At 41.6% G+C, this 72,089-nt stretch overlaps 3 non-coding genes across 3 annotated transcripts; 1 reads left to right on the top strand and 2 right to left on the bottom strand.

The window, feature by feature from the left end:
- Positions 1 to 13,049: 13,049 nt before the first annotated feature.
- LOC130716339 (small nucleolar RNA R71) lies at positions 13,050 to 13,156 on the bottom strand. Its single transcript, XR_009011957.1, has one exon. It is a non-coding gene; the product is annotated as a small nucleolar RNA R71 (small nucleolar RNA).
- Positions 13,157 to 22,394: 9,238 nt separating this feature from the next.
- On the bottom strand, positions 22,395 to 22,501 carry LOC130716312 (small nucleolar RNA R71). Its single transcript, XR_009011931.1, has one exon. It is a non-coding gene; the product is annotated as a small nucleolar RNA R71 (small nucleolar RNA).
- An 11,024-nt stretch (positions 22,502 to 33,525) lies between these two features.
- On the top strand, positions 33,526 to 33,632 carry LOC130716469 (small nucleolar RNA R71). Its single transcript, XR_009012080.1, has one exon. It is a non-coding gene; the product is annotated as a small nucleolar RNA R71 (small nucleolar RNA).
- Positions 33,633 to 72,089: the final 38,457 nt, after the last annotated feature.

The raw sequence follows: 72,089 nt of genomic DNA on the forward strand, positions 1-72,089 counted from the left end.
GCCTGTGACGCCGCGGGCCGACGAGGGCGGGGAGAGATCGCTGGTGCAGTGAGGCACGGACAAGGAGCGGCTTCTGGCAGGCTTCTAGGCGGAGGGGCACATGAATGAACCGATCTCAAACCCGAACAAGAGGTATTCCGAGACTGTATAGGGATGGACTATACAGTTGAGGAGGGCATAAATGATTTGATTGGTACTACTCATAACAACAAGATGCATCTTCTTTTCGGGAGCCCAACTCATAAAAACTCCATGGTTAAATAAGTTCGACATCTCTTCCCGTCATCGTCTGAACCTCCACTAGGTTGCACTCTTTGTCTTCTCCGATAAGTGTAATGTCGCCGACATACACACGGCGGACCCCTGACGTGTCGGTCGTCCAGGCCGAGTCCTCCTTCTCATCATAGTGCTTCATCAACCAGGAATGTGGCGTCGCTGATACTCTCACGACCATCTACCCCCCCCCCACCACAAATAAACAAGTAGTGCAAGGGTCAAGTCTCAAATAACAGAATCATAAACCATATCATAAAGTACAATTTTCATTCGTTTGTGTAATTTAAGTTTTATGATAGTTAGTCAGTTAGACTAGCGCATCCTCACATCACACTACCCACCAAAACTCCTTGGCCAATCACATACATCCGCAGATGTACAATCCCGTGGATTCGCAATGATCCACAAACACAAGTCTCACGGTGACCGCAGTCAACCCAATCACGTGGAGCCGCAATGATCCACAAAATCTCCCTCGCGTGCAAGCTACCGTTTGTCTCTAACGGCACCATCGTTCTCATGGTACATAGTCTCACCTAGACCAATGTTCCATTAATTCTCATTTCACTTGCAAGTTATTAATCACATTCTCTTGGTTACCGGCTCTGAAGTCATCCTAGAGTCTTAACAGTTCAACGTCGGATAAAACATAAACAACAAGAAATGTAATCAACAGCAGAAGGGATTACAGCTGGATGAGCGACCTTCTTAAATAAATCTCAGTCAGGCAATTACGTTAAACAGTACCATTGAGCAAAATTTTCAGAATTTCAAAGGACAACTAACTAAATAGCAGATGGATACAAGTTTTTCTAAAATTAAATATCATGGTCGTTTTCTAAAAAAATACAGCAGAAACCACAGTCACTAAAAATGTTTTACAGAACTCATTTCGCAAGCAATGGTTACGTTCTACACATATCTGGGAAGCAAATTTAAAATCCTACAACTTTCTAGTTGACCACTGTTTCGTTTGAATATCGAAACTAGATGATATTGGACCACGAAGTTTGCTGTCCAGCGCACGAAGAACAGCAGGTACATCAATTACTACAAACGTTCTATAGGACTCGTTACTAAACCAAAAATTATGTTCTTTATACGCCTGGAAAGCTGATTAAAATTCCTACACCTTCTTAGATCAATGAATTTTCATTTGAACGCCAGAACTGAGTGATATTGGACCTCGAAGTTTGCTGTCCTGCACAGAAAACTGGCAGCGTCCCTTCGGCCTCAAAGTTTTTTTACGTATGTTCAAGTCTAGGGTTCCTACTTGATTCAACCTGATTCAAACTCTAAGCCAAGAATCCCTAATAAACATGGTTTTCAAGCATAAAGGTCCAGCAACATTTATGATCATAGAACTCATGCAAGACAATCAATAACACATCTATTCTCATGAAAATTCTCATAGCAAAAACTACTCATTCTACCCAACCTAAGACCAGCCCTTACCTTGGCTTGAAATAAGGATGAAGATGAAGAGTAGAATTCTGGTTTTTCCCTTCCTCTCCCACACGTCTCCCTTCTTCTCTCTCTCGCTCGCATTTCCTTCTCTCTCTCGCACGTACGCGGCCGGCGGTGGCTAGAGTGCAAGCGGCAGCGGCAAGGGTGCAAGGAGGAGACTTCTCTCACTTTCTCTCTACTATTTTACGTGCTGCAGAGGTTCACAAGGTTTCTATCTTCATATTTGTGTGAAAAGAAAACCCTTCCCGCCCCCCCAAAACCCTCTTAACCCGCGGCCTCCCCCTCTTTATGGGCTAGGGTTTCTTTTTCTTTTCAAGCCCGATCCAAGTCAACTCTCTTGACCCACTAATTTCCAAGTAATCAGACCTGAAACTCAAATAAAACCCTTCCCCTTTCTCTAAAATCAAAGGTAAATTCGAAATTAAAAAGTTATTATTTCAACAAAAATCGCTGGCATTGTATAGCCAGACCTTCGCTCACAATAATTCAATTATCTTGGGCTACAAATATTGGATTGACACGAAACCAGTTGGAGAATTTAGCTAACTCATAGAGCTACAACGCTCATGAAGGAAGCTTCTCCAGAAAAAGTCGTTAATACCTCTCACAAATTCGTACAAGGTCACAGGCAGATTAGCAATAAAATCAAACTTCACTAGAAACTTCACTTTTATTCAATAAATCGCTTAAATAATACTTAAGTAAGGTTAGGGTCTTACATGAGGCCAGTCGTCAGATCGGGATGTTACAAATGGTATCAGAGCTCCGGTTGAGAAACCAGAGCACTAAGGGTTTTGGGCTTACGAGTTTCCGAACTCGTTGGTGTTTTGTTTTTTTTTTTTTTATAAAGGTGGTTTCAAAGTTTCCGCGGTGAGATTGGGTAGACTTGTTTGCTAAGATGTTTGCTTGGCTGTGAGAATGTCTGTGATTAGTATCATTGTCGTGATACTTGAGATTAAGTGTTTGACTCTATGTCAAGATATTTTGAGGAAGTTGATATGGATGAGGGTCATAAGAGTAGATTGATTATTCATCCGGGAATGACGAAGATGTATTAAGACTTAAAACTTCATTTCTGGTGGCCTGGGATGAAGAAACGAGTAGTCGAGTATGTATCAACGTGTTTGACGTGTCAAAAGGCGAAGGTAAAAGCTAAGGATGAATCTTAGTTGAATGACATATGAATTCCAGAGATGAGATGTCAAGGGTACATAATTTTTGAGGTTGAAGTATTAGAAATTGAATCGATTGGATAGGACCTCAATTTATGTGACTACTGGATGATAAGGACTCATTGACCTTTCCAGTGCATTTTTCTAAATTTCCATCTTCGACATATTAAGCCTAATTGACTTAATATTGAAGGAGGGTGATATTCAGAATTATAGATGGTGATGGACCATGATAGAAAGGTTGATAGGAATTGATAGATGTTGGTCAAATCTGAGAGATGAGTTTTGTTAGGTATTTGATCCCTTTGTGAAGAAGTCGTAGTGCTAAGAAATGAATATTCATCTAAAAAGTGTTGAAGAGTTAGAGGACATTACTGGTGCGAACTCGGTGAAGGTTTATATTTTAAGTCCATAAATTATTGTCCTAATTGTGTAGGACTTAAAGTTTGTTAGAATTGGATTGAGAGAATAAGAAGTTGATTGGTGCGATTGTGATCAAGTTAGAGAGAGAAAGTTTTAGCATAAGTTGAATACATGAGAGTGTTGATATGGATTTCAGAGAAATGTGCTAGGATTACTAAGTGAGATTTACTAAGCTGAATTAAAACCTTAGGGGTTAAGATTGTCCTTGAGAGTTGAGAGACAGGTATGAATAAGAGATTTAATGGTTTTAGTTGTGACGATAGCAGTTGAACCCTTGAAGATTAAAATCTAGGGAGTGAAAGTTGGGCTAAGTCCATTCATGCACAATATATGGTTTGATCTTGAAGGGAATGAATTCTGAGTTATGCAGAGATTTCAGACTTAAAAATAAGCTATAATTTGACTTGTGGATAATTGAAAGATTGATTTAAGGTCTGAATGAGGATAGTTCAGAAACAAGAGATGACGTATGGATTGTTAGGTATTAACATGATGATTAGCTTATAAACGGTTGATCAATTGGACTTGGATTTGGCGCCTAGTGGCCTAGTACGAGCGTGATATCTAGGTCTATCTGAAGATGATTGCTAGATATCTAAGGGTTGTCGCTTACCAAAGATTGAGGTTGGAATGAACCCTCCAAGTGGGACACGCCTGACCACATCGAGACTTTGGGTCAGACTTGGTAAAATAACTAATATTTGGTATTATTTCATTTTGTGAATGGGTTGTGATTTATGTATGTGATGTGATTTGGTGTGTTGAAGGCTCATTGTTGAGTCATAGAGGAGGGGGAGAACACTGACCGAGTCAATGTCTTCCTTACGTTTTTGTGGTGTTTTATGTGATTGTGTTACACTCTCGATTTTTCCTCACTTACCAAAGATGGTGGATGGAACCATTGGCTAAGAAAGGATGACGGATGGAGCCAGTGAACGGAGTGCGTCGATCGAGATGGTGGATGGAACCATCAAGGTCGATGAGATGGTGGATGGAACCATCAGTGAAGCAGGAATGGTGGATGGAACCATTGGTCAGACCGAGATGGTGGATGGAACCATCAGGAAAAACGGGATTGGTGGATGGAACCGGCGATCGTATATGGTGGATGGAACCATAGATCGGACAAACTAGATGGTGGATGGAACCGTCGAATGGACTAGGTGGTGGATGGAACTACCGAACGAGTGAATTGGTGGATGGAACCTTTGAGCTCGGTGTCCGGAAGGTTTGTTTTCTCGTGTCTGAGCTGTTGAGGTTGCATCTGGATCACCTGGACGGGACGCCGACCAGCGTGTACCAGCATGAGCATAACACCTGTTTGACTTAAAACTTTTGTTGTTTTGTCTGACTGCAATGAGGTAGTCCGAGTCGTGTTCTAACGGAAGAGTTCCGTAGGGTTCTACGACGAATGTCTAGGTTATAGACAGTGAAATGAGAGTGACTCGAACATTCTTACCAGTTATTTTTCTAGTTGCCATCTTTTAGATATTGAGCCTGATCAACTTGATATTGGAAAATGGTGATCAGAATGATAGTTGGTGTTGGACTATGACTGGAACGTTAAGGAGAGACGGTTTCCCTTTGTGGAAATGATGTGGAACCAGACCATTAGAGATGTCACGTGAAGACAAGGAAGATGAGACGAAGGACGATAACCTATGCGTCGAGACGACTGAGAAATTTGTGGAAAGTATCAGAGTCTGCAATGGAAGCGTGGTGTGTCCTCCTATAGTAGTTTCGAGGTCGAAACTATTTTAAGGAGGGTGGCATTGTAAGACCCTAAACTTATTATTGTATCACTTATGTGAAGTATTCAATAAAAATGAAGTTTGTAGTGAAGTTTGACTTTATTGCTAATCTGCCTGTGACCTTCTATGAATTTTTGAGAGGTCTTAACAACCTTTTTTGGAGAATCTTCCTTCATGCTCATTGTAGCCCTCTGAGTTAGCTAAATTCTCCAATTGGTTTCATTTCAATCCGATATCTATAGCTCAAGATAATTGAATTTTAGTGAGCGAAGGTCTTGCTGTACAGTTCCAGCGATTTTTGTTGATATGATAACTTTTTAATTTCGAATTTACCTTTGATTTTTAGAGAAAGGGGGAGGGTTTTAATTGGGTTTCAGGTCTGATTACTTGGAACTTGGTGGGCCAAGAGAGCTGACTTGGATCGGGCTTGAAAGAAAAGAAAAACCCTAGCCCACATGCAAGTGTGGTGGCCGCGAGTTTGATAGGGGTAAGGGGGGGGGGAAATCCTAATTTTCTCTTCATTCTGAATTAGAAGGTCCCATACACCACTCTTACGTGAAAAACTTCAGAAGAAAGAGAGAGAGAAAGAGAGAAACCGAGAGAGAAGAAAGAGGAACCACCGCCACTTTCAACCCTAGCGCCGGCCACCACCGTGCGTGCGAGAGAGAGCGTGCGGGCGAGAGGGGGGGAGGAGATCGAGCGAGCAGAGAGGGACAGCAAGGGATAGCTTCTTCCACACTTCATCTTTCATCTCTTTGCACCACCCAACTAGCAAGGTAAGGGCTGGTCTTAGGTTGGGTAGAATGATTAGGGTTTTGCTATGAGAATTTTCATGAGAATAGATGTGTTATTGATTGTCTTGCATGAGTTTTATGATCATAAATGTTGCTGGACCTTTATGCTTGAAAACCATGTTTATTAGGGATTCTTGGCTTAGAGTTTGAATCAAGATGAATCAAGAAGGAACCCTAGACTTGAACGATGGTGCCGTTAGAGACAAACGGTAGCTTGCACGCGAGGGAGATTTTGTGGATCATTGCGGCTCCACGTGATATGGTTTACTGTGGTCACCGTGAGACTTGTGTTTGTGGATCATTGCGAATCCACGTGATTGTACATCTGCGGATGTATGTGATTGGCCAAGGAGTTTTTGTGGGTTATGTGATGTGAGCATGCGCTAGTCTAACTGACTAACTGTCATAAAACTTAAATTACACAAACGAATGAATATTGTACTTTATGATATGGTTTATGATTCTGTTATTTGCAACCTGACCCTTGCACTACTTGTTTATTTGTTGATTTGTGGGGAGGGGGTAGATGGTCGTGTGAGTATCGGCGACGCCACATTCCTAGACGATGAAGCTCTATGATGAGAAGGAGGACTCAGCCTGGAGGACTGACACGTCAGGGGTCCGCCGTGTGTATGTCGGCTACATCAGACCTATCGGAGAAGACCAAGAGGGCAACCCAGTGGAAGTTCAGACGATGACGGGAGATATGTTGAACTTATTTATTTTCATTATATTGAGTTTTCTAGTATATTTTAAATACTTTTATTTCAAAATGTGGGTTTTCACACATGGGTGTGGCCACCGTACTATGCTTTAATTACAATGTTTAATTTTGGTTAAGTTGTTTATTCGTTTTATTCCGCTGTTAATTATTGGTATTTTCACATCCTAAGTTAAGAGGTTTCAATTAAAAAGAATCTTTGTCACTAATGAGGATTAATAATTGAATAGACGAAAATTCTTTACGAAAATACACGTGATTACTTACTTCGTGACACTCGAGAAATCGGGGCGTTACACATCACTCTAGCAGATTCTGTTCTTTCTTTCAACCACACCATTCTGTTGTGGAGTAATAGGAGCAGAGAACTCATGCTTGATTCCTTCATTTCCACAATATTCTAAGAATTTGTCATTCTCAAATTTCTTTCCATGATCACTTCTGATTCTCATTATTCCATAGCCCTTCTCTCTCTGGAGTTGCTGGCTTAGTTCTCTGAATACTTCAAAAGTTTCTGATTTTTCTACAAGAAAGCTCACTTGAAGACCCTATTTTAGTAGTGTTTTTAGGGTCATTTCTTTGAGTGTTTTGAGTCTTTTTCTTTGTCTCATGTAGTGTTTCATGCATTCTCATGCATTTTTATGTTTATTTGAGTTTAAGTTTAGTTTTAGTAATTTTATGGTTTTATGAGGGTCCTTTTTTCATTTTTATAGAGTTTAGGACTTGCATGTGTTTTGCCATGGTTTTGTGAGGACTAAGGTGGTTGAAAACCCCTTGAATTTCTTGATTGTATAACTTTTCTGGGTCCTTTAGTGCTTCAGCAAGTTACTCTTGAAGAAAGAAGGCCAAAAGGGTGAAGAATTGATGAGATCATTCAAGGGGGGGTGTAACACCCCGATTCCAGGTGTCACCTTAGTAACCAAAAATAAACTTTACGCGGAAAACAGGTAATTTTTTTTTTCGTTTGATTCCTTTTAATTAAAGCGATAGAAAATAAAGACATAACCCAGCAACTAAACTAACCGATGTACAAACATATATACATGTACAACCTCAGCTGCACGTCACCGTCACGCGCACTCGCTGTGACCTCAAAGTAGTGTGCCCGTAGGCAAATATGTACAGAACCAGTAGTGTAAGTAAGAAAGATCATAAGTACAGTCATCCAAGAGAAAGTCGGCTCCAAAAATGGCCTCAACAAAAGACCCCTATAATCCGACAGACTCTCTGTGATTCCCCATCAAGAGAACCACACAAAAAGCCATGTATCGGGAACCTACCCTGTCCCAAAAGTAAGACGAATCAGAGCTCTACACAAAATATGACGCTGCCTAACCTACCCTCCCAGTACTGCTCATACCTCCTCCTCCTCTCCCTCGTCGCTCGGCGAGTAACTGTCCCCACTACTATCGGAGTCCGAGTCGGAATCCATCGTGATCATCTCGGTGTCCAAGTCCACGACCTCCCTCCTAACTGTCCTGCGCACCGTCCTAGTCAAGCCCGTCTCAACATCCACCTCTCAAGTAAGAACATCCTCCTCCACCACCCGAACCAGAGGATCCACACGGTAGCCGCGCGGTGGAGTAAAAGGAAAACAACGTGAGGCAGATGGAACAACAGACTCCCTCTTAGGCTGCACGAGCCTTGAGGACGACGCCACGTCGGTAGGATCGATAACAGTAGCAGGAGGTGGCGCAACAGGTGTGGCAACAGCAACCTCGATCTCGGCTGGGTCCTCGTCATCGAAAGAAGATGAAGTCGGAGGTGGTGCAGGTGGTCCTCGACCAGTACCTGGTCCACAGCGAACTGAAGGCGGCAAGTCAAAGCTCAGCTCCATGCGTCGTAGCACTCCCCTCGTCAAACGTCCACGCTCGTCTGTCCGGTCCTTCATGACCCTTCCCCGGTACGTCGCTCGGTGACCTGCAACATCGATCACCCAAGCGGTGGGGGCATGACGGTTCACCAACTCATACCTGATCCCCCCCGAGGGAGAGACCATCGAAACCAGTCCGCCATCGACATCTTGCAGCAGGCCGACCGCCCAAACACAAACATGAAATCAAAGCCAAAGTGCTAGGGTCAACTCACGGAAATAAGTAATTATACACTCAGCATGTGATTGGGGTATAGATATATATGTTTATATATATATAGATTAATAAACCTAGCATGTTATTGTCTCTAACAATGCTTCAATAATTCAAATAGCATACAATTCCAGTCAGAGTGAATGTATGCGTGAAATGCAATTCAATATGATCCGGATAGTTGTTTGGGATGGGCACCACGAGACCGCACGACACAGGCCTAGTGTCGCCAACTCTGCTCGGATGTCGCTTACAAACCCATGCATAGTCGGATCAGCCCCAACCATCAATGGTCGTGCCACTCTGCCCGCTATGTCGAAGATACACCCAGGTGTTCTTCGATGAAGGCAATTCCCCAACCTTCGCGAAGCATTCCCGTTCTTCACCATTCGTGAAGCATTCCCGTTCTTCACTGTGGCTCAATCTTTCGATTGTACAAACCCCGAATGATGCATGATGCAATATGGTTAGCCAAACATCGAATCGTCCTCCCAACGCAAGTGTTTAGATCAAAACCCAATCTCGAAACCCAAGAGTTTAGTGTCGGTCAATACAACACAACTCCAACAACAAGAGTACTAAAGTACTCGGTGACTTTCAGTCATCACCGTGGCTCACCCCCGTGATGTCCACCAATTCTCAAGAACCCATAACAAAAGTCGACTTTTCCCCGTCTTTCGCAGTTATATTCCCCTTTAGTTTCCCTATGTTTTATTCGTTAATAAAAACGTTTCGAATTGAATTAGTCAAGTTATGAGTTTATTTCTCGAAGTCTAAGTTTCCCAAAGTCTCTAGTTTTCAAAATTCTATTTCCTTTCTAAGTTTTCCAAAAACCCACCAAAAGCAATTCCCGGGGAAAGTCTAAGTATACCAACGAATGGCTAAGTCTCAAACCCCCTGTTTGAACTTGCCTAGGGTTGTTTCCCCAACCCGAAATATCAAATATAACCAGTTCAGTGGTTCCCCCTCTCCGAAGTTGCGTCAAAACGCACAATTCAATAACATCTCAATATCATAAGTTATGGAAAACATCATAACATTAATTCATCATCATAATCAATATCAAAGTAAAGCATAAGTCGAATTTATCGACGCCTATCATGCAGTCTTAGCTAATAGGTAAGTTGCCCTAACCTCGAGTTGCTCCAGCCTCGTGGTCTAGGTTTCCTTCACACAAATGCTCCGTAAAACCCAAAGTTTCTTCAACTGAACCTCGGAGAAAACAAAGTAGAAATCCAAACAAAATCGATTAGCTCGATCACAATACAACTCATTGACGATAGATAAAGCATTGAAGCTTCAGAATACAACAATCGAGTACGAAAAGACAAGTTTTCGAAAACGAAAAACTCCCCCCCCCTCACTAACATGCTCTCGGCCAAAAGAGGAAAAGAGCTCCGGCTTTTTTTCTTCGATCTAATCTGATTACAAGGTAGTTTTAGGGTAAAACTAAGGCAAAGAAACTGTCGGAAAAATTTTCGGACGATCGGATCGAAATACGGCTATTCAGGGGCGTTTTGGTCCAAAATAAAAGCTCAAAACCTCAAAGTTAAAACTTCGGAAAACAAATTTGACAGCGATGTTCCTAACGACATTTGTAACAACTAATCCTAAAGGCACGAAGTCGGATTGCGACTTTTCGACATTAAAGTTTCGAAATGTGCGCAAAAAGGGTTTTGAATCAGTTTTTCAGATCCTTGACAACTCGATCAAAATCGGCGAATATCGGCGAGTGTTCTAGGCTCTTGGGCAAGTACAGAAGATATCCCAAGCGAAAAATCAAGAAAAACGGATAGTTTTACGAAAAGCTCGAAACTTTGAGCACAGAAAGAGATGTAGAAACGCAGTAGAAACAATGATCAGAGGTAAGAATCAAGCTAGTTACCTCGATACCTTCAAGTAGGGACAAACTGTGCGAAGATCGGTCAAGTTTCGGAGAAAATCTTTCTCTCCTCTTTTCTCTCCTTGCTCGCGGCCTCTTAGGAAGAAAATGTGAAGATATTTTGATTTTTCAACTATTTATAGGAAGGTGAAATCGCGGGAAAATGAAAATTTCGCGATTCCAATTTTTGCAGCACGTTCATCGGTGAATTCTAAGAGAGATTCTGGCGACAGAATTCCAGAACTCAAAACAAATCTCTATAATTAGGGAAAAACGATCTCTAAAATCCCAAAAGCGGTGTAAGTTAATCTGTCCCGAAAAACTACTTTTTGCTGTGAAGGTAAGACGACAAAACTTCGTTCTGAAGAAAGATTGGAAACATCGAAACAAATCTGGCAACGCGGACAGAAACTTCTTCATTCAGTGATTGAATTTAGGGTTTTGAAGCAAAGAAATAAGCGTCGTCGGACTTCCGAGAATTGAAACCTATCGTGCGTACTGTCCAGGGTTCCGAAATGAAACACTGGTCGAAGGAAAAATAAAGAGAACTTTTTATTTTACCAAGGATTTGAAATCTCACTTAAACGTTGCTTTAAGAGCGAAATTAGCCTATTCTGTACACTCTCGCCATAAAGCAGGTGTGCAGACGACTCGCACTAACTCCTAAAACGACTATGAAACAATCCTCAAGCAATTCCTGAACTTTCTTCTTCATTAATCTTTCTCGAACGGCGAACTCCTGTCACGCTTACACTGATCCTACGCGTGAGTCGGAAAAGTAACTTGTTCTGCAAATCCAGGTCTTACAAAGGGGGGGTTACAAAAGTGGAAAAGTCCCCAAATCCGTGTGTCTGGCGCCCAAGCGCCCTAGCCTGGCGCCTGAGCGCCAGCTTGCCAGAAGGGGAAGTTTAGCTTCTGCTTCATGGGCGCTCAAGCGCCCCAGCTCAGCGCTTGAGCGCCCTGGCTCGACCAGAATGCCTATAAATAAGGCTTTAGGCCATTTTGTTCATAACTTCTGATTTTTTTCTTAGAATTTTACCAAGTATTGACGCTTAGGAAGTGCTTTTGGGTCTTGTGAGAGGCTTCCACTTTGTATTTTCCAGGTTTCTTTTACATTTCTTGTATGGATTTCCTAGCCATGAGTGGCTAGTACTCTTTTTTGCTTTGGGTTCAATGTAATTTCATGAATTTCTAGTTTTAATTCCTATCCCTATGTTCTTGTTCTTGAATCTACCTTGTATTACAATTCTATAATGCATGATTAGCTTGGGTGCACTCTTGCTAAAGGCTGAATTATAATCATATCGGAAGATTGTTACTTTTTAGGGACTATGGTTGAAATTGATCTCTCTATGCTTGCTTCTAGGAATAGAGTGGGGGATTGGTTTTGTTGGCCTGAAATTGCTTGTTAATAACCCTCATATAATTGACTAAGTACACAAGGAATTGGGCTTAACTATTAGTATGGGAGAATTGCTCATGTGAGGAATCAATGAGTGAGTATCTAGGCTATAACAACAAGGGATTGATTCAAGGTTTCAATTGCATAGGGTAGGTTGATTAGGGAGGATCGGATGAACATTAACCCAGTGCATCTTTATCAATTGATATTTTCATCTCTTTACTATTGCTATTTTTGCAAACTCTTTGTTACAAACAATCAAACCAAAATCTGAATTTTACTTGCTTTCAAAACTCACAAGCTTCAAGCTTAAACCATAATTCTCACTCACGGTCCTTGTAATTTCGATATTTAAAACCCGGAGATATTTGTGCACTTGCAGATTGACCAACAAGTTTTTGGCGCCGTTGCCGGGGACTGTTTGTGGTTTTCGGTTTAAGTTACGAGTTTGTAGTTTTTACATTGCATTGAACAGGTGTTACTAACCTTTTCTCTAGTTTTGTATTTCAGTTTATGCAAGGTAGGCTTGGCATGGATCCATCGGTGTTTGATGTGGAGCCTAAACGTACTCTTCACCGTCGTCGAGCTCAACAAAGGCTTGAAGCCATGGCTGCTCAAATGACGGAGGAAGAGATGCAAGCGCACATAGACGCAAGGGTGCAAGAGGCCCTCGCTCAAAGACTTGTAGAGCAAGAGGCAGAAAATGCCAATCGCTCTTTGAGAGACCTCACCATGGTTGCCATGAGCTACGACTATCCCGGCAGCATTGTTTTCCCTGAAGGCATGGAAAACTTTGAGCTGAGACCGGCATTTATCAATTTGGTGAGCCAAAATCAGTATGGTGGAGGTGCTCTCGAGGATCCTCATGCACACATGGAGCGGTTCATCCGCAATTGCAACACCTACAGAGTACAAAATGTCTCAGCGGACACAATCCGCTTGAGCTTGTTTCCATTCTCATTGAGGGACACAGCTGAAGAGTGGTTGAACTCACAGCCCCAAGGTAGCATTACCTCTTGGGAGGATCTTGCCGAGAAGTTCACCACTAGATTTGTTCCAAGAGCCCTTTTGAGAAAGTTGAAGAATGACATAATGACGTTTGCTCAAGCTGCCGATGAAAATCTCTATGAAGCTTGGGAGTGTTTCAAAAAGCTTTTGAGGAAGTGTCCACAACACAACCTCACCCAAGCAGAGAAAGTGGCTAAGTTCTATGATGGTCTCCAATATTCTTCAAGGTTTGGCTTAGATGCAGCTTCCAACGGAGAGTTCGATGCCCTTCTTCCACAAGTTGGGTATGAGTTGATTGAAAAGATGGCTTTGAGAGCCATGAACTCTAGTAATGACCGCCGAGCCCGAAGAGGAGTCCTTGAAGTTGAGGCTTATGATCAACTTATTGCCTCCAACAAGCAACTCTCCAAGCAAATGGCCGAGATTCAAAGTCAAATGAAAATCACCAAGATTGGTGGTAGAATTGCCAAAGTGGAGTGTGTGACTTGCGGAGGACAGCTGTTGGTCAATCCGCAAGTGTACGGAATTCACCCGGTTTTAATTTATCGAACCACAGGGAATTGGTGTGGCAATTCAGTTTAAGCCTCGAGTTCACGGTAGGGGAGCGAGTAAAATTCAGTTTTAAAGGTTGATTGATTGTTGTGATACTTAATTAGAAAGCTAGCAAAGATAATCCTCTATCCACAAATGCCTTGGGTTCTTGCTTGACTAATTCAGTTCTAATCAACCTATTCTATCCACAAAACTCCGAGTCTCTCCTTGATGTTCTAGCCTAATCAATCATTTATCGGTGCCTCGCATAGACAATCCTCTCAAGCCAAAAGATAAGCACAATTCCTTGGTAACCTAAACATTTGCTAAAGGCATTAAGCATGCAATTCAGGCCAACAAACCCCAACCATTCCTCTATTCCTAGTAGCAAGCATAGAAGAGGTAACCCCACAACAAGTCCCTAATCTATAACAAACTTCCGTTCTATTATAGAAAAGTATAAAGCTAGCACATGTTCTAACTTGAAACATAAAGCATGGATATGGGATTCAAGGGTTTACTCAGAGGATTCATGAATAGAAATAGGAATTAAGATTAAAACATCATAAGTCTTACAAAGAACCCAAAGCAAAGGGATTTAGCCAAACATGGCTATGAAATCCATACAAGAAAAGAAAGACAAAACCTGGATCACAGGACTTGGAGGAAGCTCCTCGAGCTCTAGAACCCAAACCCTCTCTTCTAACTTATTGAAATATGAGAAAATGACAAAAGATCCCAAGAGAAATGACTAAAATCCTATTTATAGGTAAAATGGACGAGATTTCTGGTGTGCCGGGCGCTCAAGCGCCAGACTGATTTTTCCAGCATTTTGGCTTCTGCCATCCTGGCGCTCAGGCGCCATTGTGGGGCGCTTGAGCGCCCCAGCTCGCCTAAAAAACCTTAAATCTTCATTTTAAGTCCTCTTTAATGCCTCCTTCAAGTCTTTAAACCCCTTGGCCTTCTTCCGTCAGCTGTTACAACTTGGTTACTTGCAAAGAAAGACTAGGAACAAAAGTAAGAAACTTAAAGGTTAAATTGCACCAAAGTATAAAATGAACTAGGAATTAAACAAGACCCCTAAACTCTACTAAAATACCAATAAAGACCTTATAAAACCATGAAATTACCAAAGCAATGCAAAAGGACTAATAAAGATAAAAATGCATGAGAATGCATGAAACACTACATGAGACTCAACAAAAAGACTCAAAACCCACAACGAAATGACCCTAAAAACACTACTAAACTAGGGTCATCAACAGCATGATAGTGAAAACTGTACCGAGACTAGGCCGAAAGAGGAAGTCAAGGCCATGGGTCAAGCTCGTAATGACCCCTTCTCCAATACTTACAATCCTGGATGGAGGAATCACCCCAATTTCTCTTGGAGGCAAAGCAATAATGTCCAAGGAGGTATGTATCAAAGGCAATTCCCCAATCAAGTAGTTCAAGGTCAATCCTCAAGGCAGCCACAAGAGAGAGGAGAAGGTGAAGGTGGTGTTAGCAAGAAGAGTTTGGAGGAGTTGGTTGATACTTTCATCAACCGAACTGAGAACAATTACAAGAACCAAGAGGCGTCGATTAAAAACTTAGAGAATCAATTTGGCCAGCTGGCCAAGCAAATAGCCGAGAGACCTCAAGGTAAATTTCCTTCCGATACTATTCCTAATCCTAAACAGGAGAATGCCTCTGTAGTGACTACTAGAAGTAGTAGGGTGATGAGCGAACCAAAGAAAAAAACAGAGGGAGAAAAAAATGAGGAGATAGTTGAGGGAGAGGTTGTGGTACCCATCAAGACTAAGGAGGTTATAGACCTTATTCCTAAGGTTAGCAAGGTTCCTTTTCCTAAGGCCTTGTCTAAGTAAAACATAGACAAGAAGTTCTCAAAGTTGTGGAAGTTTTCAAGAAACTCCACATCAATATTTCTTTTGCCGACGCTTTGGAGCAAATGCTCATATGTGCTAGGTTCATGAAGGATATCTTGTCTAATAGGAGGAGTTTGAAGGGGGTTGATGAGACGGTAGTATTGAAAGAAGAATGTAGTGCCATCTTGTAGCGGAAGATGCCAATGAAAAGAAGAGACCCCGAAAGTTTCACTATTCCGGTGGAGGTTGAAGGGATGGCAGAAGTAGAAGCACTTTGTGATTTGGGGGCGAGCATCAACTTGATGCCGCTTACCATGTTTGAAAGATTGAAACTAGGAGACGTTACACCAACAATGCTCTCTTTGCAAATGGCAGATCGATCCCTTAAGACACCATACGGGATTGTGGAGGATGTAATGGTGAGGGTGGACAAGTATGTGTTCCCCATGGATTTTGTTGTGCTTGACATGGAAGAAGATGAGAAGATTCTGCTCATTCTTGGCCGACCTTTCTTAGCTACTGGTAGGGCTAAGATTGATGTCGACAACGGTCATCTCATTCTTCGGGTTAGTAAGGAAAAGGTAAGGTTTTCTGTTTTCAATCCCATGTTAGAGACTAACCATGTTGATGACTTTGTCTGTGATGCAATCAAAAGTGTTCCAAAGGTTCAAGAAGAGACACCAAAGGTGGGAAGGAAAGGAAAGATGATGAGCTTCCTCCGACTCTCCTCAAGCTTGTTAGTATGGGGGGTCAAAGTACGAGAATCTCCATGCTCATATGGTGAAATTTTCCCTTGCAAGTGCTCTTGGCAAAAAGGATGGGGTGAGTGATGATGATTTGAAAATCAAACTTTTCCCTCATTCCTTGAAAAAGGGAGCAAGAGCATGGTGTGATGAGAAGAAAGACATAACTGTAAGATCAAGTTTTGATCATGTAGTACAACTCTATGTTTTAATGATTACAAGTTAACTATTAAGTATGAACAATTATGGTACTCTAACGTGTTTGTTGAGTGTTTACTTGACAGGCACTGACTTTGATCTAATTACACATAAATCAGAAGCACTTTACTCACAGAGTAACCTACGCAACGCTTTCGCACTCTCTATGTTCAATATGAACAGTAGAAAAGCTTTAGAAGATCTGAAGATAGTTAAGCTCTGATGTGGATTTAGATCACTTGAAGTTCTAAAGACCAGAAGTTCTGAAGATCCAGACGCTCTGAAGATCCAGACGCTCTGAAGGTTCAGAAGCTCTGAAGGTCCAGAGGCTCTGAAGGTCTAGAAGCTCTGAAGGTCCAGAAGCTGAGAAGTGAAGACTCTGAAGTCCAAGAGTAAGCTGGCTCTGAAGACCAAGTACTTCTCCTCTGAGTTCAGAATCAGAAGTTACAAAGGTCAGAGGATCCATGCTTCCCTCTGACTCTGATCAACAAGCTTCACAAGTTCCTACACGAAGTATCGCTCTGATCAGAAGTCAACTAGGATAAAGGTCATGTCACTATCCAAAGTACAAAAGCAATTGTACTATCCTGACGACCTTACCGAACATGCTCAGCAACAGCAGAACCTGGAAATCTCAGATCTGCCCTCCAACGGTAGCATCTCCATGCAACGTCCAAACCCTAATCCTTGGAGTATATAAAGAGGCTGAAGATTGAAAGATGCCGCCTAAGAAACTTGTTCATGCGCAAGCAATATTAAAATATTCTCTTAGCAATCTTTCTTCAAACCGAACTTAGTGTGTTTAGCTTTCTAAGAAGCATTTCTTTGTAAACCCAAACCTTCAAACAATTGTTTGATTTTACTTTAGGAGACCAAGGTTGGTCGGATCCTAGAGAAGACTAAGACAGTGAATCTTGAAGGTATGAAAAACGGTAGAAAGGGGGGGGGGTTTGAATAGCGTTTTCAGAATAAAACTTCCACCTTAAAGATTTTAACAAATCTTTCGAGATGCAAGTAAAGTGCTTAAGATAAGAGATAAGAAAAGCACACCAGAATTTTATCCTGGTTCACTTGATGAATCACTCAAGCTAGTCCAGTCCACCCGTGAAGGTGATTTCTTCCTTCTTAGAATGAAGGCAATCCACTAATAAGATAATTGTTACAACTGCACTTGAAACCTACAAGTGACTAACAATACACTGACTTAGCTCACACTAAGATTCACTCTCTTTGTCTTCTCTAGGATCCGATCAACCTTGATCTCCTAAAGGTAAACTAAACAACTGTTTAAGAAATATTGTTTACAAAGAGATTGCTTCTAAAAAGCTTGTAGTAAACACAATGAATTCAATGAAGAAAGAATGCTAAGAAGATTTGGATATAGCTTGCGCGTATGAGTTTCTTCCAACCGCATCTTTCAGTCTTCAACCTCTATTTATACTCCAAGGATTAGGGTTTGAACGTTGCATGGGAATGCTACCGTTGGAGGGCAGTTTTGCTGTGGCTGAGAATGTTAGGTTAGGTCGTCAGGATAGTACAATTGCTTTTTTACTTTGGATAGTGACTTGACCTTTAACCTCGTTTGACTTCTGATCAGAGGAGCGCTTCGTGTTGGAACTTGTGAAGCTTGTTGATCAGAGTCAGAGGGAAGCATGGATCCTCTGACCGTTGTACCTTCTGATTCTGAACTCAGAGGATAAGTACTTGGTCTTCAGAGCCAGTTTGCTTCTGGACTTCAGAGTCTTCACTCTTCAGCTTCTGGATCTTCAGAGTCTTCTACACCATCAGAACTTCTGAGCCTTCAGAGTGTCTGGGTTGTCAGAACGTCTGGATCTTCAGAACTTCAAGTGAGCTGAGTCCTTATGAGAGCTTGATTAACTTCAGATCTTCTGAAGCTTTTCTACTGTTCAGATTGGACATAGAGATTGCGAAAGCGTTGCTAGGGTCACTCTTTAAGCACAATCCTTCTGATTAGTGTGAGATCGTGTCAAGGTCAGAGCCTGTTAAGAGCACACTCAGAATCCACGTTAGAGTACCATAATTGTTCATACTAAGATCTTAACTTGTAATCATCAAATCATAGAGTTGTACTACTAGATCAAAACTTGATCTTACAAATCTTAGTGATAGCTAAGTCATTGTATTGTTAGTCACTTTGCAGGTAGCAAGTGCAGTTGTAACAAACTCTTATTAGTGGATTGCCTTCATTCTAAGAAGGAAGAAATCACCTTAACGGGTGGACTTGATTAGCTTGAGGGATTTATCAAGTGAACCAGGATAAAATCATTTGTGTGCTTTTCTTAACTCTTATCTTAGTACTTTTATCCTTGGTGGTTGAAGAGATTTTCTTTAAATCTGAAGTGGGTCGAGTTTTAGTTTTAAAACGCTATACAAACCCCCCCTTTCTATCGTTTTTCATACCTTCAATTGGCATCAGAGTGCAAGTTCTGATTACCACACCTAACAGTGTTCAGGGATCCGGGCCGGTGTGAAAAACTAAAATGGCTGCCACCATTGAAGCGCAAAAAGATGTCTACAGTGCAAAGCCTCCTATGTTTGATGGGCAAAGATTTGAGTACTGGAAAGACAGGATTCAAAGCTTTTTTCTGGGCTTTGATGCAGATCTCTGGGATATTATAGTGGATGACTATGAGCGTCCAGTTGATGGCGATGGAAAGAAGATCTCCAGATCAGAGATGTCTGCAGAACAAAAGAAGCTTTACTCACTGCATCACAAAGCTAGAACTATTCTTCTAAGTGCCATTTCTGATGAAGAAAACCAAAAGATAACAGATCGTGAGTATGCTAAGGGTATCTTTGATTCCTTGAAGATGACCCAAGAAGGAAACAAGAATGTGAAAGAGTCAAAGGCATTGTCTTTGATTAGGAAGTATGAATCTTTTCAAATGGAATCCAGTGAGTCCATTGAAGACATGTTTTCCAGATTTTAGCTGCTCATTGCTGGAATAAGACCCCTCAACAAAAGTTATACCACTGCTGATCATGTGATGAGGATTCTTAGAGGTCTTCCTGAGAGTTGGATGCCCTTGATAACCTTCTTGGAGCTGACTAGAAATGTTGAGCAGATGAGTTTGGAAGAACTCATAAGCATACTAAAGTGTCATGAACTGAAGCGTGCTGAACATCAAGATCAGAAGAAGAAGTCTATTGCCTTGATATCCAAATCTGAAAAGGCTAAGGCTCTCCAAGCAGAAGCAGAAGAATCTGAAGAAGGCTCTAAAGATTCTGATGAGGATGAGCTGACTCTGATCTCCAGAAGGCTTAACTGCATCTGGAAGCACAGGCAGAGCAAGTACTAAGGCTCTAGAAAGGCTAAAGGAAAGCATGAATCCTCATATGGTCAGAAGAAGTCTTCATCGAAGGAAGTCACATTCTTTGAATGCAAGGAACCAAGGCACTACAAGAGTGATTGTCCAAAGTTGAAGAAGGACAAGAAGCCAAAGAAGCATTTCAAGGCTAAGAATGGTCTCATGGTGACTTTTGATGAATCGGAGTCAGAGGATGTTGACTCTGACGAAGAAGTTGTTGAAGGACTCATGGCTATTGTCAAGGACAAGCAAGCAGAGTCAAAAGAAGCAACTAACTATGAACCTGCATCAGAGGAAGATACAAACTCTGATGATGAAAATAAGGTATTCGCTTCCTTCTCAACCTCTGAACTTAAATGTGCTTTGTCTGATATCATGGATAAATATAACTCTCTCTTGACAAAGCATAAAAGGTTGAAAAAGGATTTCTCTGCTGTTTCTAAAACTTCTACTGAACATGAGAAAATTATTTCTGAGCTGAAAGAAAATAATCATGCTTTAGTTAACTCTAACTCTGTGCTCAAAAACCAGATTATTAAGTTAGAAGAAGCTGTTGCTTGTGATTCCTCTGATATAAAGAATAAATCTAAGTATGAAAAATCCTTTCAAAGATTCCTAGCTAAAAGTGTAGATAGAAGCTTGATGGCTTCAATGATCTATGGCGTAAGCAGAAATGGAATGTGTGGCATTGGATATTCTAGACCCAGTAGAAATGAGCCTCCTATGCCTAAGGCTAAACCTCTTGATGACCCTGTTTTAGTAGTGTTTTTAGGGTCATTTCTTTGTTTGTTTTGAGTCTTTTTGTTGAGTCTCATGTAGTGTTTCATGCATTCTCATGCATTTTTATTCTTTTCCTTAGTCTTTATTTTGTTTTGGTAATTTAGTAGTTTTATAGGTAGTTTTCTTGCATTTTAAGTAAAGTTTAGGACTTGCATGGTTTTGTTGTGTTTTATGAAGGACCTCTTGTGCTAATGAGCTCTTGGAGCTTCTAGAATCTTCCTTGTCTTGTTGGTTAGGTTTGGAGTGCAGAAACTGAAGGAGAAAGAAGGCCAAGAAGCATGGAATTGATGAAGAACTTAAAGAGGATTGAAAAGAGGAGTTTCAGAAGCCAAAAAGTCCTTTTCAGGCGAGCTTAAGCGCCTAGGCGCTGGGAGTGGGCGCCTAGGCGCCAATAGGGTCCAGAGGCATGTTTTTCAACATGCAATTGGCGCTCAGGCGCTCTGAATTGGCGCCTGAGCGCCCAGCTTCGTGTAATTTGCCTATAAATAAGGCTTAGGCCAATTTCTTTGATACATTTTGACATTTTACTCATTTTTGATCAAGTTTGAGAGCTGAGGAGAACTTTGGGGCCAAGGGAGGCTTCCAACTTGTACTTTTTCTCAGGTTTTATTTACATTTTCTTCATGAATTCACTAGCCATAAGTGGCTAGTTCTCTTTTTGCTTTGGGTTAAGAGATTCTATGAAATTTTAATTTGTTAAATCCTATCTCTATGCATGAGTCTTGATTCAATCTTGTATTGCATGTTTAGTTTTGGTGCACCTTTGCTATAGGCTAGATTATAATCAAATGGAAATTTGTTATGATTTAGGGACATGAATTGGAATAGGTCCTTCTATACTTGCTTCTAGGAATAGAGTGAGGGTAGGGTTTTGTTGGCCTGAATATACATGATATTATACCTCTTATGAATGTTTAAGTACACAAGGAATTGGGCTTAACTTTCAATTTGAGAGAATTACTTTTGTGAGGAATCAACTAGTAAGTACATAGGCTTTTACAACAAGAGTTGAATCAGGGTTTCACATGCATAGGATAGGTGGACTAAAATGGATTAGATGATCAAAAACCCAAGGCAATTTTCCATCATTTGTTTTTCACAACTTATTCATCATTGCTCTTTTGCAAAACTTTTGTCATAATCAACCAAAACCAATCTTTGAAATTTACTGCTTTAAGAACTTGCAAACTTTAGGCTTAAATCAACAATTCTCACTCACAATCCCTGTGGTTCGATATTTTAAAACCCGGAGGTATTCGTACACTTGCGAATCGACCAACAAGTTTTTGGTGCCGTTGCCGGGGATTGTTTGTGGTTTTCGATTTAAGTTAAAGAGTTTGTTTGTTTGTGTTACTAAGCATTGCATTGAATAGGTGTTACTAACCCTTTCTCTGTTTTGTGATTTCAGTTTATGCACGGTAGTCTTGGCACGGATCCACTGCTGTTTGATCCGGAGCCAGAACGCACCCTCATTGAGCTGCTGAGTTAGCCGCCATGGCTGCCCATATGACGGAGGAGGAGATGCAAGCCCACATTGAAGAAAGAGTGAATGAGGCTCTTGCTCAAAGACTTCAAGAGCAAGAATTGGAGAATGCTAATCGTTCTCTTAGAGACCTCACCTCGGCTGCTATGAGCTACGATTATCCGGGCAGCATAGTTTCCCCCGATGGCACGGGAAACTTTGAGCTGAGGCCGGCATTCATCAACTTGGTGAGCCAAAATCAGTATGGTGGAGGTGCTCTTGAAGATCCTCATGCACACATGGAGCGGTTTATCCGCAATTGCAACACCTACAGAGTTCAGAATGTTTCAGCGGACACCATCCGCTTGAGTTTATTCCCTTTTTCATTGAGGGATACTGCTGAAGAGTGGTTGAATTCACAGCCCCAAGGTAGCATTACATCTTGGGAAGACTTGGCTGAGAAGTTCACCACAAGGTTTGTTCCGAGAGCCCTCTTGAGGAAGCTCAATAATGACATCATGACTTTTGCTCAATCCACCGATGAGAATCTCTATGAAGCTTGGGAGAGGTTCAAGAAGCTCTTGAGGAGGTGTCCTCAACATAACCTTACTCAAGCTGAACAAGTAGCAAAGTTCTATGATGGTCTCCAATATTCTTCGAGGTTTGGTTTGGATGCGGCTTCAAGTGGAGATTTCGATGCCTTACTTCCACAAGTGGGGTATGAGTTGATTGAAAAAATGGCTATAAGAGCCATGAACTCTAGTAATGATCGCAAAGCCCGAAGAGGAGTCCTTGAGGTTGAAGCTTATGATCAACTTATGGCCTCCAACAAGCAACTTTCCAAGCAAATGAATGAGATTCAAAATCAAATGAAGACTACCAAGATTGGTGGTCGAGTTGCCAAAGTGGAGTGTGTGACTTGTGGAGGGCCACATGACAGCGAAGAATGCACAGAGACTAGACCGGAGGAGGAAGTGAAGGCTATGGGTCAAGCTCGAAATGACCCATTTTCAAATACTTACAATCCAGGATGGAGGAATCACCCTAATTTTTCTTGGAGGCAAGGTGGTAGTGGGCAAGGAAATGGTTTTCAAAGACAATTTCCTAGCCAAGGATTCCAAGGCCAAAGCTCAAGACAACCTCAAGAGCGAGGAGAAGGTGAAGGTAGTGGTTCCAAGAAGAGCTTAGAAGAGTTGGTGGAAACTTTCATCAACCGGACAGAGAATAATTACAAGAATCAAGAGGCGGCTATCAAGAATCTTGAGAATCAATTTGGCCAGCTGGCCAAGCAAATAGCCGAGAGACCTCAAGGTAAATTTCCTTCCGACACTATCCCCAATCCTAAGCAAGAAAATGCCTCTGTTGTAGCCACTAGAAGTGGGAGAGTGATGAATGAATTGAAGAAAAAAACAGAGGGAGAAAAGAGAGAGGATAGAGTGGAAGGAGAAGTAGTTGTGCCTATTAAGGTGAGAGAGGAAGTTGATCTTACTCCTGAAACTAGCAAGGTTCCGTTCCCTAAAGCATTGGCTAAGAAGAGCTTAGATAAAAAGTTTTCAAAATTTGTTGAAGTTTTCAAAAAGCTCCATATTAGTATACCTTTTGCCGATGCTTTGGAACAAATGCCTATATATGCTAAGTTTATGAAGGATATTCTGCATAAGAGAAGAAGATTGAAGGGAGTAGATGAGACGGTGTTGATGACGGAGGAATGTAGTGCCATTTTGCAGCTGAAGATGCCAAAGAAGAGAAGGGACCCCGGAAGTTTCACTATTCCGGTGGAAATTGAAGGCATGGCTGATGTGGAGGCCTTGTGTGATCTTGGAGCGAGCATCAATTTGATGCCGCTCACCATGTAAGGCCCTAAGTTCAATTTGGAACAATTTTATGGAAGTTCGAATAAAATTGAAGTTTTAGTTAATGTTTGATAGCTGGCAGATTAGAACTGTCAACTTGTGCGAATTTGTAGAGGGTCTTAACGACTTCATTTGGGAAAACTTCCTTCATGAGAGTTGTAGCCCTTTAAGTCTAGAAAATTCTCCAAGTGGTTTCGTGTCGATCCGATATCTGTAGCTCCAGATATCCCCGTTTTAGTGAACGTAGTTCCGGCTGTACAGTGCCAGCGGGATTATTACATTGTTTTTCTTCTAAGTCCGAATTTAATTATGAATTTACCTTTGAGGGCTTAGGTTTTAGTAAGTTTCAGGTCTGATTAGGTAATTAGACTGGTGGGTTAAGGTTGGACTTGGGTCGGGCTTGTGGAAAACAAAACCCTAGCCCACTTGTGGGTTGCATGGGATTTTAGCCAAGGGGGGAAACCCTATTCTTCCACAATCAGAAAATAGAGATACACTACAGCACCTCCACGTGAAAAACAAAGAGAGAGCAGAAGAGAGAAAAGAGAGAACGTGTGAGAGAAGAGAAGGGAGCCGCCGCCCAAGCCACCACCATTGTCGCCGGTCACGCACGCGAGCAAGGGAGAGAACGCGAGTAGAGAGGGATTCGCGAGGGAGAGGAAATAGAGAACGAGGACAGCAGCTTTTGAACCTTCTTTCCATCTCCAAACTTCTGTTTTTCCATCACCAAACAAGGTAAGGGCTGGTCTTAGGATCTTTTGGGTAGAATAGGGGTTATATCATGAGTTTTCTTGGAAAAATTATGATTCTTGCCATGCTTTGACATGATTTTATGTATGAACTTGATTGATGTGCTTGAGGTTTTGAATATGCGATGTGTGCTGGACTTTTCCAGGTCATATTGGGTTACACTGTGAACATGTTACTATATTTGATGCTGGTAGATGACTTAGAACCCTTAGAATAGAATGGCTTAAACGAAATTGATGGCAAATGCATTCTCTGTCAGATTTCTGTGCTGGACAGTAAACTTCAGGTCCTATTTTCACTTGTTTCTGGTCGTCAAATAAAGAAATGATTAAAATACAAATTGTAGATCTTCGAAAGAGCTTTCCAGGCATATAAAGATCATAAATTTTGGTCTAGTATTGTGTGTTGTAGGTCGTTTTGGGTAACTGTCATACTTGCTGTTTTTCCCTGTGTCGGACAGAAACTTTAAGGAGTAATATCACCTAATTCTGGGGCTCAAATGAAAATGATTTTAACTAGAGAGTTGTAGATATTTAAAATAGCTTTCTAGAAAGGTATCATACGTGATTTTTGGTTGAAAGATGCATTCTGTGGCTCTATTTTTGTGAAAGTTGTTTCTGCTGTCAATATGTTGAAGTTGCGATGATATATTATGCATGAGTGAATGTTCTTGCGTTCCTTTACGTGGATTATATTTATTTTCTGAGTTAATGGTTCAAGGGTCGCTCACCTAGCCGAAATTCCCTTGTAACCCGTGAATGTTGTGTTGTGAAGGTTGTTGTATAAAGAGTATGATAAGACTCTAGGATTGATTTTAGAGACTTAACAAAGAGAAAAGTGTAATAAACTCGCTTGCAAGTAAATGTGAATAATTGGACATAGGTCTGGTGAGGACTATGGACCATGAGAACGATGGTACCTTGCACGCGAGGGTGTTTTGTGGGTTGTACGGTGAGTCCCCACGTGATTGGCTGACTGCGGTCGCCTTGTGATTCTGTGGACGGACGGTGAGTCTGGCGGACGGTGAGTCCCCCCACATGATTGAGGGTTGTACGGTGAGTCCCCTCCGAGATTTGTTCATCTGCGGATGATCGTGATTATGGCCATGGAAGTTTTGGTGGGTTGTGTGAAGTGAGATTCCGTTAGTAACTGACTCTTTCCCATAAAAGACATATAATGTACTTATATTATATATGTTGTTGTTGATTTTGTCATTATCATTCTTTTGTTGGACCTGACCCTGCTTGTTTGCTATGTGTTTGTTTGGGGGGGGTAGATGGTCGTGAAGATAATGGCGATGACTCATTCTTGGGAGTTGATGCTACGTGACGTGCCAATACTGGAGGACGACTACACTTTAGAGGAAGAGGAAGAGGCTAAGGAATAGGGTTTGGGTTGAGAGTCTTTTGTTTTCTGTTGGGGTTGAGAGTTTCCGAAGTGTTGGTATCGAACAATTTTATTGCTTAAATTCGAATGAACAAGTTTTGATGTAATCTTTATTTTCATTCAGGCCTTTGTTTCGTACTCTTTACAGTTGGTTATTTAAAAAGTTTTACGAAGTTGGTTACTTCCGCGTGTTTTTGGAAAGGTTATGTTTCAAGAGTTTTTGTAAAATGAAAGGTTTGTCATTAATTGAAGATTAATAAGTGAATCGACGAAAACTCTTTACGAAAATTGGTTAATTAGTTACTGTGTAACACTCGAGAAATCGGGGCGTTACACACCATGTTTGAGAGGCTTAACCTAGGAGAGGTTACCCCAACCATGCTCTCCTTGCAAATGGCGGATCGATCCCTTAAGACTCCATATGGGATTGTGGAGGATGTAATGGTGCGGGTGGACAAGTATGTGTTCCCCGTAGACTTTGTTGTGCTGGATATGGAGGAGGATGAGAAGATTCTTCTCATTCTTGGTCGACCTTTCTTAGCTACTGGGAGAGCTAAGATTGATGTTGACAAGGGTCACCTCATTCTCCGTGTTGGTAAGGAAAAGGTACGGTTTTCTGTTTTTAATCCTATGATTGAGACTAACCATGACGATGACTTTGTCTGTGATGTGATTAGAAGCAGGTCGAAGGTTTCGGAAGAGATCCCCAAAGTTAATGCCCAAATTGATGAGTTCCATCCGGCTCTCATCAAGCTTGTTAATGGTAACAAGTATGGGGGGTCCAAGTACGAGAACTTGCATGCTCATATGGTGAAGTTTACCCAAGCTAGCACTCTTGCTAAGATTGAGGGTGTTACAAGTGATGAAGTGAAGATTAAACTCTTCCCTCATTCTTTGACGAGGGAGGCTAGAGCTTGGTTTGATGAGCAAGAGGACATAGCCTCATGGGAGGATTTGCTCCAGAGGTTTTGTGCAAGGTTTCTTCCTTGCACTTGTGGTAAGTTAATCAATGGAAAGGAATTTCCTTCCTAACACCATCGGAAGGAGAGTCCACCTAGGACTATAACCTAGGGCTAAATGGGAGACAACCCATTCTTTTTATTTTATTATTTTCTATCTTTTAATTTTGTAGCATTTTAGTATTTAATTTCAAAAAAAAAAAAAAAAAAGAGAAAAATTTTTGTGGAAAAAACTGGGTTGAGCGCCTAGGCGCCAATTAGTGGCAGAGGCACTACCTCTGTATCTGGCATGAGCGCCTGAGCGTTCCCTATGAGCGCTCGAGCGCTCTTATACGTTTTTTCTGCCAGATTTTGGGTTTTAAAACCCCAACCTTTCATTTTCCCACTCTTAACTCTCATTTCTCTCATAAAAACGCACCCCACTCTCTTCATACCCCATTGCTACTTCTCATTTCTCACTTGCACACACATTAGCTCTTCCTTTTGCTTCAAAGTTCTGCATTGCATCAAGTCTATTCCACTTGCACCCACTCACTCTCAAGTCAAGGTAAGTTCCATTTTCCACTTTCCTTCATTTTGGTTCATTAGTTTTGCAATGCATGCTTCTTTTGGGTAAGGGTGAGTGAATTTGTGTTAGTGCAAGTTGGGTTTGGGTTATATTTGTTCCTTATGGGTTGGTTTTGTGCTTAATTAGAAGGGGGTGTGAATTTGTGAGGAATGGGTAGTTAGGATTTTGTGGATTAGTTTAGTTTAGATTTTGCTTATAAGGTGTTTGATAGAATGCCTCAATGGGTTCTCTTAGTCGATTTCTGGCAAGTGCTTGTGGTAGTTTTTCTCTCTTTGCCAAAATCACTAAGAAACTTGTTGGGTGCTCTTAGGTTGTTCTATTTTTGTTTTTGTACAAAGTTTCTTCTTTCTTTTCTTTTTATTTTCGAACTAACATTTCTAACATTTGTGGCTTGTGTATGGGCTAACAATTTTGCAGATGCCTGTAAAAAGAGCAAGAACCAACACAAGAGTTGCAGCTTCTTCCTCCACCTCCCGGAGTTTTGACCGCTTCCGCTTCCTATCAGCGATTAAGGAGGAGTTTTACCGAGCTCACCTAGCACACAAGGAGTGTGTGAAGGAGCGGGGAGTTTTGTATCGGGAGGGAAGGAGAGACCTCTTGGGCATGCAGGAAGCCATGGAAATTAGGAGGTGGAAGAATTGGGTTAACCCCATTCCGTTTGCTTGTGAGGTCATGGTTAGGGAGTTCTACGCGAACACCTACTGTGACAATCAAGAGGACAGGTCCAGGCCACCGGTGAACTCATCTTGGTTCAGGGGAGATGTGATTGATTACAATCCAGCAGTCATTCGCAGGCATCTTGGTCTCCTCACGGAGGACCAAGAGAAGGAGCTTTTCCCTGAGAAGGCCACTTATCATGAGCTCTTAGAGGAGAAGTCACCGGAGATCTTGGAAGACATGAAGGCAGTGATTGTTAGGCCTGGGCGGGACTGGGAAGCAGTTGAAGATGAGATCATTTTTGTGAGAAGGAAGGATATGACACCGCTGGCTAGAGTTTGGGCTGAATTTTTGCAGGATTCCCTCATTCCTAGCTCTAACAAATCTGAAGTTAGAGAGGTTACATTGGTTGCCATCTACTGCATCGTGAGAGGTCATCCTATGGACGTGGCCACCATCATTGCTGGTCGGATTTATTCCCTCTACAACAGGAGTAAAGACAAGCATCGACCCATCTTTCCTCACTTGATTTGCTCTTTGATTCATGCGGTGAGGGACAGAGCTAGGAGGCCAGTCCATGTTATTGAGAAGAGGTTGCCAGTGGCACCTCTGCTCAGTAAGGAGAGGATCGCTCAGCTTTATAAAGAATGGACGGTGAGGATGCCTCAAGAGGATGAAGAGGAAGAGGATCCTGAGGAGCCAGCGGAAGAAGATGAAGAAGAAGAAGAAGAAGAGGAGGAAGAAGAAAATGTTGAGGTGGTGAATGAGGTGGTTACTCCACCACGTGCTGACCCTTCTCCTGCTTGGATGGAGGCCGCTTTCGGGCGGATGTTTTTGAGGCAAGATCGCCTGCACAGGGATCTTGAACTCCATTGGAGGGGAGGTAGCACATCAGACCTGTTGGTCAATCTGCAAGTGTACAGAATCTACCCGGTTTTAATTTATCGAACCACAGGGAATTGGTATGAGAATTCAGTTTAAGCCTCGAGTTCACGGTAGTAAAGCGAGTAAAATTCAGTTTTAAAGATTGATTGTTTTGGTGATTAATTAACAAGCAATTGGAATATAAGTGTGTGAAGAACAATGGTGAAAATGCCTTGGGTTCTTGCTTGACTAATTCAGTTCTAATCAACCTATTCTATCCACAAAACTCTGAGTCTCTCCTTGATGTTCTAGCCTAATCAATCATCTATCGATGCCTCGCATAGACAATCCTCTCAAGCCAAAAGATAGGCACAATTCCTTGATAACCTAAACATTTGCTAAAGGCAATAAGCATGCAATTCAGGCCAACAAACCCCAACCCTTCCTCTATTCCTAGTAGCAAGTATAGAAGAGGTAATCCCACAACAAGTCCCTAATCTATAACAAACTTCCGTTCTATTATAGAAAAGCATAAAGCTAGCACATGTTCTAACTTGAAACATAAAGCATGGATATGGGATTCAAGGGTTTACTCAGAGGAATCATGAATAGAAATAGGAATTAAGTTTAAAACATCATAAGTCTTACAAAGAACCTAAAGAAAAATGGATTTAGCCAAGCATGGCTATGAAACTCATACAAGAAGATAAAGATGAAACCTTAAACATAGGGCTTAGAGAAAGCTCCTCATGCTCCAGAACTCAAACCCTATCTTCTAACTTATGAAAATATGATAAAATGACAAAAGTTACAAAAGAAATGACAAAAATCCTATTTATAGGCAAACAGGTCGAGTCTGGGCGCTCAGGCGCCAATTCAGAGCGCCTGAGCGCCAATTCCAAGTGGAAAAAGCAGCTTCTGGAGGTAATTGGCGCTCAGGCGCTCAACCAGGAGCGCTTAGGCGCCCATTCCTTTCTAGCATCATGTAAACAACGAATCAATTGGCGCTCAAGCGCACAACACGAGCGCCTGAGCGCTCTCTACATGCTAGAAAGCCTCTTGACCTTCTTCTTAACTCCCCTTTAAGCCTCCCTTCAATTTTCCAAGCCTTTTGACCTTCTTTCTTCATCAGTTTTCAGACCTAGCTGCTTGGGAACAAAGCAAGGAAAATATCTAGGATTTCCAAGAGTTTATTAGCACAAAAGACCCTCAATTCAAGTAGAAAAGATATGCAAGTCTTAAACTTACGTAAAATGCATGAAAGGTCCCTATAAAACTATGAAATTACCAAAACAAAGTAGAAACACAAATAAAGATAAAAATGCATGAGAATGCATAAAACACTACATGAGACTCAACAAAAAGACTCAAAACAAACTAAGAAATGACCCTAAAAACACTACTAAACTAGGGTCATCACACCACTATACTCAACGACAGCTCGCCCTCGAGCGTAAAAAACACTCGCTTGCCCTCGAGCGCAAGAAATGCATCCAAACAAGTGCTCAACAAGGAATACTTGACACCAAACCGGGGGATTTAGCAACTACAGCTGGTTCCAAAAGAAAGACACAACAATCCACTTCATGCAACTTTTAGACAAAGGAGAGTGTAGAGTCCATCATGAGAAGCATATAGATCTAAAGTTCCTAGGATGAGATATATATTTAGTGCACTGAGCACACAAGTAGTTCATAGGTTCTGGATATCATTCACTCAAGAGCAACCAAGATTAAACATGCACAAATTCATTGAGACTTCAAAGGGTTGAAATGTTGGCTTGGTGAAGTACAAGGTGGTTGGTCCCTAAGGAAGTCTAAAGCTTCAAGCATCTTGAGTGTGGTCCTATTAGTAACCCCGGAGCTTTAACAACAAACTTTTTAAGCACAAGTCTCTTGACCCCTTTTTCAACTTTCTTTTCTTCTATTTTTTCTTTTTTTCAACTCCAACTTGATTAGGAGTCTTTTTTTCTCTTTTTCTTTTTCTTCTTTTTTTTACATTTGGGGCAAGAGACATTCCCAACTTTAATTACTAGCTCCAACAAAATGCAGGGACCAACACTCCCCAAAATCCAACCTATCATCCATCCCAATCATTTAGCTAACAAAGAAATCTTCAATTGGCTCAAAAGGGACAACTAGGGACAAATGTTCAAGCCAACAAACTCTGAGGCTAAAAAACCTACAAGTCTCAAGAATTGTACAAGTATCACAAAGCATGCAAAGAGTGAAATCAATACAGAACCAAGAAGTACAAGTGAGTCAGGATCCTCCAGAGAAAATTTATGGTGAAGGGCCTAAGATGGGCCCTTATGGACTCACACCAACTCTATCCTTAAGAAACACTCGGAAGACCGAAGTCTCCTCCTCTCTTCCCCAAAGCATGCAATCACTCATCCCCAAAAGAAACACAAGTATTCATAAAAACATTTTCAAAACCAGCACAAGTAGGAGAGCATAACTACGTGCAAAAACATGTGAGTATAGGGAAGTAAAGACCCAAAAACGACTCTAACAAAACAATGCATGAATAAAAGAAAAATAAAAGCTACAAAAGAAAAATATGCAAAAATGCATGAGCTAAACTAAGGGAAATAGTTTACCTCCTTTACCAATTACCATGGAGGTCTTAGATACACCTCCTTCTCCAGAATTCAGGCTCTCATTCCCTGCAAAATGCACAAACAAACAAGAAAAATAAAACAAGACTTGGGTTGTCTCCCAAGCAGCCCTAAGTTATAGTCCTAGGTGGACTGTCCTTCCTTTGGTGTTAGGAAGGAAATTCCTTACCGTCAATCTTGTTACCACATGGGCAAGGTAGGAACCTTGCACAAAACCTTTGAAACAATTCCTCCCAAGAGAGGGTATCATCTAAACCATCATACCAAATCCTTGCTCCCCCCTTCAAGGAGTGAGGGAAGAGCTTAATCTTGAGCTCATCACTAGTCACACCTTCCATCTTTACAAGGTGACTAGCTTGAGTGAATCGGGCCGTGTGGGCTTGGAAATTCTCATCTTTAGACCCCCCATACTTGTTTTCACTAACAAGCTTGATGAGAGCTTTATTAAGCTCAACATCTTTTTCACTTACCTTGGGGGTCTCCCTTGAAGACCTGGACAAGCTTTTGATCATATCACAAACAAAACCATCATTAATGTTAGTTTGCAAATTAGAATTGAAAACCGAAAATCTTACCTTGTCCTCACCAACTCTGAGAATGAGCTGACCCTTATCAACATCAATTTTAGCCCTGCCAGTGGCTAAGAAGGGTCGGCCAAGAATGAGAGGAATCTTCGCATCCTCCTCCATGTCCAGCACCACAAAATCAACTAGGAACACGTACTTATCAACCTTAACCATCACATCTTCAATGATCCCATAAGGTGTTTTTAGGGATCGGTCCGCCATTTGTAAGGAGAGTATGGTCGGGGTGACCTCTCCTAAGTTCATCCTTCTAAACATGCTAAGCGGCATCAAGTTGATGATCGCTCCCAAATCACACAAGGCTTCAACCACTGTCAACCCCTCAATCTCCACTGGGATAGTAAAACTCCCAGGATCCCTTCTCTTCTTAGGCATTTTCTTTTGCAAAATGGCACTACACTCCTCGGTCATCATGATAGTTTCATCAACCTCACTCAACTTCCTTCTCTTATTTAAAATGTCCTTCATGAACTTAGCATAGATAGGCATTTGTTCCAAAGCATCGGAAAAAGGGATATCAATATGGAGTTTCTTAAAAACATCCATAAATTTTGAAAACTTTTTATCCAAATTCTTTTTAGCCAATGCTTTAGGAAATGGAACTTTGCTAAGCTCAGGAATAGGATCATTCATCAATCTAGTTTTAATAGGAGCACTCCTTTCCTTCTCAACTATCTTCTCACTTTTTTCTCCCTCTACTTTCTTCTTTAACTCATGTAACACTCTCCCACTCCTAGTGGTAGCAACAGCAGAATTTTCTTGTTCGGGATTGGGGATAGTATCGGAAGGAAATTTACCTTGAGGCCTTTCGGCAATTTGCTTGGCTAGCTGGCCAAGTTGGTGTTCCAAGTTCTTGATAGCCGCCTCTTGGTTCTTATGGTTGTTGTTCATGCGGTTGATGCAACTCTCCAATAGCTCCTCTAAACTCCTCTTGCAATTCACCTTTCCAACAACTTGTGTTTGGATAAGAGGTTCATGATTTGAGGATGGAACTATGCTTCCTTGAGCTATAGCTTTGGCTTCATTGCTCTCAGCATTGACAGTACACAAGTTACTAACATGAGGTCCACCACAAGACTTGCACTCCACACAAGTCATTCTTGCACCAATAGCCTTGGTCTCCTTAATATGCATTCGAATCTCCGCCACTTGTTCGGTGAGTTGCTTGTTGGAGGCCAAGAGCTTGTCATAAGCTTCCACTTCAAACTTACTCCTTCGGGTTTGGCGATCATTTTCAGAGTTCATGCCTCTCGCTGCCATCTTTTCTATTAAGTCATACCCCGCTTGTGGGGGAAGAGCATCGAACTCGCCATTTGAAGCCGCATCTAGGCCAAACCTCCAAGAGTACTGTAGACCATCATAAAATGTTGCAACCAATTCAGCTTGGGTGAGATTGTGCTGAGGACATTTCCTCAAGAGCTTCTTGAAGCGCTCCCAAGCTTCATAGAGACTTTCTTCAGTGGGTTGCACAAAATTCATAATGTCTTTTTTCAGCTTCCTCAAAAGAGCTCTTGGGAAGAACCTTGTTGTGAATTTTTCTGCTAGGTCTTCCCAAGTAGTGATACTCCCTTGAGGTTGTGAATTCAGCCATTCCTCCGCTGCATCCTTCAAAGAAAATGGAAACAAGTTCAACCGAATTGAATCCGTCGGAACATTGTTCACACGGTAAGTGTTGCAATTCCGGATGAACCTCTCCATGTGAGCATGTGGATCTTCCAAAGTACCTCCACCATATTGGTTTTGGCTAACCAAATTGATGAATGTTGGTCTCAACTTAAAGTTTCCCACTCCCTCGGGAAAGACAATGCTCCCGGGATAGTCAAAACTCATGGTAGCCGCCGAAGAGACCGGTTGGCATTCTCAACTTCTTGTTCACATAATCGGAGGGTGATCCCCTCTTGGATTCTTGCCTCGATATGGGCTTGCATCTCCTCCTCCGTCATATGGCCACCCATGACGGTGTCTCTCTCGAGAGCAACCTGAAAGTGTGACACTCAAACAGAGAAAGATTAGTAGCACCAATTCTAGACAAAGATAAAAACAAAACAAAAATTAAAACCACAAACTAAAAGCTTAAACCAAAAACCACAAACAATTCCCCGGCAACGGCGCCAAAAACTTGTTGGTCAATCTGCAAGTGTACAGAATCTACCCGATTTTAATTTATCGAACCACAGGGAATTGGTATGAGAATTCAGTTTAAGCCTCGAGTTCACGGTAGTAAAGCGAGTAAAATTCAGTTTTAAAGGTTGATTGTTTTGGTGATTAATTAACAAGCAATTGGAATATAAGTGTGTGAAGAACAATGGTGAAAATGCCTTGGGTTCTTGCTTGATTAATTCAGTTCTAATCAACCTATTCTATCCACAAAACTCTGAGTCTCTCCTTGATGTTCTAGCCTAATCAATCATCTATCGATGCCTCGCATAGAAAATCCTCTCAAGCCAAAAGATAGGCACAATTCCTTGATAACCTAAACATTTGCTAAAGGCATTAAGCATGCAATTCAGGCCAACAAACCCCAACCCTTCCTCTATTCCTAGTAGCAAGTATAGAAGAGGTAATCCCACAACAAGTCCCTAATCTATAACAAACTTCCGTTCTATTATAGAAAAGCATAAAGCTAGCACATGTTCTAACTTGAAACATAAAGCATGGATATGGGATTCAAGGGTTTACTCAGAGGAATCATGAATAGAAATAGGAATTAAGTTTAAAACATCATAAGTCTTACAAAGAACCTAAAGCAAAATGGATTTAGCCAAGCATGGCTATGAAACCCATACAAGAAGATAAAGATGAAACCTGAAACATAGGGCTTAGAGAAAGCTCCTCAAGCTCCAGAACTCAAACCCTATCTTCTAACTTATGAAAATATGATAAAATGACAAAAGTTACAAAAGAAATGACAAAAAGCCTTTTTATAGGCAAACAGGTCGAGTCTGGGCGCTCAGGCGCCAATTCAGAGCGCCTGAGCGCCAATTCCAAGTGGAAAAAGCAGCTTCTGGAGGTAATTGGCGCTCAACCAGGAGCGCTCAGGCGCCAATTCCTTTCTAGCATCATGTAAACAACGAATCAATTGGCGCTCAAGCGCTCAACACGAGCGCCTGAGCGCTCTCTACATGCTAGAAAGCCTCTTGACCTTCTTCTTAACTCCCCTTTAAGCCTCCCTTCAATTTTCCAAGCCTTTTGACCTTCTTTCTTCATCAGTTTTCAGACCTAGCTGCTTGGGAACAAAGCAAGGAAAATATCTAGGATTTCCAAGAGTTTATTAGCACAAAAGACCCTCAATTCAAGTAGAAAAGATATGCAAGTCTTAAACTTAGGATGAAGATCTAAAACCTACATGCTAGCATGATCGTCGTCCAAATTCGAAATCCAGAACGACCTAGTCTATGTACACCATCCGTCCTCCTCTCGCTACTGCGATGCGCTCCTGTTCCAGCATCTCAACCTTAGTTCCCCCAGAAGGGTGAACCGTCGTGAACCAGCCCGCCAAGGACATCTGACAAAGGGCGTAGTCCGCCAAAGCACACACAGAAGACGCGAGGGTCAACTCCAAAGAATTATGTAAATAATAGCACCGATAGATACAGGTAATAGAATAGCCACTTAGGCTTATAGCTAGGGATAACATCCTAGGGTTGCATATTCCACAATAAATGTAACGACAGTAATTGTAAGATCAAGTTTTGATCTAGTAGTACAACTCTATGTTTTGATGATTACAAGTTAACCTTTTGATATGAACAATTGTGGTACTCTAACGTGTTTTTCTGAGTGTGCTATTTGCAGGTTCTGACCTCAACTCAATCTCACACAAATCAGAAGCACTGTGTATAAAGAGTGACCCAAGCAACGCTTTCGCATTCACCATGTTCAGTATGAACAGTGGAAAAGCTTCAGAAGTTCTGAAGTTATACAAACTCTGATGTGGACTCAGTCACTAGAAGTTCTGAAGATCCAGAAAGTCTGATAACCAAGAAACACTGAAGGCTCAGATGTCCTGATGGTGTAGAAGACTCTGAAGATCCAGAAGCTGAATAGTGGAAACTCTGATGTCCAGAAGCAAGAAACTCTGAAGGCCATGTTCTTCCCTCTGAGTTCAGAATCAGAAGATACAATGTTCAGAGGATCTGTGCTTTCCCTCTGACTCTGATCAACCGGCTTCACAAGTTCCAATATGAAGCATTCCCCTGATCAGAAGTCTCCTAGGTTTAAAGGTCGCGTCGCTATCCAAGTACAAAAGCTACTGTACCTTCCTGACGACCTACCTAACGTTCTCAGCCACAGCAGAAGCTGGATTTTCCAGAACTGCCCTCCAACGGTAGCATTTCCCATGCATCGCTCAACCCTAATCCTTGGAGTATATAAAGAGGCTGAAGACTGAAAGAAACGGCTAGAAGAAGCATTCACATACGCAAGACATATTCAAAATCTTCTAAGTTTTCTTTCATCTGAAATTCATTGAGTTTACTATTAGCTTTTTAGAAGCAAATCTCTTGTAAACAATTCTTTGATAAACAGTTTGTTTAGTTCCTTTAGGAGATCAAGGTTGATCGGATCCTAGAGAAGACTAAGAGAGTGAATCTTAGTGTGAGCTAAGTCAGTGTAATTGTTAGTCACTTGTAGGTTTCAAGTGCAGTTGTAACTCTTACCTGATTAGTGGATTGCCTTCATTCTAAGAAGGAAGAAATCACCTTAACGGGTGGACTGGAGTAGCTTGAGTGATTTATCAAGTGAACCAGGATAAAATCCTTGTGTGCTTTTCTATCTCTTATCTTTAGCACTTAAGTTCTCGAAAGATTTGTCAAAATCTTTATGGTGGAAGTTTTATACTGAAAACGTTATTCAAACCCCCCCTTTCTACCGTTTTTCATACCTTCAATTGGTATCAGAGCGCAAGTTCTGATTACCACACCTAACAGTGTTCAGTGATCCGGGCCGGTGTGAAAAACAATGGCTGCCACCACCAGTGAAACTCAAAGAGATGGTTACAATGCAAAGCCTCCTATGTTCGACGGTCAAAGGTTCTCTGGGATATTATTGTGGATGGCTACGAGCGTCCAGTTGATGCAGATGGCAAGAAGATCCCAAGGTCAGAGATGACTGCAGATCAAAAGAAGCTGTACTCACAACATCACAAAGCAAGAGCAATTCTTCTAAGTGCTATTTCCTATGAAGAGTACCAGAAGATTACAGATCGTGAGTTTGCAAAAGGCATTTTCGAATCTCTGAAGATGTCTCATGAAGGAAACAAGAAAGTCAAAGAATCAAAGGCATTGTCTTTGATCCAAAAGTATGAATCCTTCATCATGGAGCCAAATGAGTCCATTGAAGAAATGTTCTCCAGATTTCAGCTGCTTGTAGCTGGCATACGACCTCTCAACAAGAGCTACACAACAAAAGATCATGTCATAAGGGTCATCAGGTGTCTTCCTGAAAGTTGGATGCCTCTAGTGACTTCAATAGAGCTCACGAGAGACGTTGAGAATATGAGTTTAGAAGAACTCATCAGCATTTTCAAATGCCATGAGCTGAAGCGCTCAGAGATGCAAGATCTGAGGAAAAAGTCCATAGCCTTGAAATCCAAATCTGAAAAGGCTAAGGTTGAGAAGTCAAAAGCTCTTCAAGCTGAAGAAGAGGAATCTGAAGAAGCGCCAGAAGATTCTGATGAAGATGAGCTGACTCTGATCTCCAAGAGACTCAACCGCATCTGGAAGCACAGGCAGAGCAAGTACAAAGGCTCTGGGAAGGCAAAAGGAAAGTATGAGTCCTCAGGCCAGAAGAAGTCATCAATCAAGGAAGTCACATGTTTTGAGTGCAAAGAATCAGGGCACTACAAAAGTGACTGTCCAAAGTTGAAGAAGGACAAGAAGCCAAAGAAGCACTTCAAGACAAAGAAGAGTCTGATGGTGACATTTGATGAATCAGAGTCAGAGGATGTTGACTCTGATGGTGAAGTCCAAGGACTCATGGCTATTGTCAAAGACAAAGGAGCAGAGTCAAAGGAAGCTGTTGACTCTGACTAAGAATCAGAAGGAGATCCTAACTCAGACGATGAAAATGAGGTATTCGCTTCTTTCTCTACCTCTGAACTGAAACATGCATTGTCTGATATTATGGATAAGTATAACTCCTTATTGTCTAAGCATAAGAAGCTGAAAAAGAACTTATCTGCTGTTTCCAAAACTCCTTCTGAACATGAGAAAATTATTTCTGATTTGAAAAATGATAATCATGCCTTGATCAATTCTAACTCTGTGCTTAAGAACCAAATTGCTAAGTTAGAAGAAATTGTTGCATGTGATGCCTCTGATTGTAGAAATGAATCCAAGTATGAAAAGTCTTTTCAAAGATTCCTAGCTAAAAGCGTGGATAGAAGCTTAATGGCTTCAATGATCTATGGCGTAAGCAGAAATGGAATGCATGGCATTGGCTATTCTAAACCAATTAGAAATGAGCCCTCTGTGTCTAAAGCTAAATCCTTATATGAATGCTTTGTTCCCTCTGGTACCATATTGCCTGATCCTGTACCTGCTAAAGTTGCTAAAAACCCTCTTAAAAAGGGATCTTTCTCTATGACTAAATATCATGCAAACATTCCTTTAAAATATCATGTTGAGACACCCAAGGTGATCAGAACCTCTGGGGTAACTAACAAGAGAGGACCCAGAAAGTGGGTACCTAAGGACAAGATTATCTATGTTGCAGATATCCTTGATAGCTCCACTGAAACACCAATCATGGTATCTGGACAGTGGATGCTCGCGTCACATGACGGGAGAAAGGCGTATGTTCCGAGAGCTGAAACTTAAGCCTGGAGGCGAAGTTGGCTTTGGAGGAAATGAAAAGGGTAAAATTGTTGGTACTGGTACTATTTGTGTAGATAGTAGTCCATGCATTGATAATGTGTTATTGGTAGACGGCTTAACACATAACTTATTGTCTATAAGTCAATTAGCTGACAAGGGTTATGATGTTATATTCAATCAAAAGTCCTGCCGGGCTGTAAGTCAGATCGATGGCTCTGTTCTGTTTAACAGCAAGAGGAAGAACAACATCTATAAGATCAGATTATCTGAGTTGGAGGCTCAGAATGTGAAGTGCCTTCTGTCTGTTAATAAAGAGCAGTGGGTATGGCATAGACGGTTAGGGCATGCCAGTATGAGAAAGATTTCTCAGCTGAGCAAGCTAAACCTTGTCAGGGGCTTACCCAACTTGAAGTTCGCTTCAGACGCTCTTTGTGAAGCATGTCAGAAAGGCAAATTCACAAAAGTCCCTTTCAAGGCAAAGAATGTTGTCTCAACCTCAAGGCCGTTGGAACTTCTGCATATCGACCTTTTTGGACCAGTGAAAACTGAGTCTATAGGTGGCAAGAGATATGGGATGGTTATCGTTGATGATTATAGCCGCTGGACATGGGTAAAGTTTCTAACCCGCAAGGATGAGTCTCATGCTGTGTTCTCTACCTTCATTGCTCAAGTGCAAAACGAGAAGGCTTGTAGGATTGTGCGTGTCAGAAGTGACCATGGTGGAGAGTTTGAGAATGACAAGTTTGAGAGTCTGTTTGATTCCTATGGAATTGCACATGATTTCTCTTGTCCCAGAACTCCTCAACAAAATGGTGTTGTTGAGAGGAAGAACAGAACTCTTCAGGAGATGGCTAGAACCATGCTCCAAGAAACTGGCATGGCTAAGCACTTTTGGGCAGAGGCAGTAAATACAGCATGTTACATTCATAACAGAATCTCTGTGAGACCAATTCTGAATAAGACTCCTTATGAATTGTGGAAGAACATAAAACCCAACATTTCTTATTTTCATCCTTTTGGCTGTGTTTGTTATGTTCTCAATACTAAGGATAGATTGCATAAATTTGATGCTAAGTCTTCTAAGAGTCTATTACTCGGTTACTCTGAGAGATCTAAAGGCTTTAGATTTTATAATACTGATGCTAAGACTATTGAAGAATCTATTCATGTTAGATTTGACGATAAGCTTGACTCTGACCAGTCAAAGCTAGTTGAAAAGTTTGCAGATTTAAGCATTAATGTTTCTGACAAAGGCAAAGCTCCAGAGGAAGCTGAGCCAGAGGAAGATGAACCAGAGGAAGAAGCTGGTCCCTCTAACTCACAAACTCTGAAGAAGAGCAGAATCACTGCAGCTCACCCTAAGGAATTGATTCTGGGCAACAAAGACGAACCAGTCAGAACCAGATCTGCCTTCAGACCCTCTGAAGAGACCTTGCTCAGTCTGAAAGGATTGGTGTCCTTAATTGAACCCAAGTCCATAGATGAAGCTCTTCAGGACAAGGATTGGATTCTGGCCATGGAAGAAGAACTGAATCAATTCTCCAAGAACGATGTTTGGAGCTTAGTGAAGAAGCCTGAGAGTGTCCATGTTATTGGAACGAAAGTGGGTATTCAGAAACAAGCTGAATGAGAAAGGAGATGTAGTAAAAAACAAGGCAAGGCTAGTTGCTCAAGGCTACAGCCAGCAGGAAGGAATAGACTACACTGAAACATTTGCTCCAGTAGCAAGACTGGAGGCAATCAGACTGTTGATCTCTTTCTCAGTAAATCACAACATAGTTCTACATCAGATGGACGTGAAGAGTGCCTTCCTAAATGGTTATATCTCAGAGGAAGTCTATGTTCATCAACCCCCAGGTTTTGAAGATGAGAAGAAACCAGACCATGTGTTCAAATTGAAGAAATCACTCTACGGTCTGAAGCAAGCTCCCAGAGCATGGTATGAGAGACTTAGCTCTTGTAAGGGGTAAAGTAGATACAACTCTTTTTTGCAAGACTTATAAAGATGATATCTTAATTGTGCAAATTTATGTTGATGATATTATATTTGGTTCTGCTAATCAATCTCTATGCAAAGAATTTTCTGAGATGATGCAGGCTGAATTTGAGATGAGTATGATGGGTGAATTAAAGTACTTTCTGGGAATACAAGTTGATCAAACACCAGAAGGAACATATATCCATCAGAGCAAGTACACTAAAGAACTTCTGAAGAAGTTCAATATGCTGGAATCTACAGTGGCCAAGACTCCAATGCTTCCTACATGCATTCTGGAGAAAGAAGATAAAAGTGGTAAAGTATGTCAGAAGCTCTATCGTGGCATGATAGGTTCACTTCTATACTTAACTGCATCTAGGCCAGACATACTATTTAGTGTTCATTTATGTGCTCGTTTCCAATCAGATCCAAGGGAAACCCACTTAACTGCTGTTAAGAGGATCCTAAGGTATCTGAAAGGCACCACTAACCTTGGCTTGATGTATAAGAAAACATCAGAGTATAAGCTTTCAGGTTACTGTGATGCTGATTATGCTGGAGATAGAACAGAGAGAAAAAGTACTTCTGGAAATTGTCAATTTCTGGGAAGCAATCTAGTCTCATGGGCAATCAACCATTGCACTATCAACTGCAGAGGCAGAATATATCTCAGCAGCAATATGCAGCACTCAGATGCTCTGGATGAAACATCAGCTGGAGGATTATCAGATCCTTGAGAGCAATATCCCAATCTATTGTGATAACACTGCTGCAATCTCATTGAGTAAGAATCCTATCCTGCATTCAAGGGCAAAGCACATTGAGGTAAAGTATCACTTTATTAGAGATTATGTACAGAAGGGCGTACTTCTTCTGAAGTTTGTTGATACTGACCATCAATGGGCAGATATCTTTACAAAGCCCTTAGCAGAGGATAGATTTAATTTTATTCTGAAAAATCTAAACATGGACTTTTGTCCAGAGTGAAGATGGATCAGAACCTCAGACTACGATACTTCTTGATCAGAAGATGTCTAGTCCAGAAGGTAACTCAATCAGAGTGTGTGTACCCACTGGTACTGACTCTGAAGCTGAGACAACAACACTTGTGTCAGTATTTCTGATGCATAGTTCCTTGTGCCCGTGTGACAGTCTGTTATGATTGCGTGTAGATATGCTTCTCTCCTGTGTGTGATTTGTGTATTTTACTGTTACTATCTATCTTTAATTTTCAACCGTTGATCTTAAAGTGCTTTTTGAATCAACAACGGTTATTTGTTAAAACCCACTATACACACACGATCTCTTTCACTTCCGGTTTTCACTCTCGCTCTCTCTGCTTTTTCAAAACCGCTTATTCTCGATTTCTCTCTCGATCTCTCTTCATCTTCCAACCTTCATCTTCTACCTCAAACCTTCAACCACTTCAAAAATGGTGAGACAAACCAGAAGAGCTACTGCAGATGCACCCCAGTTCCCTCACATGGTAGTTGGTCTAGCAACGGGTCAAAGGGGCCCTGAGAATCCGACACAAGATCAAGGTCAGGCTCAAGAGCAGATTGTTCCAATTGCAGAACGGGGCTGTGCCGTTCACTACGTATATCCTCCTGAGGAACTCCAAGTCCTGGCAGAATGGAGATTCAACCTCGACAACCTGGCTACAAATGGGTATGATCTTCGTCCTGAAGTCCAAGCTCAAGGTTGGGGAAATTACTTCAACAGACTTCGAGGACCGGTGTATGAGAAACTGGTAAAGGAATTCTGGAAGCACGCCGACTGCGATGATACTCAGGTGGTATCTTACATTCTCGGAAGAAAGATCATCATCACCGAGAGGTCTTTCGTGAATTTGCTGGGTGAAGACACTGCTTATGGGTATCGTTTCCAACTCACGGAATCGAAGCTGAAACCCAGCACCAAGGATACAATCAACCAGGCCCTGTACACCACTTTCAAACCGGGCAAGACGACTTACAAGGTGATGGACCTTCACCCCAAACTCAGGATCTGGCACAAGATCCTGCTCCACTGCATAAACCAGAGACCGAAGGGCAGTTCTCCAGACTACATCAACTTCAACCAGAAGGTGATATTGTTCTTCATCCAAGACCAGAAGAAGATCTGCCTTCCCTACTTCCTGTTCTCCTACTTGAAGGAATGCATCCGGAAGTCTCGCACCACTGCCTCCATCAAGTCAGCCATCAAATATATCCCCTTTGGGAGACTGCTCTCAGACTTTCTCATTGAAAGCAACCTGGTGCAAGATCTGGTCAATGCTGGATGTGTAGAGGATCTGAGCACCATTGTCAGTAATGTCTTCACTGCAAATTCTCTGAAGAAGATGGGTTTGGTCCAGAAGAAGATTGCTCCTGCTCATGAAGACACATCTTCTGAGATCAGAAGCATAAGGATGCCTCTCACTGACTACCCTCTGTGGACACAGGCAGACAATCCTGACGCCATCAGGTGCTATGTTGAAGACCTCAGGGCTCAAGGATTCGAAATTGATCTTGATGATTTCGTCAGCAGACTACCGCCAGCTCCAGAGTTTCCTTCTCCTCCCAAGAAGAAAGCTCAGAGGAAGATGGTTCTGGAAGAATCCTCTGAGGAATCAGATGTCCCTCTGATCAAAACGAAGAAGAGAAAGCCTGATGATGGTGATGATAGTGACAATGAGGATGGTCCTCCTAAGAAGAAGAAGAAGAAGCAGGTCAGAATCGTGGTGAAGCCTACTCGGGTGGAACCAGCTGCTGAAGTGGTCAGAAGGACTGAACCTCCTGCCAGAGTGACTAGATCATCAGCACATTCAAGTAAGCCTGCACTTGCTTCTGATGATGATTTGAATTTATTTGATGCACTCCCTATTTCTGCCATGCTCAAACACTCCTCAAATCCCCTCACTCCTATTCCTGAATCCCAACCAGCTGCACAAACCACCTCTCCACCACATTCCCCAAGATCTTCATTCTTTCAACCTTCCCCTACTGAAGCACCTCTCTGGAATTTGCTTCAGAACCAACCCTCTAGGTCAGAAGAACCAACCTCTCTCATTACCATCTCGTACGACCCATTATCTTCTGAACCCATCATCCATGGACAACCAGAGCCCAACCAAACAGAACCACAACCCAGAACGTCTGATCACTCTGTTCCCAGAGCATCAGCACGTCCTGCTGCCAGAACCACGGATACAGACTCTTCCACAGCCTTTACACCTGTATCCTTCCCAACCCATGTTGCTGATTCTTCTCCCTCCAATAACTCTGAATCCATTAGAAAATTCATGGAGGTCAGAAAAGAAAAGGTGTCTACCTTAGAGGAATATTACCTCACTTGTCCAAGCCCTAGGAGATATCCTGGCCCTAGACCTGAACGTCTAGTTGACCCAGATGAACCTATCTTGGCCAATCCTTTACAAGAGGCAGACCCTTTGGCTCAACAAGCTCACCCTGTCCCTGATCAACAAGAGCCTATTCAACCAGAACCTGAACCCGAACATTCAGTGTCTAACCAATCCTCGGTTAGATCACCCCATCCTCTGGTTGAAACTTCAGACCCTCACCTTGGAACCTCTGAACCCAATGCTCAAATGATTAACATTGGTTCTCCACAAGGTGCCTCTGAAGCTCATAGCAGCAATCACCCAGCCTCTCCTGAAACCAACCTCTCCATAATTCCCTATACTCACCTCCAACCCACATCTCTCTCTGAGTGCATCAATATCTTCTATCATGAAGCCTCTTTGAGGCTCCGCAATGTGCACGGTCAGACTGACCTCAGTGAGAATGCTGCACGTGTGGCTGATGAGTGGAACAATCTGGGCACTTGGCTGGTGGCTCAAGTTCCAATTATGATGCAGCTCCTGCATACAGAGGGAAGTCAGAGGATTGAGGCTGCCAAGCAAAGGTTTGCTCGAAGGGTGGCTCTTCATGAACAAGAACAGAGACACAAGCTTCTTGAAGCTATTGAAGAAGCCAAGAGAAAGAAAGCTCAAGCAGAAGAAGCTGCACGTCTAGCAGCAGCTCAAGCTGAACAAGCCAGACTAGAGGCAGAACGACTTGAAGCTGAGGCTGAAGCTCTTAGATGCCAAGCACTTGCACCAGTAGTGTTTACTCCTGATGCTTCTGCTTCCATTCCAGATCCTCAAGCTGCTCAGAATGTTCCTTCCAGTTCTACTCAGTCAAGCTCATCCAGACTCGACATCATGGAACAGCGTCTTGACACTCATGAATCCATGCTGATTGAGATGAAGCACATGATGATGGAACTTCTGCGACGCACTGATAAACCTTAGTTTTTAGGATCTCTTCGTTTTTCCTTTTCTTTAACTTTGTTTTATTTTTTTGTTAAACTCTGTTTCTTCTTATTTATTTATTCTACTTTGTTCGTTTGTGATTATATATGCATATCTATATATATTTATGTCACATATGTTTGCAAAAATCCTTTTATTCATAATATTTTTATGTTTACATCATACATTCCTTCCCTAAAAGTCTAGAATGGAGGATCTCTCCTCATTCTTCTGCACTCCTGGCGATGCTCTGACCTATTCTTCTCCAGACGCTCCAGTACATGCTGGATGTTGCTGAGCCTGTCCTTTAGCTCATCCCTCTCCAGAATCTCTTCTGCAGTCTTGAGCTTCTCTTCCAAACTTTCTTTTTCTTCCAGCAGCTTGAGTTCAAGCCGGCTGAGTTCTTGCACCTCCTCAACGAAGGCAAGAAATTCCTTCAGGTCTCTCTCCAACTCTGGACGCAGGTCCTCTTCCAGCAGTGTCCGTGTCAGCTCCGCGATGGTCGTTGTACCTTCTGGATGCCTGATGTTCAGGAACAAGTCCTCCTCAAAGGCCTTCTTCCTCAGCTCTTCTAGTGCTCCGATGTATGATGCCATTTTTTTCCTTACTAAAAATTGTTCGAGGTGTGAAGCTTACCTTCTCTCCAACGCTTTATATAGGCTTCACTTTCTCTCTGAAAGTTAATGCTCCTACGGTTTCTCGAGGTTAAGTTCTTGGTAACTGACCCTTCTCTTTACTCACTTGACCGGTGGTAAACGTTCTTCTCTTGCATTAACTCTTCTATTTATTTCGCCTAACTCTGATTCTTGCATCGTTTTCATTTCCTTTAAACTTAGACCTTCTCTAAGGGGGAGTACCTTGTACTTCAAGCTAAGTTTTTCACACCCCAAGCTTTTTGCTTATGACAAAAAGGGGGAGTAAACCCAGTTTTTGATGTGTAAGATGTGTTAGTGTGATTTATTTTTCTTTTGGAGATTTTAAGAGTTCCACCTTCATGACCATAGATGTGTCACTGGGCAAATACAAGGAATACATTTCACTTCTTCTGAAGTGATTATAAGTTGACTCTGATACCCAAGACTCTGATACCTTGTCCATGACTCTGATTACTTATGCGCTCTGATTACTCGATTTTCATCTATGTCATAAGTTTTTCACTCTGAACTCTTATATTATTTAGCTCAGAATCTAGACTTTACTAACGTTTTCATCAAGTATTAGATTCAGGGGGAGCTAAGCTCAGAATCAAGCAGTGACTTGAATTCAGAATGAGCAAGATAAACTATTCACATCAGGATAAGTCTTATTCTATATCTCTAAACTCTGAGTGAATTCAGTTTAATGTTTAAGAATTGTTCATCAAAAATCTTAGTTTTGTCATCATCAAAAAGGGGGAGATTGTAAGATCAAGTTTTGATCTAGTAGTACAACTCTATGTTTTGATGATTACAAGTTAACCTTTTGATATGAACAATTGTGGTACTCTAACGTGTTTTTCTGAGTGTGCTATTTGCAGGTTCTGACCTCAACCCAATCTCACACAAATCAGAAGCACTGTCTATAAAGAGTGACCCAAGCAACGCTTTCGCATTCACCATGTTCAGTATGAACAGTGGAAAAGCTTCAGAAGTTCTGAAGTTATACAAACTCTGATGTGGACTCAGTCACTAGAAGTTCTGAAGATCCAGAAAGTCTGATAACCAAGAAACACTGAAGGCTCAGATGTTCTGATGGTGTAGAAGACTCTGAAGATCCAGAAGCTGAATAGTGGAAACTCTGATGTCCAGAAGCAAGAAACTCTGAAGGCCATGTTCTTCCCTCTGAGTTCAGAATCAGAAGATACAATGTTCAGAGGATCTGTGCTTTCCCTCTGACTCTGATCAACCGGCTTCACAAGTTCCAATATGAAGCAATCCCCTGATCAGAAGTCTCCTAGGTTTAAAGGTCGCGTCGCTATCCAAGTACAAAAGCTATTGTACCTTCCTGACGACCTACCTAACGTTCTCAGCCACAGCAGAAGCTGGATTTTCCAGAACTGCCCTCCAACGATAGCATTTCCCATGCATCGCTCAACCCTAATCCTTGGAGTATATAAAGAGGCTGAAGACTGAAAGAAACGGCTAGAAGAAGCATTCACATACGCAAGACATATTCAAAATCTTCTAAGTTTTCTTTCATCTGAAATTCATTGAGTTTACTATTAGCTTTTTAGAAGCAAATCTCTTGTAAACAATTCTTTGATAAACAGTTTGTTTAGTTCCTTTAGGAGATCAAGGTTGATCGGATCCTAGAGAAGACTAAGAGAGTGAATCTTAGTGTGAGCTAAGTCAGTGTAATTGTTAGTCACTTGTAGGTTTCAAGTGCAGTTGTAACTCTTACCTGATTAGTGGATTGCCTTCATTCTAAGAAGGAAGAAATCACCTTAACGGGTGGACTGGAGTAGCTTGAGTGATTTATCAAGTGAACCAGGATAAAATCCTTGTGTGCTTTTCTATCTCTTATCTTTAGCACTTAAGTTCTCGAAAGATTTGTAAAAATCTTTATGGTGGAAGTTTTATACTGAAAACGTTATTCAAACCCCCCCTTTCTACCGTTTTTCATACCTTCAGTAATAACAAATAGCATGCATCAAATAGGATTATCAATTATCAATCACACTCAGCAACTAAGTCAGTATGCATGTTGCATGAAATGATATGACGGTTAACCCAGTTAACCAAATGCATTCCGGAACGGATGGGCATCAAACGGATCAATCCTAGCACCAGCAACGGTGGGACCATTTCTGCCCGCGTGCCTCTTACTCCAACAACAACGGTAGTCAGATCAGCAGTAAACCCGAAGGTCTGCCATTTCGGTCTGCTACAAGAGTCGTCTACAAACGCTCTTACACGGAAATCCGGGTCTTATGACCATTTTGGAATCCGACGACATTTTGGAATTCACCGAGGTCCGGTATCACGCCGTGTATTAACCTCCTATGTATGCATGAATGCAATGTGATTAGCCAAACAACGTCTCCAACCTCACTCGACACGTCGCCACGTGTTCTAGCTAAATTAATGTCTCTAAAAGCTTACCCTAAGGTAAAAGTCGGTTCTGCGACAAAATACAATTACTCGTAAAATGAGTGCAACCACTCACGATAACTCTTCGAGTCATCAATGCTCTCACGAAGTCTCACGCTTCAGTGGAGTCTCACACATTCACAAAGTCTCACGCTTCAGTGAAGTTTTATGCTTTCACGGGGTCTCACGCCCCAGTGAATTTACACACTTGCACAAAGTCTCACGCTTCAGTGAAGTTTCACGCATTCACAAGGTCTCACGCCTCAGTGAAGCTTCATGCTGTTCACGAGGTCTCACGCCTCAGTGAAGATCCATGCTTTCCACAAGGTCTCACGCCTCAGTGGAGTATCCCGCATTCACAAGGTCTCACGCCTCAGTGAAGCTCCTCGGCTCATCCCTTGGATAGCCTATCAACACAACTGCTCCCAGAGCACAAGAGTATCAACATACTCAGAACTTACCATCTCCTCAACACTTGGATCCGACGACACTTCTCATTTTCCAAAACTAAGATTTGCATCCTAAGCTTCCTTTCGAGTTTATTATCCTTATTTGAAGATTTAGAGGTTGTTTAATGTCTTATGAATTTTCTTTACAAAATAATATCCTTTTAATCTTATCACAATACTTATAAGTTCTCGGGATCTCTTAATCCCCAAATGACTCCAGAGAATGTCTCGATCCATGAAAAATCATAACAAGGCCCAAATCTCATTCGTCCTATCAAACTTTCTCAAAACTCTCAAAATAAAATCGGCATGACCTGCCCGCTATTCTCACTCCTCAGAATCACAGATATCAGCGAAAGACATAATTAAATCATCACAGTCATCAAACATGTCATATAACAATACATCTCAGAATAAACACGTAGCACTTAGCATATAAAGCATGCACCACACATCCTAGATTACCCACATAGCACATAGCATGTAAGTCAATCTCAAAAACATAGTAGTAGATGAATCATCTACATTGTCAGCCGAAGCCTCAGAAAACATTTTTCCAATCAAACACAAACAAGTGCGTAAACAGTAAATCAATGTCGAAAGTATCGACCCTAAGCATTAACTAAAGATTCAGTGAGTAGCCCTCACCTGAAGATCCTCCAGGGTTCTCCTCGAATGCTCCCTCACAATGCCTTGCTCTTCAGGAAAATCCTCAAAAACACCTTTAGAGCAAAACCACAGAAATCAATCACAATGAGTCAGAAACTCAACAACCAAGACTCACTAAGGTTACACGAAGTAGTATATACTCCGAGGTACGATAATCTAGCGCGAAAGGACAAGTTTTCGAAAAAGGAATTTTCCTCCCTCCCCCTTAGGGTGCTCGGCCACTATGGGTAATTGTGGGGTTCGATTTTTCTTCGATCAAACTTGGTTCCTATACTATCATTAGCCGTAACTAAGGGTATTCTAAACTCGGAAAAATTATCGGATCAAAAACTGTCGCAGGGGTATTTTGGTCAATATTTTTAGCTCAGAAATTCAAAACTGAAATTTCGAAAAGCAAATTGGATGGGGACGTCACCAACGACGTTTACGACAACTAATCCTACTAGCACTAAGCTAAGGCGATAGTTTTCAGCCCAAAGGACGAAGCTTTACCCCAAAATGGGTATTTGATGCAAAAATTGATTCCGGCGGAATTTCGGCGACATTACGGAAAAACTAATCCGGCAGAAGTGCTCTTGGGCACGTAGGGAAGATGTTTAGACAGAGAAATCAAGCTATTTGGACAATTTTCCAAAAACCTCAAAACTTTGAACTCAGAAAAGTCTAGAGAAAAGCTATGGAAAAGACGATCAGAGGTAAGGATTAGCGACTATACCTCGAAACCTTCAAGCAGCAATTGTTGAATCAACGATCAAGCAAGAAATGAAGAAAATCTCTTCTCCTCCTCCCCTTGTGAAACTCGCGGCCTTCTTGGATGAAAATGGGTAAGTTTTGTGATATTTTCTCATTTCTTGGCTATATATAGAGGTTGGCAAAACGCGGGAAAATGAAAGTTTCGCGAATCTGATTTTTCCGGCGTCATTCTCCGTGAATTCTAAGATAGGTTTTGGCGAAAGAATTCCAAAACTAAAAAGAGGTTTCCTTGTATTTTTGGTAACTAATGCAAAGTCGGTGTAAAACTATTTTACCCGATAAGTTGCTTTTTGCATCGAATGTCGGAATAGAAAACTTCCTTCTGAAGAAAGATTGAAATCATCAAGAGAAATGGGTGTACGCGTGTAGAATCTTCATTTGAAGCTCTGAATATAAAAAGTCTTCATTGTCGGTTGATTCTAGGGTTTTTGAAGTATCAGGGTTTTGGTTTCGGCAAACTTCCGATGATTGGAATCGGACGTTCGTAGATCCTAGAGTTTCGCCTTGAAACGCTTGTTATATATGGAAAAAGAGAAGTTCTACCATTTCTCTGAAGATTTTTGGAATTAGCTTCCATCGTGACTTTAAGTGAAAACTAGCTATTTACTAGGGTTTCTGACCTAGGTTTAAACGTATGTCGATCGTGCGATACCTTTTATCGATTTTGGTACAATCCTTAGACTTTTCGTGAACTTTCTCCTTCATAAATTTATTTCATTTAGTAAACTCTTGTTCAGGTTTCCTTTCACGATACATCAACCCTAATCGTGAATAAGATTTTATTCACTTAGCATAAGCTTAAAAACTTGGGTCTTACATACACGGTGGGATGCCGGACCTCGTTTGATTCCAAAAATGGTCATAAGACCCGGATTTCCATGTAAGAACACTGTGGTGATTCTTGGTAGCAGACGGAAATGGCAGACCTACGGGTTCACAACTGATCTGACTACATTTTGTTTGGTATAAGAGACGCCCGAGCAGAAATGGTCCCACCGTCGTGTTAGGGCTGACTCGTTGGTACCCATCCCTCCGGAATGCATCTTGTTCCTTTGCATATGCATCTCATGCACCATTCATGCTGAGTTAGTTGCTGGATGTGTTTGCTACTTGTTATCCTTGTTTGAGAAATGTTAACTGCCTGCAACTGTTATTTACTTATTTGACAGGATATATAATTTATAATGTTGTCATTCATATTTAAGCCTATGTGGCTACTATTTAAACTTTGCCTATTGGATGTACTATTATGTAATTCTTTGAGTTGACCCTTGCGCGTGCTACCTGTGTATGGGGGCTAGGTATGCCCTTTTTGTCAGATGTCCATGGCCGATTGGTTCGAGATGGTCGTCCCTTCGGGGGGGACCAGGTTTGAGCTGTTAGATACAGACACCCCGGGCTCTTGGGTGGTCGACCCCGCCGGTCACCGAGCTATTTACACGGGGCGAATAATGGAGGACCACGTCGACCGAATGGGGAACCTGACACACGGAGTCTTGAGACGTCACACCGTCAGCTTCAACCTACCACCGGGCGTGCACTGTGGCCCTGGAGTCGTAGTACCACCATCGTCGCCTAAGGACGAGGAGGACCCTTCGGAGGAGTTGCCTGTAAGAGGGGCTTCATTTGAGTCCAGCTCACCCACTGTCGCGGCTGCTGCTGTCTTGGGATCGGGTACAGTACCCGTAGGACCCACTGTGAGGACTGATGCAGCCATTGATCTGATCGTCTTGGATTCAGATTCAGACGATGATCATGGTGATGCGTAGTTGGGAGTGGTGTGTAGTACTCCTCTAGTCAGGATTAGGGTAGGAGTAGCGTGGAGACTCTGATCTTCAGTTTTTCTCATTTTGGGGCAGGGTAGGTCCCCGACCTTTAGCTTTTTGTGTGGTTCTCTTTACGGGAGTCACAGGGAGTTGTCGGATTAGGAGGTCTTCGGGCTGTTTTGAGCTGACCTACTTTCATTTGGAGGACTGTATTTCGAATACTGACCTTATATTTTGTCTGTACATATTTGCCGTCAGACACTACTTTTCCGTCACTGGAGGTTACTCGTGACGTAGTTGAAGGTATGAAAAACGGTAGAAAGGGGGGGGGGTTTGAATAACGTTTTCAAGATAAAATTTCCACCTTAAAGATTTTGGCAAATCTTTCGAAACAAAGTATGTGCTAAAGATAAGAGATAGAAAAGCACACAAGGATTTTATCCTGGTTCACTTGATAAATCACTCAAGCTAATCCAGTCCACCCGTTAAGGTGATTTCTTCCTTCTTAGAATGAAGGCAATCCACTAATCAGGTATGTGTTACAACTGCACTTGAAACCTACAAGTGACTAACAATACACTGACTTAGCTCACACTAAGATTCACTCTCTTAGTCTTCTCTAGGATCCGATCAACCTTGATCTCCTAAAGGCAAACTATACAACTGTATATGAAGTTCTTGTTTACAAAGAAAGTGCTTCTAAAAAGCTTATAGTAAACACAATGAAATTCAAGATGAAAGAAAGCTTAGAAGGATTTGAATATTTCTTGCGCGTGTGTGAATGCTTCTAGCCTCTTCTTTCAATCTTCAACCTCTATTTATACTCCAAGGATTAGGGTTGAACGTTGCATGGAAATGCTACCGTTGGAGGACAGTTCTGGAAATTCCAGCTTCTGCTGTGGCTGAGGATGTTAGGTAGGTCGTCAGGATAGTACACTTTGCTTTTGTACTTTGGATAGTGACTTGACCTTAACCTCGTAGACTTCTGATCAGAGGAGCGCTTCGTGTTGGAACTTGTGAAGCTGATTGATCAAAGTCAGAGGGAAGCTTGGATCCTCTGACCGTTGTACCTTCTGATCTTCACTTCAGAGGATCAGTACATGGTCTTCAGAGCCAGTTGCTTCTGGACTTCGGAGTCTTCACTCTTCAGAGTCTGGATCGTCAGAGTCTTCTACACCTTCAGAGCCTCTGAGCCTTTAGAGTCTCTTGGTTGTCAGATCTTCTGGATCATCAGAGCTTCAAGTGAGCTGAGTCCTTATCAGAGCTAGATTTACTTCAGATCTTCTGAAGCTTTTCCACTGTTCAGACTGAACATGGAGATTGCGAAAGCGTTGCTTGGGTCACTCTTTAAGCACAGTGCTTCTGATTTGTGTGAGATGGAATAGAGGTCAGAGCCTGTAAATAACACACTCAGAAAAACACGTTAGAGTACCACAATTGTTCATATCAAAAGGTTAACTTGTAATCCTCAAAACATAGAGTTGTACTACTAGATCAAAACTTGATCTTACAATCTCCCCCTTTTTGATGATGACAAAACTAAGATTTTTGATGAACAATTCTTAAACAATAAACTGGATTCACTCAGAGTTTAGGGATATAGAATAAGACTTATCCTGATGTGAATAGTTTATCTTGCTCATTCTGAATTCAAGTCACTGCTTGATTCTGAGCTTAGCTCCCCCTGAATCTAATACTTGATGAAATCGTTAGAAAAGTCTAGATTCTGAGCTAAATAATATAAGAGTTCAGAGTGAAAAACTTATGACATAGATGAATTGGAATAATCAGAGCGCATAAGTATTCAGAGTCAACGGACAAGGTATCAGAGTCTTGGGTATCAGAGTCAAACTAAAATCACTTCAGAAGAAGGGAAATGTATTTCTTGTATTTGCCCAGTGACACATCTATGGTCATAAAGGTGGAACTCTTAAATTCTCCAAAATAAAAATAAATCACACTAACACAACTTACACATCAAAAACTGGTTGTACTCCCCCTTTTTGTCATAAGCAAAAAGCTTGGGGTGTGAAAAACTTAGTTTGAAGTACAAGGTACTCCCCCTTAGAGAAGGTCTAAGTTTAAAATAAACAAAACAATGCATGAATCAGAGTTAGGCGAATTAAAGAGAAGAGTTAATGCAAAAGAAGAACGTTTACCACCGGCCAAGGGAGTAAAGAGAAGCTTCAGTTACCAAGAACTGAACCTCGAGAAACTGTAGGAGCATTAACTGTCAGAGAGAAAGTGAAGCCTATATAAAGCGATGAAGAAAAGGGTAAGCTTCACAACTTGATCAATACCATAATCAGACATGGCTTCATACATGGTTGCACTAGAAGAGCTCAGAAGGAAGGCCTTCGAGGAAGACATGTTCCTGAACATTCGACACCCGGATGGTACACGAACAATACACGAGCTGACAACGACACTGCTTGAAGAGGACCTTTGTCCAGAGCTGGAAAAGGAACTGAAGGAATTCCTTTCCTTCGTGGAGGAAATCCAGGAGCTCAGCCAGCTAGAGCTGAATTTGCTGGAAGAGAAGGAAGCTATGGAAAAGATAGTGAAGACGACAGAAGATAGTCTGGAGAGGGAGGAGCTTAACATCAGACTCAACAACATCCAGTATTCATTGGATCGTCTGGAGAAGGAGAGGGTAGAGCAGCGCCAAGAGTGCAGAAGAATGAGGAAGGATCCTCCATTCTAGATTTAGGGACAAATGTATGATGTAATAACATAAATTATATGAATAAAGAAAAACATTTGCAAGCACAATGTCATTTATATATATATATGTAATGATAAACCAGAGTAAGTAATGCAAATGAAATAAAAATAAAGATAAAGTTTAGAAAAACGAAAGAAATCCTAAAACTAAGGCTTGTCAGAGCGACGCAGGAGTTCCTGAAGAATTTGCTTCATGTCTGTCAGCAGAGTCTCATGAGTGTTGAGACGTTGTTCCAAGATGTCAAGTCTGGAAGAACTTGGCTGTGTAGAGCTTGAAGGAACATTCTGAGCAGATTGATGATCTGGAATGGAATCAGAAGCAGCAGGAGTGAACACCACTAGTGCAAGAGCCTGACATCTAAGAGCTTCAGCTTCAGCTTCAAGTCTCTCAGCTTCTAGTCTTGCATTTTCAGCTTGTATGGCTGCTTGACGTGCGGCTTCTTCTGCTTGCTCTTTCTTTCTTCTGGCCTCTTCAACAGCTTCAAGTAACTTAGTTCTTTGATGTTGTTCATGCAGAGCCACTATTCTTGCAAACCTCTGCTTAGCAGCTACTATCCTTTGATCCCTTTCTTCAATCAGATGCCTCATCATAATAGGAACCTGAGCTACTAACCAAGTACTCAGATTATTCCAATCCTCAGCAACAGATTCAGTATTCTCACTTAGGTCAGTGTGACCTTGCACATTGCGGAGCATCAATGAAGCTTCATGATTAAAAACATTAATGCACTCAGAGAGAGAGGTTGGTCTGAGGTGAGTGTAGGGAACTATGGAGAGGTTGGTTTCAGGAGAGGTTGGGTGATTGCTACTGTTTGCCTCAGAAACACCTTGAGGAGAACCAATGTTAAAGGTTTGAGCATTTGGTTCAGAGGCTCCAAGGTTTGGGTCAGAAGTTTCAACCAGAGGATGTGGTGATCTAACCGAAGAGTGGTTAGACACAGAGTGTTCTCGTTCTGGTTGAATTGGCTCTTGATGGACAGGGTCAGATTGAGCTTGTTGAGCTAAAGGGTCTGCCTCATGTAAAGGGTCAGCCAGGATAGGTTCATCTGGGTCAACTAGACGTTCAGGTCTAGGTCCAGGGTATCTCCTAGGGCTTGGGACCGTGAGGTAATATTCTGGGATGGCAGACACTTTTTCTTTTCTGACCTCCATGAATTTATGATGTGACTCAGAGTTGTTTGAAGGTGAGGAGTCAGCAACGTTGATTGGGAATGATACAGGAGTATAGGCACTGGAAGAATCTGTATCAGTGGTTCTGGCAACCGGACGTTCTGATGCTCTGGGGACAGAGTGATCAGACGTTATGAATTCAGGTTCTGGTTGGACAGGAATTGTGAGTTCAGGTTCAGAGGGTTCAAGAATAATGGGTTCAGAGGTTAATGGATTGTATTGAATGGTAATGGGTGAGGTTGGATCAGAGGTTCCGGTAGGTTGGTTCTGAAGCATGTTCCAAAGAGGTGCTTCGTTTGGAGAAGGTTGGAAAAATGAAGACCTTGGGGAATTGGGTGGAGAGGTGGTTTGAGTGGCTGGTTGGGACTCCGGGATAGGAGTGAGTTGGGTGGCGGTGCGGTTAAGAAGTGTAGAGATGGGGAGTGCATCAATGGAATTTAAATCATCATCAGATTCAATGACAACTGACTTACTTGATGAACGCACAGCAGATCGAGTCACTCTGGCAGAAGACTCTCTTCTGATAACTACAGCAGCAGGTTCCACCCTGGTAGGCTTCACCACAATTCTAACTTGTTTCTTCTTCTTCTTTGGAGGAGAAGGACCATCTTCATTATTACCATCATCACCATCATCTGGCTTGGTGGTTTCAGCATGTTTCCTCTTAGGCTGGTCAGCCTTCTTCTTCTTCTTCAGAGGGACATCAGATTCCTCAGAGGATTCTTCCAAGACCATCTTCCTCTGAACTTTCTTCTTTGGAGGAGAGTCAAACTCTATTGCTGGTGGCAATCTTCTGAAGAACTCATCTACATCAATTTCAAAGCCTTGTGCTCTTAGATCTTCAACGTAACACCTGATAGCTTCTGGGTTGTCTGCCTGAGTCCACAAAGGATAGTCATTCAGAGGGATTCTTCTTCTTCTGACTTCATCTGAAGTATCTTCATGAGCAGGGTCTATCCTCTTCTTGACCAATCCCATCTTCTTCAAAGATGTGGATGTGGAAACATCACTCACAATCATGGTCAGATCCTCTATGCAGCCAGCCTTGGTCAGATCTTCCACAAGCTTACTTTCAATGAAAAGATCTGAGAGAAGTCTTCCAAAAGGAATGTACTTGATAGCAGACTTGATGGATGCAGTGGTTCTGGACTTCCTAATGCATTCTTTCAGGTAAGAGAACAAGAACAAAGGAAGACAGATCTTCTTCTTATCCTGAATAAAGAATAGCATCGCCTTCTGGCAGAAGTTGATGTAGTCAGGAGAACTGCCCTTTGGCCTCTGGTTGATACAGTTGAGCAGAATCTTGTGCCAGATTCTGAGCTTAGGATGAAGATCCATCACCTTGTAATCGGTCTTGCCCGGTTTGTAATTGGTGTAAAGGGCCTTGTTGGTCTCTTCCTTTGTTTTGGGTTTCAACTTGGATTCAGTCAGTTGAAATCTATACCCAGTTCCAGTATGTGCACCCAGCAGATTCACAATAGATTTCTCCGTGATGATTATCCTTCTTCCAGCTATGTACGAAACCACCTGAGTATCATCACACTCAGCGTGTTTCCAGAATTCCTTGACCAATTTATCATAAATGGGACCTCTGAGCCTGTTGAAGTACTCTTCCCATCCCTGAACTTGAACTTCAGGACGCAGATCATACCCATTTGCAGCTATGTTATCCAGGTCGAATCTCCATTCTGCAAGTACTTGGAGTTCTTCCAGAGCATAAACACAGTGAACGGCACAGCCCCGTTCTGCAATCGGAATCATCTGCTCTTGAGCCGGAGCTTGAGTTGGAGTTTCAGGACCCAATTGACCTGTTGCTTGACCTACTACCATGTGAGGAAACCGGGTTGCATCTGCGGCTTCATTTCTGGTTTGTCTCACCATCTTGAGTGGTTGAAGGTTTTGGGTTGAAGATGAAGGATGAATAGAGAGAGAGAGAGATCGTGGGAGAGAGGTTTTGAAAAACTGAAGAGAGAGAATGTAAAACCTTAAGTGTAGGAGAACGTGTGTGTATAGTGGGTTTTTAAAAGTAACCGTTGTTGATCAAAAAGCAAGTTAAAATCAACGGTTAAAAATTAAAGACATCATAGTAACAGTAAATACACATATCACACGCAGGAGAGAAGCACATCTACACTCATTATGACAGACTGTCACACGGGCACAAGGAACTATGCATCAGAGAAACTGACACACGTTTACTGTCTCAGTTTCAGAGTCAGCACCAATGGGCACATACACTCTGATAGAGTCACCTTCTGGACTACACATCTTCTGATCAAGAAGTATCATAGTCAGAGGTTCTGATCCATCTTCATACTGGACAAAAGTCCATATTCAGATTTTTCAGAATAAAATTAAATCTATCCTCTGCTAAGGGCTTTGTAAAGATATCTGCCCATTGATGGTCAGTATCAACAAACTTCAGAAGAAGTTCGCCCTTCTGAACATAATCTCTAATAAAATGATACTTTACCTCAATGTGCTTTGCCCTTGAATGTAAGATAGGATTCTTACTCAATGATATTGCAGCAGTGTTATCACAATAGATTGGGATATTGCTCTCAAGAATCTGATAATCCTCCAGCTGATGTTTCATCCAGAGCATCTGAGTGCTGCATATTGTTGCTGAGATATATTCTGCATCTGCAGTGGATAGTGCAATGGTTGATTGCCTCTTGCTTGCCCATGAGACTAAGTTGCTTCCCAGAAATTGACAATTTCCAAAAGTGCTTTTTCTCTCTGTTCTATCTCCAGCATAATCAGCATCACAATAATCTGAAAGCTTATACTCTGATGTTTTCTTATACATCAAGCCAAGGTTAGTGGTGCCTTTCAGATACCTTAGGATCCTCTTAACAGCAGTTAAGTGGGTTTCCCTTGGATCTGATTGGAAACGAGCACATAAATGAACACTAAACAATATATCTGGCCTAGATGCAGTTAAATATAGAAGAGATCCTATCATACCACGATAGAGCTTCTGACAAACTTTACCACTTGCATCTTCTTTCTCCAGAATGCATGTAGGATGCATTGGAGTCTTGGCCACTGTAGATTCCAGCATGTTGAACTTCTTCAGAAGTTCTTTAGTGTACTTGCTCTGATGGATATATGTTCCTTCTGGTGTTTGATCAACTTGTATTCCCAGAAAGTACTTTAGTTCTCCCATCATACTCATCTCAAATTCAGCCTGCATCATCTTAGAAAATTCTTTGCATAGAGATTGATTAGCAGAGCCAAATATTATATCATCAACATAGATTTGCACAATTAAGATATCATCTTTGTAAGTTTTGCAAAAGAGAGTTGTATCTACTTTACCCCTTACAAACTCATTCTCCAGATGGAATGAGCTGAGTCTCTCATACCATGCTCTGGGAGCTTGCTTCAGACCATAGAGTGATTTCTTCAGTTTGAACACGTGGTCTGGGTTTTTCTCATCTTCAAAACCTGGGGGTTGATGAACATAGACTTCCTCTGATATATAACCATTTAGGAAGGCACTCTTCACATCCATCTGATGAAGTACTATGTTGTGATTCACTGAGAAAGAGATCAGCAGTCTGATTGCTTCTAGTCTAGCTACTGGAGCAAATGTTTCAGTGTAGTCAATTCCTTCTTGCTGACTGTAGCCTTGAGCAACTAGCCTTGCCTTGTTTCTCACTACATCTCCTTTCTCATTCAACTTGTTTCTGAACACCCATTTTGTTCCAATTACATGGACACTTTCAGGCTTCTTCACTAAGCTCCAAACATCATTCTTGGAAAATTGATTCAATTCTTCTTCCATAGCCAGAATCCAATCCTTGTCCTGAAGAGCTTCATCTATGGACTTGGGTTCAATTAAGGACACCAATCCTTTCAGACTGAGCAAGGTCTCTTCAGAGGGTCTGAAGGCTGATCTGGTTCTGACTGGTTCATCTTTGTTGCCCAGAATCAATTCCTTAGGATGTGATGCAATGATTCTACTTTTCTTCTGAGGTTGTGAATCAGAGGGACCAGCTTCTTCTTCTGGATCATATTCCTCTGGCTCAGCTTCCTCTGGAGCTTTGCCTTTGTCAGAAACATTAATGCTTAAATCTGCAAATTTCTCAACTAGCTTTGACTGATCAGAGTCAAGCTTATCATCAAATCTAACATGAATAGACTCTTCAATAGTCTTAGCATCAGTATTATAAAATCTAAAACCTTTAGATCTTTCAGAGTAACCAAGTAATAGACATTTAGAAGACTTAGCATCAAACTTATGCAATCTATCTTTAGTATTAAGAACATAACAAACACAACCAAAAGGATGAAAATAAGAGATGTTGGGTTTTATATTCTTCCACAATTCATAAGGAGTCTTATTCAGAATTGGTCTCACAAAGATTCTCCCAAAAGTGCTTAGCCATGCCAGTTTCTTGGAGCATGGTTCTAGCCATCTCCTGAAGAGTTCTGTTCTTCCTCTCAACAACACCATTTTGTTGAGGAGTTCTAGGACAAGAGAAATCATGTGCAATTCCATAGGAATCAAACAGACTCTCAAACTTGTCATTCTCAAACTCTCCACCAAGGTCACTTCTAACACGCACAATCCTACAAGCCTTCTCGTTTTGCACTTGGGCTATGAAGGTAGAGAACACAGCATGAGACTCATCCTTGCGGGTTAGAAATTTTACCCATGTCCAGCGGCTATAGTCGTCAACGATGACCATCCCATATCTCTTGCCACCTATAGACTCAGTCTTCACTGGTCCAAACAGGTCGATATGCAAAAGTTCCAACGGCCTTGAGGTTGAGACAACATTCTTTGCCTTGAAAGGGACTTTAGTGAATTTGCCTTTCTGACATGCTTCACAAAGAGCGTCTGAAGAGAACTTCAGAGTGGGTAAGCCCCTGACAAGGTTTAGCTTACTCACCTGAGAAATCTTTCTCATACTGGCATGCCCTAACCGTCTATGCCATACCTATTGCTCTTCATTAACAGACAGAAGACACTTCACATTCTGAGCCTCCAACTCAGATAATCTGATCTTATAAATGTTGTTCTTCCTCTTGCTGTTAAACAGAACAGAGCCATCGATCTGACTTATAGCCCTGCAAGACTTTTGATTGAAAATAACATCATAACCCTTGTCAGCTAATTGACTTATAGACAATAAGTTATGAGTTAAGCCGTCTACCAATAAAACATTATCAATGCATGGACTACTATCTACACAAATAGTACCAGTACCAACGATTTTACCCTTTTCGTTGCCACCAAAGCCAACTTCGCCTTCAAGCTTAAGTTTTAGCTCTTGGAACATACGTCTTTCTCCCGTCATGTGACGCGAGCATCCACTGTCCAGATACCATGATTGGTGTTTCAATGGAGCTATCAAGGATATCTGCAACATAGATAATCTTGTCCTTAGGTACCCACTTTTTGGGTCCTTTCTTGTTAGTTACCCCAGAGGTTCTGATCACCTTGGGTTTCTCAACATGATAATGTAAAGGAATTTTTGCATGATATTTAGACATGGAGAAGGATCCCTTTTTTAGAGGGGGTTTAGCAACTTCAGCAGGTAAAGGATCAGGCAATATGGTACCAGAGGGAACAAAGCATTCATATAAAGATTTAGCTTTAGACACAGAGGGCTCATTTCTAATTGGTTTAGAATAGCCAATGTCATGCATTCCATTTCTGCTTACGCCATAGATCATTGAAGCCATTAGGCTTCTATCTACGCTCTTAGCCAGGAATCTTTGAAAAGACTTTTCATACTTGGATTCATTTCTACAATCAGAGGCATCACAAGCAACTATTTCTTCTAACTTAGCAATCTGGTTCTTAAGCACAGAGTTAGAATTGATTAAAGCATGATTATCATTTTTCAAATCAGAAATAATTTTCTCATGTTCAGAAGGAGTCTTTGAAGCAGCAGATAAGTCCCTTTTCAACTTTTTATGCTTAGACAATAAAGAGTTATACTTATCCATAATATCAGACAAAGCATGTTTCAGTTCAGAGGTAGAGAAAGAAGCGAATACCTCATTTTCATCGTCTGAATTAGGATCTCCTTCTGATTCTGAGTCAGAGTCAACAGCTTCCTTTGACTCTGCTCCTTTTTCTTTGACAATAGCCATGAGTCCTTGGACTTCACCATCAGAGTCAACATCCTCTGATTCTGATTCATCAAATGTCACCATCAGACTCTTCTTCGTCTTGAAGTGCTTCTTTGGCTTCTTGTCCTTCTTCAACTTTGGACAATCACTTTTGTAGTGCCCTGATTCTTTGCACTCAAAGCATGTGACTTCCTTAATTGATGACTTCTTTTGGCCTGAAGATTCAGACTTCCCTTTTGCCTTTCCAGAGCCTTTGAACTTGCTCTGCCTGTGCTTCCAGATGCAGTTGAGTCTCTTGGAGATCAGAGTCAGCTCATCTTCATCAGAATCTTCTGATGCTTCTTCAGATTCTTCTGCTTCAGCTTGGAGAGCCTTTGACTTCTCAGCCTTAGCCTTTTCAGATTTGGATTTCAAGGCTATAGACTTTTTCCTCAGATATTGCATCTCAGAACGCTTCAGCTCATGGCATTTCAGAATGCTAATGAGTTCTTCTAAACTCATACGCTCGACATCTCTTGTGAGCTCTATTGCACTAAAGGCATCCAGCTTTCAAGAAGACATCTGATGACCCTTATGTCATGATCTTTTGTTGTGTAGCTCTTGTTGAGAGGTCGTATTCCAGCTACAAGCAACTGAAATCTGGAGAACATTTCTTCAATGGACTCATTTGGCTCCATGATGAAGGATTCATACTTTTGGATCAAAGACAATGCGTTTGATTCTTTAACTTCATGAGACATCTTCATGAGATTCAAAAATGCCTTTTGCAAACTCACGATCTGTAATCTTCTGGTACTCTTCATAAGAAATAGCACTTAGAAGAATTGCTCTTGCTTTGTGATGTTGTGAGTACAGCTTCTTTTGATCTGCAGTCATCTCTGACCTTGGGATCTTCCTGCCTTCTTCATCAACTGGACGCTCATAGCCATCCACAATAATATCCCAGAGATCTGCATCAAAACCCAGAAAGAAACTTTCGAGTCTATCTTTCCAATATTCGAACCTTTGACCGTCAAACATAGAAGGCTTTGCGTTGTATCCATCTTTCTGTGTTTCACTGGTGGTAGCCATTGTTTTTCACACCAGCCCGGATCACTGAACACTGTTAGGTGTGGTAATCAGAACTTGCGCTCTGATACCAATTGAAGGTATGAAAAACGGTAGAAAGGGGGGTTTAAATAACGTTTTCAAGATAAAATTTCTACCTTAAAGATTTTGGCAAATATTTCGAAACAAACTATGTGCTAAAGATAAGAGATAGAAAAGCACACAAGGATTTTATCCTGGTTCACTTGATAAATCACTCAAGCTAATCCAGTCCACCCGTTAAGGTGATTTCTTCCTTCTTAGAATGAAGGCAATCCACTAATCAGGTATGTGTTACAACTGCACTTGAAACCTACAAGTGACTAACAATACACTGACTTAGCTCACACTAAGATTCACTCTCTTAGTCTTCTCTAGGATCCGATCAACCTTGATCTCCTAAAGGCAAACTATACAACTGTATATGAAGTTCTTGTTTACAAAGAAAGTGCTTCTAAAAAGCTTATAGTAAACACAATGAAATTCAAGATGAAAGAAAGCTTAGAAGGATTTGAATATTTCTTGCGCGTGTGTGAATGCTTCTAGCCGCTTCTTTCAATCTTCAGCCTCTATTTATACTCCAAGGATTAGGGTTGAACGTTGCATGGAAATGCTACCGTTGGAGGACAGTTCTGGAAAATCCAGCTTCTACTGTGGCTGAGGATGTTAGGTAGGTCGTCAGGATAGTACACTTTGCTTTTGTACTTTGGATAGTGACTTGACCTTAACCTCGTAGACTTCTGATCAGAGGAGCGCTTCGTGTTGGAACTTGTGAAGCTGATTGATCAGAGTCAGAGGGAAGCTTGGATCCTCTGACCGTTGTACCTTCTGATCTTCACTTCAGAGGATCAGTACATGGTCTTCAGAGCCAGTTGCTTCTGGACTTCAGAGTCTTCACTCTTCAGAGTCTGGATCGTCAGAGTCTTCTACACCTTCAGAGCCTCTAAGCCTTCAGAGTCTCTTGGTTGTCAGATCTTCTGGATCATCAGAGCTTCAAGTGAGCTGAGTCCTTATCAGAGCTTGATTTACTTCAGATCTTCTGAAGCTTTTCCACTGTTCAGACTGAACATGGAGATTGCGAAAGCGATGCTTGGGTCACTCTTTAAGCACAGTGCTTCTGATTTGTGTGAGATGGAATAGAGGTCAGAGCCTGTAAATAACACACTCAGAAAAACACGTTAGAGTACCACAATTGTTCATATCAAAAGGTTAACTTGTAATCATCAAAACATTGAGTTGTACTACTAGATCAAAACTTGATCTTACAGTAGTATGCTGTTACTGTGGGCAGTGTATATATATATATCTGTAAATTAGTCATGGTTATATTCTGTCGATGTTTCATTCATTCGGCAAAGCTTTATTTCTTTAAAACAAATATCGATCGAAAAAAAATATATTCACATTTTTCCGCTTTAACTTTCTTTTTGGTTACTAAAGTGACGCCACCGAAATCGGGGTGTTACACACAACATAATTCTTCATCAGATGGATGTTAAGAGTGCCTTCCTGAATGGATACATCTCAGAGGAAGTGTATATGCACCAACCTCCTGGTTTTGAAGATGAGAAGAACCCTGACCATGTTTTCAAATTGAAGAAATCTCTCTATGGTCTGAAGCAAGCTCCCAAAGCATGGTATGAGAGACTTAGCTCATTCCTTCTGGAAAATGAGTTTGTAAGGGGTAAAGTAGATACAACTCTCTTTTACATAACTCACAAAGATGATATCTTAATTGTGCAAATTTATGTTGATGATATTATATTTGGATCTGCTAATCCATCTCTTTGCAAAGAATTTTCTGAGATGATGCAGGCTGAATTTGAAATGAGTATGATGGGAGAACTCAAGTACTTTCTGGGAATACAAGTTGATCAAAAACCAGAAGCTACTTACATCCATCAGAGCAAGTCCATAAAGGAACTTCTGAATAAGTTCAATATGACAGAATCAATAATTGCTAAGACTCATATGCATCCTACATGTATTCTGGAGAAAGAAGATGCCAGTGGAAAAGTATGTCAGAAGCTCTATCGTGGAATGATAGGTTCACTTCTATAATTAACTGCATCTAGGCCAGATATTCTGTTTAGTGTACACTTATGTGCTCGATTCCAATCAGATCCTAGAGAAACTCACTTAACTGCTGTTAAGAGAATTCTCAGAAATCTGAAAGGTACCACTAACCTTGGCTTGATGTATAAGAAAACATCAGAGTATAAGCTTTCACGTTATTGTGATGTTGATTATGCTGCAGATAGAACTGAAAGAAAGAGTACTTCTTGAAATTGTCAATTTCTAGGAAGTAACTTAGTCTCATGGGCAAGCAAGAGGCAATCTACTATTGCACTGTCCACTGCAGAGGTAGAATATATCTCAGCAGCTATTTGCAGCACTTAGATGCTCTGGATGAAACATCGGCTAGAGGATTATCAAATCCTTGAGAGCAACATTCCAATTTATTGTGATAACACTGCTGCAATCTCACTCAGTAAGAATCCAATCTTACATTCAAGGGCAAAACACATTGAGGTAAAATATCACTTTATTAGAGATTATGTTCAGAAGGGCGTACTTCTTCTGAAGTTTATTGATATTGACCATCATTGGGCAGATATCTTTACAAAGCCCTTAGTAGAGGATATATTTAAATTTATACTGAAAAATCTGAATATGACTTTTGTCCAGTATTAAGATGAATCAGAACCTCTGACTATGATGCTTCCTCATCAGAAGATGTCTAGTTCAGAAGGTAGCTTGGTCAGAAGTTGAGTACCCATTGATGCTTACTCTGAGACAAGACAGTAAACGTGTGTTAGTTCATTCTGATGCCTCGTTCCTTGTGCCCTCCGGATAATCTGTTGTAATGAGTGTAGATGTGCTTTTTCTCCACCATGTGATCTGTGTATTAACTGTTCATAATGATGTTCTTAATTTTTAATCGTTGAATTTACTTTTGCTTTTACAATCAACAACGGTTACTTTCTAAAACCACTACGCACACACGTTTTCCATCATTCACGTCTTTTGCTTCTCTCTCCTGTTTGCAAAACCCTCATCTTTTTCGATTCTCTCTCGCTCTCGCTCATCTCTCTTCTACCCAAACCTCCTACCTTCAACTATGGCGAAATCTGAAAGGGCTGACTCCGACGAAAGGGTTGATTCCGCCGACGGAAGACTGTTCCCCCAAATGGTGGTGGGTCTTCCAACGGGTCAAGTGGGTCCTGTTCTCTGTTCTAGGTCTACAGATGCTGCTCAAGCACAAGTCCAAGATGTTGAGGATGTTGTTCCCCTATCTCAAAGAAGATGTGCAGTTACATGCGTTTTCCCTCCAGAAGATCTCCAAGTTCTTGCTGAATGGAGATTTGACCTCGACAACATTGCTGCTATATGGGGTCGATCTTCGTCCTGAAGTTCAAGCTCAAGGCTGGGAAGGGTATTTCCAAAGACTCCATGGTCCAGTTTATGATAAACTCGTGAAGGAATTCTGGAAGCACGCTGACTGCAATGAGTATCAAGTGGTGTCCTTTGTTATGGGAAAAAGGATCATCATTTATGAGAAGTCGTTTGCAAGGCTTCTGGGTGCAGAGACAAGCAATGGCTACAGATTCCAAATGAGGGAATCAAAAGTCAAACCAAGAACCAAAGAGACAGTCAACATGGCTCTTTATTCTACATGGAAGCCAGGGAAAATGATTGCAAGACCAAGGATCTTCATCCTTATCTGAGAATCTGGCACAAGATTCTCCTGAACTGCATAAATCAAAGGCCGAAGTGAAGCTCTCCAGATTACATCAACTTCACCCAGAAGGTGTTGCTTTTCTTCATCAAGGAGCACACCAAAGTCTGCCTGCCCTACTTTCTCTTCTCCTATCTGAAGGAGTGCATCAAGAAGTCAAGAACTACTGCTTCACCCAAGTCTGCAATCAAGTACATACCTTTTGGCAGATTGCTTTCTGACTTTTTCATAGAGAGAAAACTGATAAAGGCTCTGCAAAAATTAGGATGCACTGAAGACTTGACAACAATTGTTGGGGATGTCTTCACTCTTACATCCATGAAGAAAATGGGCTTGATAGAAACAAAGGCTGAAGTTAGAATTGTTGATGCAAGATCAAGAGGAAGAAGACTCCCTCTGAAGGACTACCCACTCTGGTCAAAGGCTGATGATCTAGAGGCTATCAGGATCTATCTTGATGATCTGAAGCAACAAGGCTTTGAGATTGATGTGGATGAATTCTTCAGAAATCTTCCAGAGCCTCCGGATTTTGAGTCTCCCAGGAAGAAGAAGAGCAAGAGGAAGCAAGTTGAAGCCTCTGAGGAGAAGGATCCCTCTGATGGTGATGACGATGATGATGATGAACCACCACCTCAGAAGAAGGCAAAGAAGGTCAGGATTGCAACTCAAGTCACTCATCTGGAACTAACTCAGGAGCCTACTAGAACTGCACCTTCTACCAGAATCACAAGATCTGCAGTTAGAGCTTCAAGTAAGTTTGTAGTTCTTTCAGATGATGATTTAAATTTGCTTGATGCAATTCATGCTAAAACCAACCCTGAACCTACACCAGTTGATCAACCAACCTCTCACCCTTCACCCCCTAGAGCCTCCTTCTTTCAACCTTCCATTGAGGAAGAACCCCTCTGGAAAATGCTTCAAGCTGGCAAACCTTCTGCTTCCACCTCACCCATTATCCTTCCATACAATCCAGAAACCTCTGAACCACAAGTCATTGAAACACAAGACTCTGATAAAACCACCTCTGAACCACATTCACGTAATCACTCTAATCGTGAAATTCTCTCTTTTGCTCCCTCCGTATCCTTTCCAACCAATGTTCCATTCTCTTCTCCTTCAAACAAATCTGAAGCCACTCGGCAATTCTTTCAAATTGCTAGAGAAATGATTTCAGAAATCCCTGAACATTTCATTAATGTTCCAAGTCCAAACCGCTACTCTGGACCAAGGCCAGCACCTTTGGAAGCTCCTGATTTTCCAATCCATGGTGTCCCTTTGTCTTCAGTACTGACCACCTCGTCTTTCTGAAGGTATGAAAAACGGTAGAAAGGGGGGGGTTTGAATAACGTTTTCAGTACAAAACTACCACCTTAAAGATTTTAACAAATCTTTTCGAGAACTAAGTGCAAAAGATAGAGATAGAAAAGCACACAAGGATTTTATCCTGGTTCACTTGATAAATCACTCAAGCTACTCCAGTCCACCCGTTAAGGTGATTTCTTCCTTCTTAGAATGAAGGCAATCCACTAATCAGGTAAGAGTTACAACTGCACTTGAAACCTACAAGTGACTAACAATTACACTGACTTAGCTCACACTAAGATTCACTCTCTTAGTCTTCTCTAGGATCCGATCAACCTTGATCTCCTAAAGGAAAATCAAACAACTGTTTGAGGTTGGTGTTTACAAGGGATTGCTTCTGAATAAGCTGAGTGTAAACTAAATAAATTACAAGATGAAAGAAAGCTTAGAATATTTTGAATGTCTTGCGCGTGTGTTGCTTCTTAGTTTCTTAGCCGCTTCTTTCAATCTTCAGCCTCTATATATACTCCAAGGATTAGGGTTGAGCGTTGCATGGGAAATGCTACCGTTGGAGGGCAGTTCTGGAAAATCCAGCTTCTGCTGTGGCTGAGAACGTTAGGTAGGTCGTCAGGAAGGTACACTGCTTTTGTACTTGGATAGCGACTTGACCTTTTAACCTAGGAGACTTCTGATCAGAGGAATGCTTCGTATAGGAACTTGTGAAGCCGGTTGATCAGAGTCAGAGGGAAAGCACAGATCCTCTGACCATTGTATCTTCTGATTCTGAACTCAGAGGGAAGAACATGGCCTTCAGAGTTTCTTGCTTCTGGACTTCAGAGTTTCCACTATTCAGCTTCTGGATCTTCAGAGTCTTCTACACCATCAGAACATCTGAACCTTCAGTGTTTCTTGGTTGTCAGAACTTCTGGATCATCAGAGCTTCTAGCGACTGAGTCCTCATCAGAGTTTGTATAGCTTCAGATCTTCTGAAGCTTTTCCACTGTTCATACTGAACATGGTGAATGCGAAAGCGTTGCTTGGGTTACCCTTTATACACAGTGCTTCTGATTTGTGTGAAATTGAGTCAGGGTCAGAGCCTGTAAACAGCACACTCAGAAAAACACGTTAGAGTACCACAATTGTTCATATCAAAAGGTTAACTTGTAATCATCAAAACATAGAGTTGTACTACTAGATCAAAACTTGATCTTACAATCTCCCCCTTTTTGATGATGACAAAACTAAGATTTTTGATGAACAATTCTTAAACATTAAACTGAATTCACTCAGAGTTTAGAGATATAGAATAAGACTTATCCTGATGTGAATAGTTTATCTTGCTCATTCTGAATTCAAGTCACTGCTTGATTCTGAGCTTAGCTCCCCCTGAATCTAATACTTGATGAAAACGTTAGTAAAGTCTAGATTCTGAGCTAAATCATATAAGAGTTCAGAGTGAAAAGCTTATGACATAGATGAAAAACGAATAATCAGAGCGCATAAGTGATCAGAGTCATGGACAAGGTATCAGAGTCTTGGGTATCAGAGTCAACTTAGAATCACTTCAGAAGAAGTGAAATGTATTCCTTGTATTTGCCCAGTGACACATCTATGGTCATGAAGGTGGAACTCTTAGAATCTCCAAAAGAAAAATAAGTCACACTAACACATCTTACACATCAAAAACTGGGTTTACTCCCCCTTTTTGTCACAAGCAAAAAGCTCGGGGTGTGAAAAACTTAGCTTGAAGTACAAGGTACTCCCCCTTAGAGAAGGTCTAAGTTTAAAGAAAATGAAGACGATGTAAGAATCAGAGTGAGGCGATAATAAATAGAGGAGTTAATGCAAGGGATGAACGTTTACCACCGGTCAAGTGAGTAAATAGAAGGGTCAGTTACCAAGTACTTAACCTCGAGAAACTGTAAGAGCATTAACTTTCAGAGAGAAGGTGAAGCCTATAAAAACGTTGGAGAGAAAGGTAAGCTTCACATCTCGAATAATTTTCAGTAAGAAAAATGGCATCATACAGAATGGCATTAGAAGAGCTCAGAAGGAAGGCGTTTGAGGAAGATATGTTCCTCAATATTAGGCATCCCGATGGTTCAAAGACCATACAAGAGCTGACGAAGACACTGCTTGAAGAAGATCTTGGTCCAGAGATGGAGAAAGATCTGAAGGAGTTCCTCTGCTTCGTGGAAGAGATTCAGGAGCTTTGCCAGCGGGAGCTGAATCTGCTGGAAGAGAAGGAGACTGTGGAAAAGAGACTCAAGACGACAGAAGATAGTCTAGAAAAAGATGATCTGAGCATCAAACTCGGCAACATAGAGTATGCATTGGATCGTCTGGAGAAGGAAAGAGTGAAGCAGCGCCAAGAATGCAGAAGAATGAGGAAGGATCCTCCATTCTAGATATAGGGAATAATGTATGATGGAAAGAATTATGATGTAAACATAGAACAATTATGAATAAAACAGGTTTTGCAAACATATGTGACACAAATATATATAGATATATGCATATAGAAACACAAATGAACAAATTAAAATAAGTAAATAAACAGAGTTTAAATAAAACAACGTTAAATAAAAAGGAAAAGGAAGAAAAAGAAGAGATCCTAAAAACTAAGGTTTGTCAGTACGGCGCAGAAGTTCCATCATCATGTGCTTCATCTCAATCAGCATGGATTCATGAGTGTCAAGACGTTGTTCCATGATGTCGAGTCTGGATGAGCTTGTCGGAGTAGAGCTGGAAGGAACGTTCTGAGCAGCTTGAGGTTCTGGAATAGAAGCAGAAGCAGCAGGAGTAAACAGAACTGGTGCAAGTCGCTCTGCCTCAGCCTCAGCTTCAAGACGTTCTGCCTCAAGTCTGGCTTGTTCAGCCTGAGCTGCTGCTTGACGGGCAGCTTCTTCTTCTTGTTCTTTCTGTCTCTTGGCTTCTTCAATGGCTTCAAGAAGCTTGGTTCTCTGTTCTAGTTCGTGAAGAGCCACCCTCCTAGCAAATCTTTGCTTTGCAGCCTCAATGCTCTGACTGCCCTCTGCATGCAGGAGCTGCAGCATAACGGGAAACTGAGCCACCAGCCAAGTGCTCAACTCATTCCACTCATCAGCCACATTTTCAGCATTCTCACTGAGGTCAGTCTGACCGTGCACATTGCGGAGCCTCAAGGAGGCTTCATGATTGAAAATATTGATGCACTCAGAGAGAGATGTGGGTTGAAGGTGAGTGTAGGGAATGATGGAGAGGTTGGGTGCAGGAGAGGCTGGGTGATTGCTGCTATGAGCTTCAGAGGCACCTTGTGGAGAACCAATGTTAATTATGGGAGCATTGGGTTCAGAGGTTCCACGGTGAGGGTCTGAAGTTTCAACCAGAGGGTGAGGTGATCTAACCGAGGATTGGTTAGATACTGATTGTTCAGGTTCAGGGTCTGGTTGAATTGGCTCTTGTTGGTCAGGGACAGGGTGAGCCTGTTGAACTAGGGGGTCTGCCTCTTGGATAGGATTGGCCAAGATAGGTTCATCTGGGTCAACTAGACGTTCAGGTCTAGGGCCAGGATATTGCCTAGGGCTTGGACAGGTAAGGTAATGTTCTTCCAAGGCAGATACCTTCTCTTTCCTAACCTCCATAAATTTTCTAAGTGATTCAGAGGTATTGGAGGGAGGAGAGTCAAAGACATTGGTGGGGAAGGATACAGGTGTGAAGGCTGATGAAGAGTCTGTATCCGTGGGTCTGACAGCAGGACGTGCTGATGCTCTGGGAGCAGAGTGATCAGACGTTCTGGGTTGTGATTCTGTTGGTTTGGGTTCTGGTTGGTTTTGGATGATGGGTTCAGAAAGTAATGGGTCGTATGGAATGGTGAGGAGAGAGGTTGGATCTTCTGACCTAGAGGGTTGGTTCTGAAGCAAATTCCAGAGTGGTGCTTCAGTAGGAGAAGGTTGAAAGAAAGAAGATCTGGGGGAATGTGGTGGAGTGGTGGTTGGTGCGGCTGGCTGGGATTCAGGAATAGGAGTGAGGGGATTTGAAGATTGTTGGAGTAAGGCAGAAATTGGGAGTG

Source organism: Lotus japonicus, chromosome 4 (assembly GCF_012489685.1).
Source record: "Lotus japonicus ecotype B-129 chromosome 4, LjGifu_v1.2".
Classification (NCBI taxonomy): domain Eukaryota; kingdom Viridiplantae; phylum Streptophyta; class Magnoliopsida; order Fabales; family Fabaceae; genus Lotus; species Lotus japonicus.